We start from the raw sequence: 69,467 nt of genomic DNA, 5'->3' as shown, positions 1-69,467 counted from the left end.
GATGCAGCTGTGTGTGGGGGGGGACCCTTTCCTGACTCCTGTGGGGATCAACTGGTGCCCTGATGCCTGAGGGCCCATTACCCCTAGGGGCCAGTGCAGCTGCAGAGGGGCCTGTTTCTGGGGCCCCTTTAAACCAGTATGTTGGGGAATGAGTTCTTCAGGCTGTAGCGAGGGGGCGATGAGAGCCCGAGGTTGCCCGGAGCATCTGAGTCAGGGTTGGGCTTTGCTTCCTACCTAGGCCTGTGGGAGATCGCACTGGAGGGTAGGAGCCCCTGCAGCAAGCCCCCGCCCCATGGAGCACAGAGCCAGTGCCCTCCAGAGAGAGACAGGACAGAGAGGGACTGGAGCTGGGGTTGATATTCGATAGGGCTCAGAGACTGGATTCTTAATAGCGACTAGAAATAGCTAGTTCTTTATTGTTATCTATTATTATTAACTATTTAGGATTACAGCATTTTTATGATTAATAATGATTTATTACTGATAAGTACATTAAATAGTAATTATTATTTGACTCTATGAGTTATATTTACTATTAACTATTTATCAGTCTCAGCTACTTATTATTAGAATTCCCCTTATTAGCAAGAGCTGTCTCTAGTATTAGCTCAGTTAAGTATAGTTATTATTGTGGTTTTGCCCTTTTCTGCCTGGCTCTGTGTCCATCCGTCTGTGTGAGAGGTGAGCGCATGCGCTGGGCTGGGCTGGCTGGAGAGTCAGTGTCCTGCCATGACATGGTGACCCTGGGCATGGGATTGCTGCTCCCAGATGGACTCTTGTCTGTGCCAATAGCTGGTAGTTAGGTGTGGGAGCTGTCCCTTTCTGTAGCGTCAGGCCTGCAATGGTTCCTGCAGAGGCTCTGCGGACTTTGCTTCAGGAACAAATACGCACAGCACAGTGGAGAGCCAGAAAGAAATGACAAATAAATTAACCCCCTGAAGGATCCTGGGGTGCACCTGGCCATGGGCAGATAGTTCAGTGAAATCCCCAAATAATGTTTTTTAGGAAATATCTATTACACTTGCCATTTTTCCAGAACAGCGAGCATCTCTCTTGCGGAAGCTGCTGTTTACCGGCAGAATAGTGAGTGACACTAGACCTGTTTCCCCTCCCTGCCTCCCCGCCTCAGTTGCACCCCAGTGCTGCGCCATTCATCTCAATGGCGTTCCTCCCGATTCCCTGGTGTGAAGCATCTGTCCATAAAATATGTGAAATCTGGGCTGGGCAAAGGGACTTACTACAGAGAATCTGCTTTAGCTCTCGGAGGGCCTGGTCACACTGTGGGGGAGCAGGTGACTTGCTGACTTTTTGATGGGGTCCATGAGGGGTGCTGCCAGGGAAACAATATCTGACACAAACCACAGGTAACAGCTTTCTAGACCCCACAACTGTTTTCTATTTGCCTCTGCCTTATTGATGAGGGATTGTACCCATTAGAGATCCCAAATCCTTTGTTTCTTGCTTGCCTACCTGGCCCTCCTGAGGCTCCCTAGGGTTTGCTGTGAGATGGGTCTCTCGTGTGGACTGTAGGACTGCAGCCAGATTCTGACGGTGAGTAAACCTGTCTCGGCAGCAGATGAGCCATGGCACCATGTAGCAATACTGAGGTCATAAACATCCAGTCCATCAACCTCTGGAAGGCAGCCAGGGCCCCACGTAACCCCAAAGCCGTTGTGATGGTGTGGAACAAGCCTACTAGGCTAGCAAATGCTGTTTTTTTCTGGGAGTCGGGAGAAAGTGGAACCTGCCAATAGGCCCTCGTCAGAGCAACATGGTGCTATATTTGGCTTGGCTGAGGCAATGTGGTAAATCATCCACCTGGGGCATGGACTGGCATCAAAGCGAGAGCTGGCATTGACCTGTCTGAAGTCTACAGTGACCCAGACACCCCCTTTGGGTTTGGGACCCAGGGCTACACCGGGGGCTATGGGATTCCTCGATTACCCCCCATATCAACATTTCTTCAACTTCCTGAACCAGGACTGTCTTCATCTCTTTCAGGAGCTGCTGGTTTCTGCACCAGCTTGGCCCCGTGCTGGAGCTGGTGTGTCATGAGGAAAGTCTGTCCTAGGAGTGGGGAAAACATTTGCCCTCCCTGTGTCCTAGTTAGCTGTGTCCCCAGAGGTACTTTCCCAGTGCCCACAGGTTCTGGAACCTGGGGTCCTGGACCAGCCCACTGTCCCTGTGGTGAATGAAAAGACCCTGCTGGACCCTCTGGGGTTTCTGCAAATTGTCATGAAAAACTGGTCTATGTTTCAGTCTGTCTGAAACAGAATCTTGTAGTCCATAGGTCCAAGGAGGAGTTGGAGCACTTGTGTGGGCACTGCCCTAGGGATCCCCACACCAGGAGCTTGCCGGCTGGGCCTGTTGGAAGGCAACTTGTTGGAGCGTAAGCAGGTTTCTTGCGGGCAGAATGTCACTGGCTGCAGTGTGTTGTCAGTGCTGACCCCACGCTTTCCAAAAGCATGACAGTCCTCCAACTCATTTCCTTGGGGCCACCCAGTGGGAACAACTGGCTGCTGGTCCTTTAAATACCTAATGTCCCCCTTTCCCAAAATCATGAGATTGTCTTAAAAATCACAATACATTAATGACGATACACTCAGAGTTCTTTTTATTTGCTGTCTGGCCTTTGATTCTTTAGGAGGTCATTTTTTCAAGCTTTTCTCTGGAATCATAGGTGTTAGGAACTCAATTTTGTATTGATTTCGAAGTTCAGATTCTGGTGTATTCATGTGACTCCAGGAGCTGGGGCTTTCAGCAAAACCCCAAGGGTCATGAGACTCGCAACAGAATCAGGAGAGTTGGCAACACTTATTCCTGATTTACACCAGTGTAACTGAGAGGAGCACCAAGCCCATGCTGTTCCTTGGTACGGCATAATGCAGGAAGATGTCTCTTAAGGCAAGTACCTTTGTTCATCATGGCACAGGATAATTTGCTTCCCACTCTGTATTTTGAATCCCTGAGCCAGCACCAGCAGCACTTCTGCAGGCAAACAAGATTTCCTTTCAACTTGGTTTACCTCATATGCCCATCTACAAGTGAAGTGGAGGATAATCATGTCAACAACTGTCAGCTGCACAGCATGCCAAAGATTCATAAGCCCTTGACGACATGACTTGTACTGACTCTACATACAGTGCTTCACATACCTCTGAAACGCAGCTGCAGCTGAGGAGTAGCCTTGCAGCTGTTTACCAGCACACAGCAATGCTACCGAACAGATTAGGGTAGGAAGTGAAGGAGAATCCTGTGTCCAACATTGCTGCACTGAAATGGAGCTAAGTGGTTATTATTAATTATGATTATGGCAAATCTGTTTAAATGCTAGTGGCACAAATATATAGCACCTTTTATCCAGAAGGATCCCAAGGCTAATATTAATCTCCTTTATATGTATAAGTTCACCGACCACTGAAGTGCAGCCCCTCTGGGGCGGAACCTGACAGCTGTTTAACAGCACCCAGCAACATGGTTTAGGATAGGAAGTGAAGGAGAAAAATGAATCTCTGGAGGGTTTCCTGGGCTGAGTGTAGTTACCTGAGTTAGAAATTGGCCAGATGTGAAAGAGTGGACTGGAGGCTCAGGGTCCTGCCACACCCATCCCAGGAAAGGAGCAGTGGAGAGGTCCTTCAAGCAGGCTAGAGTGGCCGCAGGGGAAGCCGCCAATCAGAGAGGCTGCAGAGAGCAGCCAATGAGGGCCCAGCAGGCTCATATGAAAGGAGCTGCAGGGGCAGAGTTCAGTCTGTTTGCAGGGTCTGGGAATGTAAGAGGTGCTCCTGGCTGGCTGGTGGAGCTGAAAGGACTGGCTAGATCAGTCTGTTTGCAGGCACTGGTGAGCAAGTGGTGCTCCTGGCTGGCTGCAGGGATTGCAAGGGCTGAGGCTGGTAGTTGTTGGCAGGGCCCGGGAAAGTGAGGGAATAGCTTCTGGCTGGCTGCCAGGACTCAATTAAGACAGGCTATGGCAGCGGTGGGCAACCTGCAGGCTGCACGTGGCCCGTCAGGGTAAGCAAGCAGCTGGTGGGCCACCAGAGCGTTTATTTACATTTGCATGGCTGCCTGCAGCTCACCAGGCCCACACCAATTTCCACAGCTCCCATTGGCCGGGAATGGCAAACAGTTGCCACTGGGAACTGCGGGCAGCTGTTCAAATGTAAACAAAGGTTCTGGTGGCCCACCAGCTGCTTGGTTACCCTGATGAGCTGCGTGCAGCCCGTGGGTTGCTCACCACTGGGCTACGGGGAAGTGGCCCAGGGAAAAGCAGTTTGTTAAAGGCACGTGGTGTGGGGCTGCTACTTAGAGAGTCCCTGGGCTGGGACCTGGAGTAGTGGGTGGGTGTGGGTCTCCCTCTGCCACCAGCAACCATTGGGGAAGTGGTGTGCCCTGAGAGAAAGGAGTTTAGACAGGCCCAGGGAAGGGACTGTACTTGGACCAGCTATCCCCTGGAAGGGGTCTGAACTGAGACTGACCCAGCTAGAGAGTTGGTGTCAGAAGACTAAAGAGCAGGCTAAGAGCCTCCAGGGAGAAAGCCCTGGGGGGTGCTGCTCCATGCCAGAGCAGGCACGTTCTCACACAAGCTTGCCAGCCAGGGTACTGAGATAGGCCCTCTTGGTCAGACTGAGGACTAGAGCCTGGGGAGGGCGATGGAGATGTTGCCAGCAGGTGCGCTGCCGTGATGGGCCCTCTTGAACCGTGAAGGAACTGAGCCTGGGGAGGGCTACAGGATATTACCGAAGTCTTTGAGATTGGCCTGGTTGGACAGCCTACCCCAGAAGGGGTTTGTTTTGTTTGTTTGCACACGGACTGTGCGTGACTCAGCCGGAGGGCTGTGTCACCGAAGACCCACCTGACAAGCGCAGTGGCTGCCTGGGGGCACCATGAGCTGAGAAATTGAGAACTGCAGGCATGCACACACTTGACCAGGGGGCACTCCACTACACCAGGGCATCTGGCTAACACTACTGAACTTATAGAAAGGGACTTGGAATCTTTAATGCCCACAGGTGGCCAGCACCTTGGTTTCCTATTTCATTCCTTTCACAGTTGCTCCTCCTCAGGGGCTTTGGGTAGTTTGATACAGTTTGTGCCCTAGGAGGAGGCAGGGGGTGTAGGAGGCAGAGCTGGCCCTGTGGATTGGCAGCTGGCATGATGGCTGTGTTATTCTCTGGTACATGTTGTGTGTGTTCAGGGCAGGACTTCTGGATGCTTGACAAAGCAGAAACAGGGGTAGGACCCACAGCATGGTGACCTTCCAGTACTGCCATGGAGCCAGCCTCACAGCCAGCCCTTCCTCTGTGGTCATGCCCATCTCATGCCACTGGGCGGTCATCTAAGACAGTGAGCGGGGGAAGGCCACCTTCTGTTACCCAGTGAACATACATGTGCGCACACCCATCCCTGGAGCCAGAGTGTGATTCTTTGGTGATTAAATCAATTGAAACTCATGATTGTTGTGCCTGTATTCCAGCTGACCCAAGTCTGGCTGGTGTGCTCTGGGGACAGACTGTGGTAGGAGGAGTCCACTACCTCTGCTGTCAGTAACACCATCACAGGGTGGTTGTGGGTCACAGGAAATGGGTCTCAACCCTGCCTGTGCCATGGTGAACTCCTCTTCCCAGGTAGGGAAAAATGAAGAGGGGACATATGTCCCACCAGGCCTCTGGGATAGATAAGGGTGAGGCCTGGGGGGGGTGGAGACTCTGGAGCCAGAGGACAGTCCAGGGAGGTCCGTGTGCCCCTGTTGGGTGTGAGGAGCAGGGAACCCAGAGAGAACGGCAGCTGAAGGAAGCCAAGGGGATGTGTCCTGCCAGTCTCTGCGATTGCTGGGGTGAAGGAAGTCCAGGGAGTGCCCTGCGGCCATGGCCCTGTGCAAAGGGCAGGGAGCTGGGGATGATGGGGAGAAGCCCAGGAACCCCACCCCTCCTTGGGCACTGAAGAAGAGTCGAGGTGACAAAAGGCCGCAGAGATGGGATGGAAGTTGACACATTTGAGATGTGCACAATAATAAACTACCCTGTGACAAGGGGGTTCCCAGCCCAAAAGAGTCTTTGGAGGGGAGCAACCGAGGCTGCAGGGGCACTTTCCTGCCATGAGGGGGTGCTCTGGAGGCAGTGCCGCTGCTACAGCCACACACCCTCCATTGTTTACATCACCCATCACCCATCCACGGCCTCTGCAACTCGGGTTCCTAATCAACACCCTCCTAACAAGCCCAGCGTCAGGCGTTGCCCCTTCACTGCTTGGCTGTCTGTGAGGGCCCAATGCCATGGTGAGGTCTCCTTCTGGGAGGGGTGGTGGGGGGAAGTGGCCAAGGCCGTTTCCAGCCACCGCAGGGCAAGTCTGGAATAACTGAAGAGCTGTGAGCCAGACTCAGCTCCCAGTGCCAGCCCACATCTCGCTGTGCCACCCTTCCTGCGGAACTGAGCATTAATTGTGCCCATGGGGAGGCTGGGACGCTCCAGGGCTGTCAGGGTCGCACACGCTGAGTCCTGAACCTGCTGACAAAGGAGATTACTGGACGAGAGGGGCAACTCACTGGGTGCTGTGACCAGAAGGCTGCCAGGCCCCCAGAAGAAGACTCCCCAGCCTCCTGAAGAAGCCCCCAGCACAGGAGAAATTCTGGGGGACATTCCTACTGCCCCCTGCAGCTACCCCCCGCTCCCACAACACCTCTTGGATCCCCATGGTCAGGATGCAGGCTAAGGCACAGAGTCTGAAGAAGCATCCTGGTAATGCCCAGACAGAGGAGGTGCCTGCCTGCATGCTCATCCTCAACACTGTCAGGCTGCCCTGTTGGGTGCAGCACAATGGGGTAGGGACAACAACTCAAAGAGTCAGAGAGTTTAAGGCTAGAAGGGCTCAGATCACCCAGTCTGACCTCCTGTAAATCACAGGTCACCAGCACCCGCATGCTAAACCCACCAACAGAACCGAGAGTAAAGGGTCAGCCCACAGGAGCCTAGACTGTTCTTTGCCACAGGGAGCGCTAGGAGGGACCGAGCGGCATGGAAATGGTTAATGAGATATACCCAGGCTTGAATAGAGACTGGGAGTGGCTTAGTCATTATGCAAGGTAGCCTATTTCCCCTTGTTTTTTCCTACCCCCCCACCTCAGACGTTCTTGTTAAACCCTGGATTTGTGCTGGAAATGGCCCACCTTGATTATCATACACATTGTAAGGAGAGTGGTCCTTTAGATAAGCTATTACCAGCAGGAGAGTGAGTTTGTGTGTGTGTGTGGGGGTGAGAAAACCTGGATTTGTGCTGGAAATGGCCCAACTTGATTATCATACACATTGTAAGGAGAGTGATCACTTTAGATAAGCTATTACCAGCAGGAGAGTGGGGTGGGAGGAGGTATTTTTTCATGCTTTGTGTGTATATAATAAGATCTTCTAAACTTTCCACAGTATGCATCCGATGAAGTGAGCTGTAGCTCACGAAAGCTTATGCTCAAATAAATTGGTTAGTCTCTAAGGTGCCACAAGTACTCCTTTTCTTTTTGCGAATACAGACTAACACGGCTGTTACTCTGAAACCTGAGATATACCCAGGTAATCCTGGCAAGTGACTTGCACTCACAAGCTGCAGAGGAAGGTGAAAGCCTCCCAGGTCTGTGCCTATTGGACCTGGGGAAAAATTCCTTCCTGACCCCACATATGGTGATCAGTGAGACCCTGAGCATGTGGGAAGAACCAGGCAGCCAAGCACCCGAGAGAGACAGTGCTCAGTGCCACCTCATAGCCTGGCCCACCCCGCCCAGAGTCCCCTCTGCAGCTGTGGCCATCCCTCATGTTTCAGAGGAAGGAGACCAAAAAATGCCAGAATACACTGAGGGGAATCCAGTCCTGACGCCTGCAGGTGAGCTGCTAAAGCCCTGAAGCATGGAACATCAGACATCCACCAGAAGGGAGTCCAAGGGCTGCCAAGCCCTGCTCCCTACCATCACAAGCACCCCCTCACAAACTTGTCTAGCTGTTCCCATCTGGGGGTGATTCAGTGGCCTGCGTGAAATTAGTTTGCTGGGTCTCAGTCCAGCTTCCAGGGACACTTGACAAAACCTTCACTGTGATCGGCACTAGCTGGCATCCTCAGCAGCAAGGTCAGGCACTGGAGAGGCCATGGAGGCTGCACTGCCCTCTCTTCCATGGGGGTGGTTCCCCCCCTCCCGCTCAGGACAAAGGCACGTGGCTGGAGAAGCTTGCACTGAGCTGTTCCTACTCTGCGTATAAAGAGGTCTCCAGGGCTGTCAAAATGTACTCAGTTGTTGTCTATATTGTGTGGCCCCACCCACACCTGAGGGGGGTGGGCCTTTCATTTTCTTTGGCTCCACCCACCAAATAGGCTGACATCTGTCACCAGCTGGAAACGTCATTGCCCCCCACATTCCTCCCCTCAATTATTTCCTGTCATGCCTCCCTCATCAGTCTCTACCAGCTCTGAGATGGGGAGCAGTGGGTGTGGGAATGAGTCGTCTCCTTGAGGAAATATGGCTCAGTCCCCTTCTCCCTCCCCAGGCATCCTGAAATGTTGTTGTCATGACTCAGCAGCCTACCCACTGGGTTAGTGGGGCCTGATGCAGGGCTATGGGGATCTGAATGCCAGTCACCGCTTCCTGGAAAGGAAGGCAGGAGCATTTCTAACTGAATCATCCAGTGCATTCGCTAGGCTCTGGGGGGTTCCAGAACTGCACTGCAGTCTGAACCTCCCCTGTCCGCCAGTAACGGATCTCAGCCCACCAAACTTCCAAATTAGAAGACAGCAAAAGTCAGCCCCAAAAGTGCATCCCCCACCTGCCTTCCCAGTCCAGAGGAGGCACTTAGCCTCCCTCAGGCAAAAGCCAGATGCCACCATTTACAAAAGCAGTCACTGCTTCATTTTTGGGATTGCAGCATGCGACTCCTTGGCTCTGATTTTCAGATGTGCTCGGCCCCTTAGACAATCAGGCTCATGGTGTCTCAAGCTGGCACCCAAAGTCAGTGGCTGCTTTTGAAAATGAGCCGGCGTGATGAGGAAAAACCTTGCCATGTGGCCTGAAAGTCACAGATTGGGTGGACCTGTGGTTAGGCCACTAGCCTAGGACTTGGAGACCTGGGCTCAAGTCTCTGCTGAGTCACAGACTCCCTGTGTGATCTGGGGCAAGTCATCTAGCCCCTCCATGTCTCAGTTCCCAGTCTGTAAAATGAGGATCGTAGCTTCTACTTTAAAGATTGTGAGGTGCTCAGTACTACAGGTCTGGGGGCCAGACCATACCAGAAATAAACAGGTCTTGGCAGGCTAATGGGGGAAGGGAATTCCAGCTAGCTTGAAGCTGACACTGCCAGAAACAAACAGGGAGTTAGCGCAATCTGCATCAAGAGCGCAGAGCACCACTGACGCTGGGCATCACCACTGGGCTACCAGTGGGGGAAGTGTCTGAAGGGTCTTTGTGGGGGGGTGTCCCCCACACACAAGGTAAAGCAGGTTAAAGTAGGTTGATTAACCTGATAGGCCACCGAATTCCCCTCAGGTGTGGCCTAAATAGCCCCCAATTGATGATGGAGCCCAGCTGAGAAGGGACAGGCAGGGCTAGGACAAAGCCAGGAAGCTGGCAGCAGAAAGGGGCTGCAGTCAGGGAGCCTGTGGTCACTCTCTGGATGTTAGAGATGGAAGAAAGCCCAGGGGGCGAGTAGAAGCCCCAGGGGATCCAGCTCCTGAAGGAAGGGTTTATCTGGAAGGGTGGTGAAGCAAAAGCCTGAGAGGTGGAGTAGGAAATAGCCCAGGGAAATGGCAGCCAGGTGGGGCATTGCAGACTTTAGCGGCTGATTAGAGGGTCCCTGAACTGGAACCTGGAGTGGAGGGTGGGCCTGGGTTCCCCCACTAGCCACTGGGGAAGTGGCCCAGACTGGGCAGCGTAGCAGAAGATTGCCGGGGACAGTTGTCCAATGGGACTTTGATACTCCAGAAGTGGAGGACTATAGTGACCTGGCTGAAGGGCTGTGCCATGAAGAGCGAGCACCCCAACTAGCAGAGAGAGAGAGGCAGCAGGGCATGTGTATGAGTGATAGAAGAGGGTGCTGGACCTTGAAGGAGCTAATCCCCAGAGTAGCCACGAGGAGGGGCCCTAGCAGTGAGTGTACCCCGTTACAGTCTTCAAAGGCAGTTGTAGGTAGCGCACTTCACAGTTATTCAGCCTGGCCATGACAGAGACCTGGACAGTTGTGGGGATGTCCATATTTGAGCAGAAGAGTTTCAACTACCTACCCAGGCTCTGAAGGATGAAAGCACTCCAGGCTACTGCTACCACCAGGCTACTGCTGAAAGTCCAGGCATAGCCAGGGATGTGAAAGGGCCACCAGTTGTGACCCTTGCTAACAAAAGCTGGAGAGAGGCCCTTAGTAGAGGGAGGAGACAGCACCTCTATCAGAGCCAGCAGGTTGTTCCCCCAGGCTCCCAGCATCACTTCTCTCCTGTCTGATCTGAACTACAGCCAGACTCTAGGAAAACAGATGGCATGGCCTGGGTCTGATGGGAGTGGAATGTGGACTTGTTTTGCCATCAGCTTGTTGACGGCAACTCCCCAGCAGCCTCGCAGGCTGACCGAATGGGAGTGGCTGACAGGCGAGAACCCTGAGGAACACCATCCCCAATACTCTGGAAGTGTCCTGGGGACATACGAGTCACAGGCCAAAGCCACCCACCCTCTGGGACAGGGGTGGGAAAGCTTTTTGGCCTGAGGGCCACATTGGGGTTACAAAACTATATGGAGGGCTGGGTAGGGAAGGCTGTGCCTCTCCAAACAGCCTGGCCCCTGCCCCCATCCACCCGCTCCCACTTTCCACCCCCTGACTGCCCCCCTCAGAACCTCTGACCCATCCAACCCCCCCTGCTCCTTGTCCCCTGACTGCCCCCTCCTGGGCCCCCCTGCCCCTAACCGCCCCCGGGACCCCACCTCCTATCCAACCTCCCCTGCTCCCTGTCCCCTAACTGCCCCGACCCCTTTCCACACCCCCGCCCCCTGACAGGCCCCCTGGGACTCCCACGCCTATCCACCGCCCCCCGTTCCCTGTCCCCTGACCACCCCCTACCCCCAGAACCTCTGCCCCATCCAAGCACCCCTGCACCTTATCTCCTGACTGCCCTCTGGAACTCCCTGCCCCTTATCCAACCCCCCCCGGCTCCCTGCCCCCTTACCATGCTGCTCAGAGTGGCAGGAGCTCGCAGCCGCCCGGCCCGGCCAGAGCCAACCATGCTGCCCAGAGTGCTGGCAGCACAGCAAGCGGAGGCTGTGGGGGAGGGGCAGGGGGCTAGCCTCCCCGGCCGGGAGCTCAAGGGCCGGGCAGGAGGGTCCCGCGGGCCGGATGTGGCCCGTGGGCCGTAGTTTGCCCACCTCTGCTCTGGGACCTCCCTGAGAGCCAGTTGTATGTGATTCCAGCCAGGGGCTGCAGGTGGGACCACAGCACTGCCTGTCCATCAGCAGGGGCCCTCCTCCATCCCCAGGGGGAGCTCCCTGACCAGTGAGACCAGCACAGTTGCTACCATACCCTGGCATCAAACCAGGCAGGACCAGAGGATCCTAGGTGGTGCCACAGCTGTCCTGATACAACTTCCTTAATAACCTTTCCCAGAGGAGGAAGGTCAGAGGCTGGACTTCAGTGGTGAGGCTATCAGCCCTGGGAGATGGCTCGCTTGGGGGAAGCTAGTATCTGGTGTTAGGATACAGATATTCAGGCCTGTCTGTAAAGGTCTATACTCTAAGAATTTAGGTGTATTCTTGTCACTTAGCTAGTTCTAGAGGTATAAAAGAAAGAATCAAAATCACTGTCTGCTGGTGTAAGGGTCTTCTCTTACTGTGACAGTCTGAGGCCCTGTTCTTAGGCTAAGATCTCTGGCTAATCAGCAGAGGCAGCCATAAGCTGGGAAGCGACCGGTCACATCCTCACATTCCAAACTAATCACATTGAAATAAGGCAATCTGGGACTGTTAGAAAGGTGATCTGATCTATCACCTCCAGAGAAAGGGAAGAGCCTACAGGATGTAAAAGGAAATTTAGTTTGATAGTTTTCTGTTCGGTAAGAGCTCACTTATCAATAGACACAGCTGGGAAACCCTTATGTCTTTATAGATGTAGTTGTGAAATCCTCACTTCTGTATTGTTTTGTCATGATAGTTCCCACTTTGCTATTGTTTATTTGCATGGTCTCTGTCTGGTTCTGTGATTGTTTCTGTCTGCTGTATAATTAAGTTTGCTGGGTGTAAACTAATTAAGGTGGTGGGATATAATTGGTTAAATAATCATGTTACAATATGTCAGGACTGGTTAGTTAAATTTCAGTAAAATGATTGGTTAAGGTTTAGCTAAGCAGAACTCAAGTTTTACTATATAGTCTGCAGTCAATCGGGGGCGGGGGGGAATAGGAACAGAAACAGGTAATGGGGGTGGGGAAATTGCAATCATGTTTTGCTAAGGGGGGGAAATGGGAATAGGGACACAAGTAAGGCTCTGTGGTGTCAGAGCTGGGAAGGGGGACGCTAAGGAAGGAAACTGGAATCATGCTTGCTGGAAGTTCACCCCAATAAACATCGAATTGTTTGTACCTTTGGACTTTGGGTATTGTTGCTCTCTGTTCATGTGAGAAGGACCAGGGAAGTAAGCGGGTGAAGGAATAAGCCCCATAACACCTGGCCCTCCTGGGCAGAGGTGATAAGTGTTTGCCAGCAAAGATCTGCTCTGCCCTTGCCTCACCACTTAACCTAGCTAGCGGGGGCACTGATCCATCCCACAGGCTGGAGGCTGCAGACCTCCAATTACCTCCTGGATCTGCCCCAATAAAACTGGCCCAGGGTGGGGGGAATAGCATTTGCTTTCTGCTAGAAATTGGACAATCTGGTCTGAACCTGAGCAACCTTCTCGACAAAGCAATCGGGAAATTCCTCCAAGCGAGGACATGCTGCCTTGGTTCCCAAGGGGAGGCAGCCTTCTGACGGGGAACCTTGTGGTCAGTTGGGTGGCAGAAACAAAGACTTTCTTTGCCTTCTTCATCATCATCACCACAGCACAGGGCCTTCAAAAGTCACCAGGCCACAGCTGGGCAGGCGGGTGAACTGTGAGGGTGGCAGAGAGGGAAAGGACATTTAGGAATCCTCCTCAAGGGTGAGAAATGGGTATAATTGCCGCCAGCAGTGCAGTGCTCTCCCCTCAAGAGATCTGACACCCAGCCCCAGCCCCAGGGCAAGGCAGCACAGTGGGTCTGCAGGACAGACCTCGGGGTAGCGATCTGGGTCACCTCCTGTGTCTTACGCTGCACCAGGGTCAGGAAGCTTGTGGGCTTTCTGTGCTGCATTGAGATGGTAGGTAGGGGGCTCGGCCTATGGATGCATGGATGGCTGGTGCACTAGACGCGCGTGTGTGTACGTGTGTGAGCTTTGTGCTTCCCTGCCTCCAGCCCAGCAGCACTCTCCTGCTCACTGAGCCGAGAGCATCACATGACTCCAGCTGGAGTGGCACTGAGCATGGGCGAAGCCATCTGGCTCACTGTGCTGTGCGCTAAGTGAAACAACAAAGCCAGGAGGGGCAGCCAGCCGACAAGCCTTTTGTTTTCTTCCACTGAGCATCCTCGGTCCCCCTTTTTGTCTGCTCCCCTGTGGCGAGAGGCCAGCCATCCCTAGCCCTGATCCCTGGCGCCCAGCAGCACTTCCTCCCCAGCCTGGACCAGTCTGGCAGCCTCCCAGGGCCTTTGTGGCTGCGGGGACTTGGCCGAAGGAATCACCGTGAGTATCGAGGCCTGGCAGTGGCCGGAGCTGGGGCTGGGTAGGTGGGAGAGTGAGCCGCACTGCCTGTCACTGAGCGGGGCAGGGAGGAGGGGGAAGTAGCCACAGGTGTGGAAGGTCCTGCCCAGCCCTCCTGGCTCTGGCAGGTGCTGCTGAATGGACAAGCCCTTCCACTCAGGACACTGCCCGTTGTGCTGGGGCTGGGAGGGGGCAGGAGCCAGCTGGGAGGAAGGGGGGGTTTCCTGCTCATTCCCCCCCCACCTCAATGCCTTCTGCCCACATAAGCCTTTGTGAGGCGCTTGAGTCCTAGTCAGGCTGTGGGGGACCCTGGTGTATAGCCCAGGGCAGAAAAGGGGCAGGGCTGTGATCAGGGGAAGGGTCCTGCCAGCAGGGTGTCTCTTTGGGGCGGCAGGCCTGGGGTGGGCCGGTGTTGTGCCATCTTCTCCTAGAGGCTGTTGCTGGTGGGCATGGGGGTTCAGCTCAGGTTCTTCTGCTCCCAGGGGCTGCAGCGGGGTGCGTCTAGGCGGGCCCAGCAGTCCTGTTCAGACTCTGTTCCCCCCCACCGCCTGCTCACAGGTCTGTTCCAGGTGGGCCCAGGGATCCTGGAAAGTTCGGTTCCATCCTAGGGCTGTTCCACCCAAGCACAGAAACCCCGTTCAGGATCTTCTGTTCCTGTGGCCAGGATCTGCCTGAGGTGGGTGTTTCACAGCGGAGCAGGCCGTGCACAGGCAGAAGGATCCCGTGAGTGTATTCTGCCTATTCCCAGGAGCAAAGGGGACAGCCTGCAGCCCCTGGCATCGCTGGCAGTGGGGAGCAGGCCCAGATCCCTCACTGAGCTCTGTCAGTGTCTGAGACAGAGTCGCTGTGGCCCTGCCTGGGTGCTGTTTAAGGGACGCTGCCACACTTGGCGATAAAATCCCAGGAGGGGATCCGTTCCCATGGAGTCCTATTGTATCAGTGAGGCTGAGTTTGGAGCAGGGCCAGCGCCTTCTAGGTTATGTCCCTAGGCAGGCCGGAGACACTGCTGAGGCCAGAGGGTGACTCCTGTCTGACGGAAGTGCAGAGACATCATCTTTGGTTTTGTCTTGATCCCCACTGCCTGCCTCACCGCAGTGGGGCGATGCTGCGCTGCTCCGGGCTGGGGAAGGAGGGGGAGAGGGAGAGACCCTACAGAGCAAAGGAGAGCCAAAACTTCACTAAATCTCCCTCGCCTACAGGTGGAGTTGCCCTGGCTGTGGCTTGCGTGACAGAGATTTAGCGAGGGGAGCCCTGCCAGCCCTGTCTGCCTCGTGCCAACAGGCAGCGGCTCAGGAGTGCCCACTGGGCAAGAGTTTGCCCCACTTTAGTGGTGAGCTGCCCCTACAGAGCCAACCTGTCCGGCACTAATCAGGATTAGTGCTTGCGCTGGCTGCTGAGGGAAAATGAAGCGAACTTGCATTGGGCTGGGCCCCTCTGCCAGGGCCCCTCATGCCATGCACTGTATTGTTCCATGCTGCGGGGATTAAAGCACTGGCAGAGCTGGGGCTTGGGCCCCTTCACCACCTTAGCAACTTCCTGCTCCTTCAACCCTTGTGTGTGGGAGAGTTTTATACTCTCTCCGCCCAGCCCAGAGCCTGGAAGTGGCGGTTGGGTCGTTGCACCGGGCTGCCCTCACCTTCCTGGGATCCTGCCAGAGCAGTAGATCCAGCTCCTGCTTTTCCAGGTGTCCCTTTCTGCCGGAGCTTTTCACAATGGCTTCTTGGAAAAACACTCAGAGGCTGACAAAGGGGAGAGAGAGGCAGGAGAGGCCTGCTTTCCTACTGCAGAGATTCCTAGCCAGGGGCTGTGGGGTACAGGACTCGGTACATCTCTGGGCAACATCTGTGTCTCTGGGCAGGAAGGGGTCATTCTAGGGAACTTCCCTCCACCCCCAGAAATAGAAGAAAAGCCTGGTAGCTGCAGCTTTAAACAGCTTCCTGGGATGGTGGTAGACTTGGAGTGGTTCAGACAAGATTAGCTGTGTTTTCAAAAGACATGCTTTAAACTGTCTTCTTGGCAAAATTCTGCGGCTTGTATGTGTGACCGTGGGGCTGGAGGGTCTGGGGTCCCTTCTGGTTGGAATCTGTGATTTCCTGTTCATCCCCTTCCTTCATGGGCCATGGGGAGAATGGGATTGCCCATATTGGCCTTAACGTGCTCCCAACACTTGCTGCTGTGCATTAGGATGATGAGCATAACCAAATTTGGGAATTGGTCCTGCTTTGAGCAGGGGGTTGGACTAGATGATCTCCTGAGGTCCCTTCCAACCCTGATATTATATGATTCTATGAAATCTCATGCTTCAGGCCTGGCTGCCTGCAGAGGTCAGGAAGGATTCCTCCCCTCCCCCCGCCCTGATGCCCAATTTAACAATTGTGTTCTGTTTGGGTTTTTTTGCCTTCTGAAGCATCAGAGATTGGCCACATCTCGAGATGGGGTGCTGGTTGGGGTGGACCACTGCTGTGTGGTGCCTCTGTCTTACATGCTGGGCTAGTACATCCTGCTGACATGCTCAGGGTCCAACTGATTGGCAGATTTGGGGTCAGGAAGGGTTTTTTCCCCAGGGCTGATTAGCAGGAACCTGGGGAGGGAGTCTTCTCTTCCTCTATAGCACGGGGTGCTGGTGGGCTGCTGCGATCAGCTGGGCATGTCTCACCTAATCAGTTCCCTGCCATTGCAGGGGCCTGGGGCAGAGGTGGACCCTCCATCCCTCCTGTTCTCTGCCTGTGGCACACAACAGGTCAGCTGGACTAAAGCATTTCAGCTCTCAGGAGACTAAAGTCTCTGGGCTTCATCTCGGGGTTTCCAGGGGAAATATAATGGCCGCATTTCCCTAGTTTGCTTATGAGAATGTGATGTGGGACTGAGTCAAAGCCTTGCTAAGATCCCAAGATGTCAAGAAGTCTCAGTATAATTATCTGCCCGCTGCTGGGCCATCAAAGGCCAGCTATCTCACTCTTCCAGCCTCTCCCTTCTCCCAGACAGGGCAGAGGGGGAGAGCCCCAGGGAGACACCAGCCTTCTGGAGAACAAAAGCGGGTGCTTCCCTCCGGCTGGCCCGGCTGTACCATCCTGCATGGTGTTTGGGGTCGGTGAAGGCTGGGCCAGGTAACTGTCATCCTGGCCGCCCTGCCACACAGGAGCTCAGAGGGCAGTTCTCTCAGCTAGGAAAAGCCTGGGCCTCACACAGAAATAGCTTCTAAAATCTGGCAGCTTATTCTAATGTCCCTTGGATTCACTCCAGGCCTTAACTGATAGCTTGGTGAGGGCAGAATGTCCTGGGGTTACACCTGGGTGTCAGACAGGAAGGGGTTTCCCTTAGGATTCAGATATGTCTGTGAGACTTATATGCAGCTTGACATACATATATGTTTTCTCCGCTGTACCCCACATTAGTGCTGGAGTTAAAGCCCAGGGCCTAGATCCGTAAAGGAATTTTGGCACCAAACTCCCATTGACTTTATGGGGAATTAAGTGGCTAAAGACCTTTGAGGATCTAACCTTTGCTTGTCCAAGGGCAGCACTGTAGTCTGGCGAGCTCTAAGCATTCAAAAATCACAAGTCAGACCTCCAAAAATCGTGAGATGAGCTTAAAAATCACGAGTCCTTTAAAACAATACAGCAGGGGTTCTGTTTAGTTTGCCTTCTCCATTCTGAGCCTTTAGGCCGCACTTGCTTCATGTTTTCAAGCTTTTCTCTGCAACCATAAGGGCTAGAAACTTCCTGTATTTGAACAGAAAGTTGGGATTCTCCTGGATCTGTGCTAGGAGCTGCACAGACACAGAGCAACAGACAGTCTCTGCCCAATCGGAATAGGCAAGACAAAGGGTGGGTCGGGAAACAGAGAGGAAGTGGGTTTCCTACGGTGCCACAGCATTGCATGCTGGGTCATGAAGTCTCTGCAGGTTGTGCTTCTCTATTAACTATGAGGGCACCTGCAATGAGAGATGTTGTGGCCTAGTGGTTAGAGCACTGCACTGGGAGATGGGAGTCACTTGTCTCCTAGCCCAGGTCCTTGACCACCAGCCCACACTGCCTTCTGGATGGCAGGGGCCCTCATGTTTACACCAGAGGGGCACCCTGCAGAGACTCCAGGTCCCAACATGCTCTGAGCAAAACAAGCTGGAGCATTGCCCTGGGACTTGTTGTTTCCACACACCCTGGTCTGTTAAGAGGAGGGTGCTCCATGGGCCAGGCCCCACTTTGCCCACCCTGGTTGAAAGACAGCCTTATGGGGGTGGGACAGTGAGCGGAAGGAACCAGCCCACCTGCATCAGGGTAGCCAGGGTGGCGCTAGCCCCCAGCCACAGGCAGAGGGTCTGGAGCCCAGTTCTGAGAGCAGCTGGAATCCCTGTGCAATCTCTTGTCTTCCCACCCTGCACAGCGAAGTAAGGACTCAGCTGAGACAGGGACTAAATGAGGTCACCAGGGTTTGTCTATTGCTGCTCAGCGGTGCCGGACCATTGTGCCCATCAGATGGTGGTTGGGTTCCTGGGAAATGACTGGTGGGGCCAGTTAAGTTCCTGGTGGCTGGGTGCCCACTCTGTCTGCTTCCGCCCTGCCTGGTGGGGATCCTCTGCCAGGGGCTCTCCCCTGTCACAGGGAAACTGCTCCTGGCCCAGGTTGTTAGGAAACACTTAAATGAAGATGAAGTGATATGCCTGGGGGCTCACAGGGAATCTGTGGAAGAGCTGGGAGTTGTGCCCAGGTCTCTTGGAGCATCACCAAGACAGGAGATTGTCTTAGAATGATCCATGCTGGGGTCTCTCTTTGCCTCCTGGTTCCTGCACTCGGGACACGTTTTCCAGCTTCTCTCAGCAACCCCCAGGGCTAGAAACTCTTGGATGCACCTGAAAGCCCAGATTCTCAAACCGTGAGGCCAGGAGCTGGGGCTCTATGAAAACCACCAAAGATCCCGAGCCTCACCTTAAAATCATGGGGGTTGGCAGCACTGCTCTGGAGGCCCTGGTCAACGCCCTTCCCCCTAAGGCCTCTTCTTCTGTCCAGCCACAATGGGGAGAAATGGGTTTTGAGAAGGGCTGGACAGCAGCAGCAGGCTCCCCTCCCTAGGGCTGGGCTGAAAGGAGCCCCAATGCTGGGGTGGGTGGGGAAGTATCTAGTCAGGGATCCCTTCTTCATGACATGCGCCCAGCCAGCACTTAGACAGCAGGCCCTGTGCAGTACCATGGCAGCATGCTGGCTAGGAGCTGCAGTGGTCTGTGCCGAGCAGCCCCAGTAAAGGACCCCTTTAATACACTCACCATCTTTCCTCTGTTGAGAGGGACAATATAGCACCATCCTGCTGCAGCTCTGGGCGGGCCAATCCCTGGCCAGCCACTGGAGAGCTGTCATACCCACAAGGGGCTGCATGCGAAGCCTTGCCCTCTCCCCCTCAGCCATGCCCCTGTTCGCATGTCGTGTGCTGTGTGGCATGAAGGCTCCATGCCCCTGGAGGATCCCTCTCATGCTGGTGTGCTCCTCCCAGGGTGGGCCTAGCTGGCTTTACCCAGTGACACTGTGTCCTTATGGGACTTGGGTGGTATCCCTTTAAATAGCCCGTGAACCCTCTAGTGGTGCTCACTGTGGTCTCTGCTTTCAGCCATGTGTACGTGGAGCTGGGCTCTCAGGGTGGTGTTAGTGCCCATGAGCTTTCTGCATCATCACTGCCCCAAAGCTGTGTTGGTGCAGAGCTGAGGCTGACGGACAGTGGCTCCTGCCTTGCCAGGACACCGAGTGCCCATGAACCTAACCCTCTGCAAAGTGGAAACACAGAGTTCAGGGGCACACCAGCCCCCGCCCATCACCTTAACTCTCCCCCGTGGAGATGGCAAGAGCCCCTGGGGATATGCTGCTACCTGCTGGCTGCGTGAGTTCTGAAAGGGTGAAAGGCCCTGCCTGCTGGCAGGGGGGGGTCCCCATGGGCTTGCTTCAGCCTTGCAAAGGATTTAGAAGAAATCCTGGTTGGTCCCTTGCTCTCACCCCCTGGCCCAGCCCCACTGCTCTGGTAGGGCCCTGCAGATTCCCCCAGCCATACTGTTCCATTGAGGGGCCATGCCCCTCCAGCTGTGTGCAGTGCGACAGCTCCTGCCATGAGCCATCAGAGCTGCTCCTGCCCCCGCTGGCCAGGTGTCTCCCACCCCGGCCTCTGCAGCCTCTGTTGGGCCTAGCAGGAAGATCAGAGAGCTCTCTGCCCCGCGGCCTGAGTCTCAGTGTTGTCAGAACTTGCCCTCCTGTAGGCTGGCGCCCAGGGAGAGCAGCCGGCAACATTCCCAGCACGCAAAGAGCCACAAGCAGAACCCACAGCAGATTGCAGGCTGCCAGCCCAGCTCTGATTGCGGCTGTAAACCTGGCTTCACAGCGCAGGGCTGCTGCAGGGAGGCAGGAGGGCCCCCAGGAAACCGAGGGGCTGGTAGCTCAGCCTGGGAGAAAGAGGAGGAGCCCAGTAATGCCACCAGTGCCTGGGTGTGTACCAGCACCGGAGCTATCACTTTTCTACCCAAAGGCCTCGGCGTCTCACAGCTCATGGCTGGTGTTTGCTCCACCGCAGGTGGTCAGTGGTGTTTCCCTGCCCTAGCCAAGCATTGTGTTCTCGTCCCAGAGGAGAAATTACTCAGGGAAACCGAGTAGCGGCCCTGGGCCACCGTTAGCGCTGGTCGAGGGAAGTCAGGTGCCATTCATAAAGCTCAGCTCCCCGAGCGGCAGAGAGGGCACATAGACAGGGGCTTTATTAGCTGCTGTCATCTTGGGGGGCGTTGATGCCCAGATCCTCCCAGGTGAGGAGCCGCAGGCAGTGAGTGCAACCCCCAAGTCAAAGCCGTAATTGCTTGGGTCTTTTTAGCTGGAAAACTGACATTTTGGCAACTTTGGAAGCTACTAATTGGCTGTGTGAAGTTAACACTGCTCCAGGCTCGCTAGCTCAGGGGCATTGTGGGTGGGGAGTGGAAAGAGCTACTCCAGTCCCAGTCTTGTCCAGGAAGGAGGGCTGGAGGGAATGGCACCGTCTATGACAATCTGAGCTTCTGCCAGTAAGAGGTGCTGTGGGAAAGCCAGCTGATGAGGGCTCACAGCTGCTCCAGCCTCTGTCTATAGGGAACGGCCAAGCAATGCTGGACTTAAGGCCCAGGCTCCCTCCGCAGGGGCTGATCTATGGCCCAGCTCTGTGGTATTCACAGCTGTCACTTCCAATAGCAGGAGCATGGGTTGTGGGCAGCACCCACAGCTACCCTGCTGCCAGCCTCTCCCAGAAGCTCACGGCATAGCAACACTGCCCTGGCTATTGGGCCAGTCTGATCAGGTGACAGTCTCACCTGGGGCATGAGCCAGAGATGAGACAACACTTTCAGTCCAGCTCCATGGGCCTTGCTGGGACCACATTCTGGTCACCTGTTGGCACGCTATAACACAGGGTGCCAGGCGCGGGAAGGGAAAGGGAACCTGGAGCTTTAAGGCCACGGATTTCTCCCCTACCCATCTGGCCTGGAGGCTGCTGACGGGGTTCTGAGAGCCAACGAGGCAGGTGAGGAGCAGGGGCCAGAGGAGTGAAGTGGCAGCAGTCTTGGACCCAGGAGCGGTGTGGAACCCAGTGTTTGGGTCTGGGTGAGCTGCAGGGGTCTGGCCACTAGGGGGGACATGGAGCTGCATGCCACTAGTGCAGAATGTGCCATGGGAGCTGTCCCCAGGGGTGATGCTGTGGGCCTTCGGGGTGCAGCGGCTATGAAGGGAGCCCTTTGGTGTGTGCGGTTATGTTGGGTGTTTGGGTGACTGGCGGTTGCAGGCGAGTTGGATGGTTGGGTGACTGGCAGGTGTGGGCGTGTCAGGTGGACGGGTGACTGGTGGGTTTGGGCAAGTCAGGTGATTGGGTAACTGGTGGGTGTGGGCGAGTCGGGTGGTTGGGTGACTGGGCGTGTTGGGTAGTAGGGTGATAGGTGGGTGTGGGCATGTTGGGGTAGGTGGCTTGTAGGCCTGTTGTTTGGGCATTCTTTGCCATGGAAGGAATATTGGTCCTTGTCCAGATTCCCGGTTGGGCCTGCAGTTTCAGCTGGTTGCGGGATTCCAAACTGCTGTGTGCCGTTGCTGTGTGCCATTAAACAGCTGGCATGCTCTGCCCCAGAGATGGCTGCATTTCAGCAGAGGGGACTGGGATTGTTTACCAATATTACCATATTGTCAGGACTCTTACTGCAGCACTGGGGCTGGAATACCCCAGCCCTGTAGCATTGCTGCAGCTGGGTGCTCCTGCACTCTGCTAAACTGGGTAATCTCCATAGTCCAGGTGCAGTGGCCACTGCCCCTGGGGAGGAGTGGCTGCGTGTGCCCCCTGCTGGTTGGGCTGGGTGTTACAGGGGAAAGCAGGAGGAGGCTATTGTGGCCTGCTCAGTCGCGGTCTAACGAATGGTGGGTTCCAACACCCTTTTCCAGCCTCTCACTCAATAGGCTGGCCAACCCTTCCCTCCAGGTCTGTGGAACCAGCCTGGCGCGGCTACATATAGCCAGCCTCTCGCTCAGGTGTTCTTACCCTGGCCTCACCACTCAACATCGGCTCTCCAGAGAGCGTCCCAGGGCTGTGGGGCTGCCTGGGTTCGGCTCCCCGCTCTGGGCCTTGCAGCCTGGTGCGCAGGGTCACAGGGCTGCTCAGGTTTGGCCTGGCCACCACTCCGTCCTGGTGGCGGGGAGGGCCATCTGGGCCAAGTGTGAGGGAGTGCCACTGCCACCCGTTTGCCAGGTCGCAACGCCGCCCATGGCTGAGCCAAAATTTAGCAGTGCTGCGGCCTTGGAGCTCGCACGCCCAGAGCGGGGAGCCGAGCTATGCCAGCCCCATGGGCCAGGAGGGAGCGGTTGGTGTCATGTTCCCCAGTATGTATCGGCCCTTCCGTGTTCCCCCTGCCCTGCAGCTTGGTGACACCCCATCTTCCATATGTGCTGTCCTGTCCCCCCAGCCTGGGCACCCCGATGTTCCCCCCACTGCACCCCAGCCTCTTCAGCCCTCCAACTCCCCCCAGCCCCCCACTTTTCCCCCAGTACTTAAACTGCCCCAAACCCAGGGGCCATGTGTGGGAGGTTCTGCTTTTTGGGGATCAGCTTGCCACCCCTCTGCCCCCAGATCCTTCCCCCAGTCCCTCACTGTACGCCTATATCCCTCCGCCCCCCAGTTCCTTCCCCAGCCCTCCCAGAACCCTTAATTCCTTCCTCACTGCACCCCTCAATCTCTCCACTCCACTTCCAGGCCCTCAAATCCCCCCTAGCCCTTATCCTCTGCCCTCCATGAGCTGGGGGGCTGTTTGTTTTGGGGTGTCTTGACTTGCCTCTCTCTCCAGTTGCAGATGTGTGGGGTGGTCCCCCTGTTCATATCTGGCCAGAGCATCTGGAATCTTTGCTCCGAGCCCCCTTGGATGGACCTCTGGGGGTGCATGGGGGGGGGGGGTCTCTGAGGCATGACAAGCCATCCAGGTTTGCAGATAGGCTGAGAACCGCAGCCGTAGCTGCTGTCACACCCTTGTGTGGACTGGCCAGTGCAGGGCCCCTGACCCCTGCCACCTGGGCCATGCCATGTGTCACACTCACTCTGTGGGGACGAGGAGGGTTAAATACTCCAGAGGAAAGGTTCTCCTGCCTCCCAGTTGCCCAAGGTACCAGCCCAGTGCCCTGCAAGGGGCTCGGCGCTTGTCCTGCTGCACCCGCTTTGCCCTGTGTGTGTTTCCTGGGCACAGTGGGGCGGCATGGGCCTATGTTCCTGCCATGTGAAAGCGAGCCCTCTCTCCCCTGGGCATGGGAGTGAAGCAGGATTCGTTCCTGGCCTGCGACGCAGGAGGGTGAAGACAGGATCCCAGGTGCGAGGGGTGCCAGTGGTGCTGCCCGGGGGCCGAGGCACCTATGCCATGTCCCCGGTCTCTCCTCTCTGTCTGCAATACCTGCGTTTGCCGTGCAGGGCCGGCAGCGTTTGGAGCAGCACCCAAGCCCCCGCTGCACAGCGCTGACGTAACCACGGTGCTGGCTGCCTTTTAGAGGCCAGGGACTCGGTTGCCTGGAAACAGCAGAAGATACTCTCCAGCCCGGATCTCAGCCCTGACGTCAAGGCCTGACGCTGCCTGGATGCCTGGCTCGCTCTTTCCAGGCCGCCTGGTGTCATGGAGGGGAGAGGCCTAGCCTGACAGAGGAGTGCCCGGGAACCACAAAGCAAATGGTAAGTGGGGTGTGGCAGAGGGACGGGCAGGCAAGCGGGAGCCCCAGCCCAGCGCAGCGACGGCCACCGGGTTGCTGCTACGGGGGAAAGCCCAGGGGTGCAGGCGTGGGAAAGCAACATGGAGGGAAACAAGGGGCGAATGTGGGGAGGGGTCAACCCAAGGCTCATGACGCTCTGGCTCCCCCAGCCTCCCAGCGCGGAGAGATGGCGCTGAGGTGTGGGGCGGGGGGCACAGTCAGGGGTGGTGTGGACAAGTGAGGCTATCAGGGCCCAGAGCACGAGATCAGGGGTTCCCAGAGAGTGGCTGGCTTGGCAAAGGATAGCAGGCCGGCTGCGCACCAGTCACACAGATGGGCATGGCTTGCCATTTGGGGTGTGGCTTCTTTGTACTCACTCCCTCTCGTTCCTCCCTCCCTCCTCCCTCATGGCCTCTTCCATCCTGTCTTTTCTTGCCTATCTCTTTATCTCTCTGACTGTTTTCCATCTTTCTTGTTTTCGTTGCTCAGTGGCCAAAGCAGGTCCCTCTCACTCCTCCCTTGCCACCTGTTCTCTGTCCCCCCCTCTGTTTTCCTTTCCCCTTTTTGTCCTTCCTTCTTTTCTCCTAAACTGACTGTTATCTCTGTGGCTTTGGGAATCTGGCTCTTGGAATTTCTCCCTAGAGAAACTGGGCTTAGACCTGGCTCCTAACCACAGGGCCTCTAGCAGTCGCCATGGGAAGAAGAGTACCCCAATGCAGGGAGGGACTGGTGGGCTTGCAAATGTCCCAGAGCACTTGGACGGGGGCTCCTAGCTCTGAAGATATGAAGGGCCTGATTCTGCTCTGCACTACTTCCAAGCCTGTTTTCCCCCTCTCTAAATACAATTGGTCTGTTCTGTGTTTGTACGGCGCCTAGCATGATGCTTCATGCCTAGAGCTCTAGGGGCTTTCGGAAATAATAATAAAATAATTGGCATGGCTTTTTTCTGCTTCCCTGGTCCATCACTGTATTGTTAATTAATAACACATTTCTAATAAGTAGCATCTAAAGATGGCAGCTGAGAGCAGGGCCCCATTGTGCTTGGCACTGAAGTACAGAGAGTAAGAGGTGGTCCCGGCCATGGAGAGTGTACAATCTCTGTCCACAGGGTAGATACAAGGTGTGGGAAGGTGTCATTGTTGTATGTACTTGAGAGGGAAAACAAAGCAGCCATTTTTTTAAAGGAGACTCGCACAAGCAGTGTGGCTTGTGTCATTTTTGGCTCCTATGTGGTGCATCCACATGGCCCCAAAGTTCATTTTATTCTTTTACACTTTTTCGCTGCTTGGTTTTGCTATTCTCAAAGCTTTGTCTATGGATGACAAAGAGTAAGTGGGTACAGTGAAAGATATTACCTCACCCACCTTGTCTCTCATATAGCTTAACAAAGGGAAGTTTAAAAGGTGGCTTGATTACAGCCTATATGGGGAACAAATATTTAATAATGGGCTCTTCGGTCTAGCAGAGGAAGGTCTAACACGATCCAATGGCTGGAAGTTCAGGCGAGACAAATTCAGACTGGCAATAAAGGGTAAATTTGTAACAGTGAGGGGAATTAACCACTGGGGGTCGTAGTGGATTCTAGGAATTAAGGGTCGTAGTGGATTCTAGGCATTATTTTGGGGGCAGTTCTCTGGCCTGGGCTATACGGGAGGTCAGACTAGCTGATCACAGTGGTCCCTTCTGGGCTTGGAATCTGTGACTGGCATGTGACATTACAGATACCTGGCAACATTTTCAAATGCACCTAGGTGACTTAGGAGCCTCAGTTCCATTGATCTGAATGGGGTGTAGGTTCTCAGATGACACAGATGCTTTAAAAATGTTGCCCCTGCCCCCAATTAATGGAGAGGGGAGGTTAATTTAATGCCAATAGTTTGCTGAGCACTCACTGGTGGTGTGTGGAGAGCTGGCTGGTCCTACGATGCTGGTTCCTCCTTGCTACTTCCAGCAGATAAATTGCATCAAAAGAAGCTAAAAATATATTGAATGCTTCCCTAATGTCATTCTTCCATGTTAGTGAACGTTGTAGCTGCCAGGGGCCTGGGAGCTGGGCTGGGCTGTGGGGAGTGTCTGTGTGATAGTTTCATGGGGGATAATGAGGGATGAGCACAGTGGAAGAACTAGAATGGAACAGTATTAGCATTTGGCCCACAGTGGGAAAACTGGAGAGAACCCCTGGTTTCAAATGCTGGGTCTTTTGTTAACTCTCAATTCACTCAAACACCTGACAAACTGGTGGGAGAAAAGCTCTTTTGTTAAAGGTCCAGCAGCCCCATCCAGCTAAGGGCTGAGTGAGTTCCCAGTCCCCATCTCTGTCTCCACACAGAGGGACCTCCTGCCCTATAGGGGAAATACGGCAGGCCATTCCTGAGACCCTCATGTAAAAACAAGCCGCACTCTCTCTCCCCTTATGGAAAACAAGCCACAATTCCGGCCTCCTGTATCCATTGAGAAGGGTCAGGAAAGGGCACAGGCCCCTTGGTAGCTGATCTGGTCTGGACACGTGTGTGGAGGGGAAGTGCTATCACCGGTTGGCCAGTGGGACCAGGTCAGAGCTGTGCCCTGGCTCACTGGCTGGGGAGGACGGCCCAGTGGGCAGGGCACCGGAGGGGAACTCAGCAGACCTGCATTCAGTTTCCTGTTCAGCCACAAGTGACACTGGGCAAGCCTCTTCCTCTCCCCAAGCCTGGGGTTTGCTAGAAGCTGGGGATGTATCAGTTGGAAGTGATAGAGGAGGAAAAATACTTGGGTGTATTGTTTCAGAGTAGCAGCCATGTTAGTCTGTATCCGCAAAAAGAACAGGAGCACTTGTGGCACCTTAGGGACTAACAAATTTATTTGAGCGTAAGCTTTCAAGGGCTAAAACCCACTTCATCGGATGCATTGGTTGATCACAGGATGACTGTGAGCTGTCAATGTGATGCAGCCGTGAAAAAGGCTAATGCAGTCCTAGGATGCATCAGGCGAGGTATTTCCAGTAGAGACAGGGAAGTGTTAGTACTGTATTGTTATACAAGGCACTGGTGAGACCTCATCTGGAAACTGTGTGCAATTCTGGTTTCCCAGGCTTAGGGAAGATGAATTCAAACTGGAACAGGTGCAGAGAAGGGCTACTAGGATGTTGTGAGGAATGGAAAACTTACCTTACGAGAGGAGACTCAAAGAGCTTGGCTTGTTTAGCCAGACCAAACGAAGGCTGAGGGGAGATAGGATTGCTCCCTATAAATACATCAGAGGATAAATACCAGGGAGGGAGGAGTTATTTAAGTTAAATGCCAGTGCTGACACAAGAACAAATGGCTATAAACTGGCCAGCAACAAGTTTAGGCTTGAAATTAGATGAAGGTTTCTAACTCTCAGAGGAGTGAAGTTCTGGAACAGCCTGCCAAGAGGAGCAATGGGGGCAAAAAACCTAACTGGCTTCAAGACTGAGCTTGATAAGTTTATGGAGGGGCTGGTATGATGGGACTGCCTACAATGGCATGTGGCCCATTGGTGGCTGCTAGCAGCAAATATCCCTAATGGCTGGTGATGGGACACTAGATGGGCAGGGCTCTGAGTTACTACAGTCTGGCTGGTGGGTCTTGACCACATGCTCAGGCTTCAACTGATCACCATGTTTGGGGTCAGGAAGGAATTTCCCCCCAGGTCAGATTGGCTGAGACCCGGGAGTTTTTTTGCCTTCCTCTGCAGCATGGGTCACTTGCAGGTTTATACTAGTGTAAATGGTGGATTCTCTTTAACTTGGAGTCTTTATATCATGATTTGAGGACTTCAGTAACTCAGCCAGAGGTTAGGGGTCTGTCACAGGAGTGAGTGGGTGAGATGCTGGGGCCTGTGTTGTGCAGGAGGTCAGACTAGATGATCATTCATGATGGTCCTTTTTGACCTTAAAGTCTGTTAGTCTATGAACTGTAACCTGGGGGTAATAGCCCCTCCTCCAAGGGGCTGATGCGAGACCCCATAAATGGCTCTGAGGTGCTCAGATGCTCTGGAGATGAAGGCGATACCAGACACTTTGGTCCCCTCTGCCCTGGCCTGGCAAACTGACCCTTCTGCTCTGAACTGGGTGTGAGCGAGGTGGCCATGGCCCAAGGCTCTGGCTGTGGCTTATAAACACTAACAGCCTCTTCTCACAGGACATCAAAGGCCAGTACTGGACTGACGATGATTCAGATGGAGACAATGAGTCGGAAGAATTCCTCTATGGAGTCCAGGTAAGGAGCTGGGTGATCGGCTGGCTGCCCCTGGGGGCCACTGTGTGGTGCTGAAACTGGCGTGGCGGTGTTCGAGGACCTCTGCTGTGTGCCAGGGCAGCGTATCCAGTGGGATTGGCATGGGAAACTTGTTCTGATTGCAGTGGAGGTCAGTGTCTGGAGCTGTGACAGTCTCACTGCATGGCTGGGAGGCAGGTGTGGCGATGCCCCTCAGACCTCCCCCGCAGCTCCCACTGCCAGGATATCCTGGGCCTCTGCCAGTCCATCTGAAGCCTGAGCTAAACCCTGGCCCCTGCCCCAGCCCCCAGCTCTGTCAGTGCACCTCAGTCCTGACCTGCAGCCCCCACTGCTCTATGTCTAGCTGGGGCCCAGCGTACTCATGCTGGCTGTAGCCCCCGTCTGAACTCCCTCCCCTCCCGGCTCCGGTGGTGTGTTGCAGGGGACCTGCGCGGCGGATCTGTATCGACACCCGCAGCTGGATGCTGACATTGAGGCGGTGAAGGAGATCTACAGTGAGAACTCTGTGTCTGTCAGGTGCGTAGGGCGGACGGGACTCAGCCCCGGGCAGCAGCTTCCTCCTGGTTGCCCCATGGGGGCTGCACTGACTGAGCCGCTCTCCTCCCTGCACTGGTGAGCGGAGATCACAGCTTGTCCATCGAGGGCAGCACATTCCCTGCATCTCCTCACTGGGATGCCAGGATGGGGAATACCCAGAGCCCCTGCTTATGCCTCAGAGATGGGGAGAGGAAGAGGATTCACACTGGGACAAGAATCTGAGCTGCCAGGATGGGGAGGTGCAGAAAACCCACCTAAAGTGCTGATTGGCTCTGGGATCTGCACCCCAGGCTGATGTGGGAGCTTGTCGCAAAGGGCGGAGATGGTGCCAGCTTTGCTGTGAACCATGTCCTCTTGGTGAGGGTATGAATGGCCCAATTAGAAGTAGAGACAGGTCCAGGCTGCATTTGGATGCAGGTCCAGGCTGCATTTGGACCTCTCTCTAGTCAGAGGGAAAAGAGTCACAGCCGTGAACAGTCTTCAGATATGTTGAAGGTTATAAAGAGGAGGGTGATCAGTTGTTCTTCGTGTCCGCTCGAGGTAAGACAAGAAGAAATGGGCTTAATCTGCAGCGAGATATAGGTTAGATATTAGGAAGAGCTTTCTAAGGGTAATTAAGTGCTGGAGCTTTGTAAGACCAGGCTGGAGAAACCCGTCAGGGGTGGTCGAGGTTTGCTTGAACTGAATTTCACTCCCAGGGCAGTGATTCTCAGGGAATCCTGTCCCTGGCTGTGCAGTGGGGCTGAATCAGCCAGCACCCTCTGGAGCCATGGGCCTGCGTGGGCAGGAGCTGGCCCAGAGAACAGAGTGTAGCCACCTCCCTGAGAGGGGCAAGCACGTGTGGGGAGATGGGAAAGCCGCTGAGCGGGGCCCCCCAACTCGCCTCCTGCCTAAATACAGGGAAAGATGCAGGGGCTCTTCCCCCCCTACTCTGTGAGCAGCAGGAGCCGGGAAGTCTGGAAAAGGGGAGGAGGGAGGAACTAGACTTGGGAGGCGTTGTGGTGGCCTGGGGGAGCCTGCTGTTCTTCCCCTGGTGAAGCAGAACAGCAGTTAGCTATGGAAGGCAGGGCCATTTACCCGGGGAGAGGCCCAGACGCTTCTCAAATGCATCTAACCCAGGGGCTGGGCTCTCAGAGCCGAGCAGGGGGATCCGTCAGGACTGTGATTTAGTTGGGGCTTGGTCCTGCTTTGAGCAGGGGGTTGGACTAGATGACCTCCTGAGGTCCCTTCCAACCCTGATATTCTATGATTCTATGATATGTGTGGCTGGGCCAGAGGCCCCCGATTCTGCGAGATTTTCTTCCAGACTTGCTAGAGTATACATGGCGTGTCTCCCCTGTGGGGGGAGGGGGCAGAGGCGATGAAAGCTGTGTGCCCCGGGGAACTGCCGTTACAAAGAGCCAGTCCTGTGTCTGCCTAGAACCTTCCCGCACCTTTTGCTGGCCTAAGTGCCGCATGGCGCAGGTGGGGCCCGGCTCTGTGCTGGGGTGTTGGGGAGGCAGGCGTTACGCCTGACCCAGGCTGGGGAGTCTAGCCGACTGTGACTGATGTGCTGGGGGGCTGGGCGAACGCAGAGGCCCAGGAGCGCCAACGGCCATCGATCCCCTCGGACTCACTCCCCTGCTCCTGGGAATTGGCTGGGTGGCTTTGGGGAGCATGGGGCACCAGGCCCTGATTGCGTGAAGCCCCTTGTCCGGGCCAGTAAGGAAGGGAGGTGCTTTGGTCCCCCTGCAGGCATGACCAAGGCAAGGCAAGCTCTGGTCCTGTGGCTGTCCCTAGCCCCTTGTCTGAGACCTGGAAACCTCCAAGGGGTATTGGTCCTTCAGGAACAGGCATCTCTGCTGGACTGGGATTTCATGAGGAGGGCTGGGCCTGAGCCAGGACGTTTGGGGGCCAGCACAGATCTGAGTTTGGGGTGCCTGGGTGGGGGTTGTGGTTTTTCCCAATATAGAGATTGGAGGTGGGTGTCTCTGCACTGAGACACCTGGGCTTTCGTCGGGTGTGGCTGTGGAGTTTGCACCCTGCCCCCATCTCTAATAGAGACAGGGACTTGTGCCTTTTGGATCCAGATCTAGGAGCTTGGCAGGGGGAGGGGGGGTTTCGGACCCGCCATTCCAGTTCTCCTCCATCCTGAGTGAACGTGTTTGCCTCTGGTGGGAGAGGTTGAGGCTCTTGGCTCCCGTATCAGTCTAGCCTGGAGAGCCCCTGGCCCAGGAACATGCCCCTGCCCATGGGAGCTGTCTGGAGCAGAGGCTGCCTTTTCCTGACGTGTCTGTAGCGCAGGATGGCTCTGATCCCTGAGTGGGGCTCCTAGGTCCTACTGCCATGCAAATAACACCAGCAATCCAGGATGGGATTGTGTCCCATGGTAGCATGGCCGGGATCAGCCAACAGGGGCCTGGCCAGCAGTGCCCGAGAGGGTTGTGGGGGGTTGTGGGCCAGCAGGCACTCTATGGAGGTGAGTAACTGGTTGCTCGCAGCAGGGCTGAGTGGAAGGGCTTTGTGATCATTATTAATTATTGGGAGCACCTAGCGGCCCAGGCCTGGCAGAGAGCCCCAGGGTGCTAGGTGCTGTACGGAGAGAACCAATGGACAGACTCTTCCCCAAAGAGCTATGACTTGTGATTTCCTGCTGCATGGGCCAGGCTGGGCCTCGGCGCGGAGTGCAGATGTTTGCTGCTCATCTCAGTGAGAGATCATTGCATCGTTTTCCCACATACCGAACGTGGTGTGAGTGTTCTGTGGGGGGGCTGCGGGGCCTGTTTGCCATGGGGGGACTGCGGGAGGGTGTGTGCCGTGGGGGGCAGTGGGGCATGTGCGCCATGGGGGGGCTGTGGGGTGTGTGCTGTGGTGGGACTGTGGAGTATGTGTACTGTAGGGTGGCTGTGGTGGGTGTCTGTGCTATTGGGGGGGGTTGTGCGGGGGGGTTGTGCCATGAGGGGCTGTGGTGTGTGTTTGTGCTGTAGGGGTTCTGTGGTGGGTGTCAGTGCCATGGGGGGGCTGTGGGGTGTTTTTGGTATGCCTGTGAACACCCACATTTGTACAACTGGTTTATAAATCCCCTGCCAGGAGAGGGGGGCTCTCGATGCTCCTGGGCGCTGGCTGGTGGATCCGCCCCAAGGAAACGCTGATCCCAACGGAGCTGAGTGTGTGGCTCTGGCCCAGCCCCTAATCCTGCCGTGTCTCTTTGCAGAGAATATGGGACCATTGATGACGTGGACATCGACCTCCATGTCAATATCAGCTTCCTGGATGTAAGTGGTGCTGGGGCTCTCGGTGGGCGGTTACATGTGCTCCCGCAGCTCGTTCTCAGTAGCTGGATGGTCCCATGCACGACCCTCCCATGTGGGTAGGAGCTGGCAGTCAGACCTGCTGCCGCCGGATGGATAGCTCCCTCTCGGGTTCCAAGAGGGTCTCACATTCCCCCGTGGCCGCAGAGATCTGATAAAGCTCTACCTGTCCCTGTACAAACCTGCCCGCTGGTCAGGATGAAAGTGCCCCGTCTCCAGAGGATTTGTGTTTGCAAAAAGCTTGGGAAATACAAACACGCTCGGTCTTAGATCGTTAGAGTTCCAGGGCTGAATCCAGCTGTGCCTATTCAGCGTTTGCTCCTGCTTTACTCGGTGGGTGTAGACGTCCGTTCCCTGTGGACACTCTCCGCTCAGGGTCATGGTGCAGGCAGAGGTAGATAATGGGCAGTTAGTGGCAGGTTTTGCAAGTTACCTGGAGGTTTGGGGGCGCGTAGAAGTGGGATCCCAGAGGTGGGGGTGGGTACGCTTTGAGGTCTGACATAGCTCAGTGCAGAAGGGCTGCTGGGGAGCGCTCAGCCATAGCAGCAGGGAGACGTGGGAGCTCTCCTGCCAGAGAAGCCTAACCATCGCCCTGGAGCAATGACAGGAACAATCGCAGGCCCCTGGCAGTGGCCACCAGCACTGTGGCCAGATACCGGGCGCACGCCGATGCTGCTGCTGAGTGATTGTGCTGATGGGCTATGAGCGCTCAGCCCTTCCCAGGATCAGGCCCACCTTTGGCTGCCCTCCAGTAAGGAGCGGGAGCCCTCAGCTTTCGCTGCCCTTCCCTAGCTCTGCTCTCTCTGCAGGAGGAGGTGTCGACGGCCTGGAAGGTCCTACGGACTGAACCCATTGTCCTGAGGCTGCGGTTCTCCCTCTCCCAGTACCTGGATGGACCCGGTGAGTGCCAGCCTACACTGGGGGACAGAGAGAGCGACAGCAGGGCAGCACCACACCTTGGCCTCAGCAATTCGTCTGCTGCCCAGGATTCTGTTCCCTGCCCTTCCCACAAGCAGAGGGCAAGCTAGGGCAGAGGGTGATTGTTCGGACACCCCCTCATCCCTGCTCTGTAGGGAAAAGCATGGAGCATGCTGAGTCAGACTGGCTTGGGGAAAGGGAGCCTTGCATCATACGCTGAATAGTCATGGCAACATGAACAGCCACAAATAGCCTGTCCAGCATCCCGGCCAAAGAAATGGGTATTCTGGAGGCAGTGTGGGCTAGTGGCTAGAGCACTGGACTGGGCCTTGGGAGACCTGGGCTCTATTCCGAGCTCTGGCCTGCTGGGTGACCTTGGGCAGGTCATGTCCTCGCTCTGTGCCTCAGTTTCCCCATCTTGTAAAACAGGGATAATGAGGCTGCCCTCCGTTGTAATGTGCTTTGCAATTGACTGAGGAAAGATGCTCTGTAAGAGCTCAGTATTATCACTACACTGCAGAATCCACTGGGAATAATTAACCATGTGATCTGTGGGCCGCAATTATCCCTGGCACAATTCTGCAGGCTCCAGGGGTAGCTTGGTCCATCTGTGGTGGGGGTGGCCTATGCAAACCTCCCTGGACTATGGCGTTCCCAGTGGCTACTGGGACTCTGTGGAGAGGCACCTGGACCCATTGCATGGATATCGACTCAACCCCCTGGTTTGCAATGACCATCCAGGGCTTCAGGACTTCCCCATTCCCAGGCTCTCCAAGGGGATGATGGGAAACAGCTCCCATAGTACCTGCCAGCCCTTCTCCCTGGCCTGGGAGTCGCAGGGGTTGGATTCCCTAGGGGTGGGGGTGTCTGTGCTTCCACTCCTCCAAGTCCCCTGGAAATTGTGCAGCGCTTCTGAGGCGTTGCGGGGATTCTCGACCTGGAAATTGCCCTCATATGGAGCCGCCAGTGGGTGTATCCTCCAGGATGACAGGTTGGACAGGGTCAGAGCCTTTGTAGAGGGAATCCATTCAATCTGCCTAAACTTGGGCAGCATTTTGGCTTTCCCCTCCCTATTTGCGGCACCACAGAGTGTGATCTGGCCTAGTTAACACTCAGCTACCAAGGTGTGTGGACTCCAGGAGCTCTGTAGCTCAGCGATCAGAGTGTTTGAAATCAAGGAGAGGGGTGCCTTAGCCAGTCCTTTGACAGGGAGACCACTTGGGAGGAGCCATGGGCTGCTGGTGATTCAGTGGGCAACATTCTGTTCCCTGAGTCAGCCCTGGGCTAGTTGCCTGCAGAGGTGTGGGGGGCCTACTTGTGTTTATGGCCCGTTCTGCAAGTGCCCTACACTACTCAGTGTGGGTGTGCATGGTCAAGCAGCTGCCATGCTCTACTCAACGGGCCGGGCGAAGGGATTCCTGTCTGTGGGTAAAGTGCCCCGGGAGAAGGGGAGCTTGGTATTGATGTCAGCTGACTCTGATCTCTCTGCAGAGCCATCGATTGAGGTTTTCCAGCCGTCTAATAAGGAGGGGTTCGGATTGGGTCTTCAGCTGAAAAAGTAAGGCCAGTGAGCTTGTCACCAGGACATACGGTCGGGGCGTCTTCCCCTAGGCCAGTGCGATGCTGGGGCCAGAAGGGCTAACGCGATCTTGGGCTGTATAAACAGGGGAGCCACGAGTAGGAGCAGAGAGGTTACTTTACCTCTGTATCTGGCACTGGTGTGAGTGCTGCTGGAATCCTGTGTCCAGTTCTGTGCCCACAGTTCAAGAAGGATGGTGATACATTGGAGAGGGGTCAGAGAAGAGCCACGAGAAGGATTAAAGGATTAGATAATAGTGACAGACTCCAAGAGCTCAATCTATTTAGCTTAATAAAGAGAATGTTAAAGGGTGACTTGATGACAGGCTAAAGGGCCTACACAGGAACAAATACTGGCTAAAGGCTTTTACAGTCGAGCAGAGAAAGGTGTAACAAGATCCAATGGCTGGAAGTTGAAGCCAGACAGGTACAGCCTGGAAATAAGATGTACGTTTCTAACAGTGAGGGAATGAACTATTGGAACAATTTACCCAGGGTCATGGTGGATTCTCCATCCCTGGCAATTTGTAAACCAAGACTGGCTGTTTGTCTACCAGCCCTGCTCTGGTTCACACAGGGGGTATCAGGGATGTCCCCTGGCCTGGGTTGTAAGGGAGACCCGGCAAGATGATCACAACGGTCCCTTCTGGCTTTAGGATGCAGGACTCTGTGAGTGCCTGTTAGTGCAGAAGGGGCAGCCAGGCAGGATGCAGGGTTGGCAGGTTGTATTTATGTTTATTGGTCTGTATTTCTCACAGGCCTTTTTAATGCAGTGAGAAGCCTTAGCCAGGGCTGAAATGCCATGGGATCTGGACTCTTGGGCTCCCATCTCTCAATGGCTCCCTGAGGCCAGAATGTCCCATAGGAGACAGACATGAGCACAAAGCCCAGGGCACTAGGGTTCCTTTGGATTGCTGAGGGGTTTGCTGGGCGGGGGCCATGGTGCTGTGCTGTGACTAGAGCAATTCGCCAAGGGACGCATGGCACAGGGGATTGGCAAAGGGCTGTGGTGCCATGCACCTGTCCGTGCTCCAGCCCACGCTGAGTGGAGACTGTCACCATCTGGTGGAGAGCCATGCAAAGTGAGCTGGTGAGCTCCAGTCACTGCTTTAGATGAGATCCCTGAATTAGACGAGGTCCCTGATCCTCATCAGACCTGACCCCTAGTCATGTTCCAGGTCTGGCGTTCGTGCCCTTCCCTATAATCCGAGCGCTGGCTGGCTGGCCTCATCCGGCCTGGGAAGTCACCTCTGGCTCTTCCCCGCAGGATCCTGGGAATGTTCACATCCCAGCAATGGAAACACCTCAGCAACGATTTCCTGAAGACCCAGCAGGAGAAGCGGCACAGCTGGTTCAAGTCGAGTGGCACTATCAAGAAATTCCGAGCGGGCCTCAGCATCTTCTCTCCCATCCCCAAGTAAGGCTCCCGCAGCTGCCCTGGGACTGTCTCCGGCCCAGCTCCCTCCCTGAGCACGGCTCTCTCTGAACTATGGTCCCAGGGTCGTCCCTCACCCCCGTCAGTTCCTACTCTGCATTTAGTCTGTCAGTGTGCGTGTGGTGGGACTCATCACCCCCGCATGCTGCCTGGCCCTCTCCCACGCCCACATGCTGCCGGGGGAGATTTCATTTGCTGCCTCGTCAGCCCAGGAGCCTCCATGGGCACTGTGCTGGACAGGAGTCACTGCCATGCTCTGTGCTGCAGTTTGCCCACCTGTGCCGGGGTGCTGGCTGGGCTGGCGCTATGTCAGTGCATTCATTGGTGCTGTCCCTGACGGTGTCAGGCCTGCCTCTGCTCTGGTGTTTGGGATTTTCTGTGCCAGGCAGGCTGTGCCAGGGCGCTAAAGGCCAGTGAACTGTGGACAATGCTCAGCCATCCCCTCCTTATTGCTGGGGGGTGGGTAGAACTCACCAGTGGCTCCCCGGACCCCGCAGCCGGTGAGTCTTGCAAGAGGGAGAGGCACATGCTGCCTCGGCGGCACTCCCAGCTCCTCTTGGCCCAGGAGCAAGCGACTGACACTGGGAGCACGCTCAGGCCTCTGCAGGGATGCAGGGGGCACTGATCACCAGGCCCTGGGGCTGGCACCCCTTCTTGCTGCTCTCCCCCCCGAGCCAGCACTTTGTGACCCCTGAGCTGTGCCGCTAGCTCTATCCGCGCCGGACTGGCACAGGCCTCCAGACGCCGCGCTGCTCTCCCCTTGCCCATACTGCGTTACTCCCCACCCCACCTTCTCCCCGTGTGCCGGCTGGCCCCCTGGCTGGCTCATGGCTCCCTCTGTCTCCCCAGGTCTCCCAGCTTCCCCATCATCCAGGACTCCATGCTGAAGGGCAAGCTGGGGGTGCCAGAGCTCCGTGTCAATCGCCTTATGAACCGTTCCATCTCCTGCACCATGAAGAACCCTAAGGTGGAGGTGTTCGGCTACCCCCCCAGCACCCAGGCAGGTGTCGCCCCATTCAACATCCTGGTGGGTTTCCTCTGCGTCCCCCTGCCTTGGCTGTGGGTGGGTTTTGCTCACACTGACCTGGAGCGTGCTCCCCCTGCTAATGGTCATGCAGGTTTGCCTCCCACTCCTCCTCACTTCAGCATCTGGGGGTTCCCTGGGGCACAGGCCGGCTCCCCCGTCATGGTCACCAGGCAGCCTGTTGAAACGAGGCCTGTTCAGAATACACTGTGCGTGGCAGCAGAGCTCCTGGCCCTGCTGGGAAGCAGCTGGGCAGCTCCAGAAGATCCTGGGGCCAACAGGGATAACGGCAACCTGGTTTGGCCTGGCACCTGCACCTGCCTGGAGCGTACCATTCCTCCATCTCTCCCGGATGGGGCTGCTCTCCTGGGGACATGTGGCTGCTCTTGGGCTGTGATAGCACGTGCTATTGCTTGCCAGCACCCTGCCGTCTGGGAGCTGGGAGCCCTCCCTTCTTGCCAGCGGAGCAGCCAGGCCCTGAGTCAGTGTCCTAATGCACCCTCTTCCTGGGGCATGTCTTCACTGGGAACTCAGCAGCAATGATATGATGGGCCCCTCAGCCAAAGCCGCCTCCTGGAGTGTGGCCCTTCTTCCCCCGGGACACAGGCGCTGGCTTTTATTTTCCCCCGGGGGATGCTCGACCCTTGCTTCGCCCCTGGCCCTTCCCCCACTCCACCCCTTTCCCCAAGGCCCCGCCCTCGCCCCACGTCTTCCCGCCCCCACTCCATCCTTTCCCCCGAGGCCCCCGCTGCTTGCTGCTCTCCGCCCTCCCCCAAGGGCCTCTGTCAGCGGCTGAACAGCTGGTTGGAGGCCCCACCAAACAGCTGATCGGCGCTGATAGTGCTAAGCACCCACTAATTTTTTTTCTAGATGCTTCAGCTCCGGAGCATCCAGAGAGTTAGCGCCTATGCGCCAGGACCTCCTCTGGCTTAGCTCCCTAGTTCCCTTGGCCCGGGAGCCACTCTCCCCTCCCTTCTGCCGAGGATGGCGAGAAGCAGGGGCAGTTAGCAGAAGAGCTCTGCCCCGGGATGGGGTCTCAGTGCACCCTGGCACAGTGCCTGCTGAGCCACCCCAGGTGGATATCACCCCTTGGAAGGGTGCAGTAAGGTACTGGGGTAGATGAGGAGCAGAGCCCAACATCCTCAGCCATCTGGCATGAGATCCCATGCGGCAAAGGGGAGGGCGAGCGCAGAGCCCTCTGGGCTGCTCCCCCCTCTGCCAGCCTACACTGAGGGGCACGATGGCCCATGGGCCAGGAATGGAGGGTAACGTGTCTGGGTCGGGTTTGTGTGCCCTCTGCAGGTCGGTGGCCATTGCAAGAACATCCCCACACTGGAATATGGATTTCTCGTCCAGGTAAACCACGGTTGCTAACTGGTGGCTCCTGAGAACTCCTCACCTGGCCCTTCCTCCTGCTTGCCCCCCTCCAGCCTGGCCCCTTTCACAGGTGGCTGCTGCCTGCTGGGAGAGGCCCAGGTGTGCTAGGCCCTGGAGACAGGGCCTTCTTGCTCTCGACGCTTGTCTTGGCTAGGAGCAGGGTCAGGCTTAGCTACCAGGAGCCAGCTGGGCCGGGCCTCACTTCATTGCCTTTCCCTTGTGTGGATGCAGGTTAATGCCTTGAGCTCCATTTCTCCACTCGACCTAAACTCAGCTGAGCTCCCAGGTGAGACCAGGCCTCAGGCTGGGTTGGAGGGTGAGGGCCCTCTCCGGTGGAGGAAGGGTCTGTTCTGGTGGAGGAATTCAACCTCCGGGGTGTCAGTCAATAGGGAAAAATCATTGATTAACCCCCCTCCATGGGGCCAATCCTGGCTTTGCAAGGCTACAGTCCTACTCTCATGGATGTTCCTGGCACATGGGCAGCCCACAGGCTGCTGTCTTTGGGGACAGAGGCCCATCTGCATGGCCATAGCATGGTCTGTTTGCACTCCTCCCCACGGTGTCTGTGATGGTGTTACGGTCACAGGACAGGATTCCCTCAGCCAATAAGGGATTCCCCTGCCAGGCCTTGTCGTCACCAGGAGAAAAGAGGTGTTTGTAACACGTTAGGTAACATGACCCCAGAGCCTGGAGCGGCTCTTCCCAGTGCGCTGGGTGTGGTGGGTCAGAATCCTCAAAGGTCCCATCTCTGAACCCCTAGCGCTCCCCCCAGATCTGTGGGTTGCAGGGCAGCTCTCCACGCTGCTGTGGGCTGGCAGCATGGGGGCTTTGTTCCTCAGAGCTGAGCCAGCAGAGCTGAGCATTTCCTAGCTGACCGTTTGAGGCCTGGGGAAGGGCGCACTGGTCAGCATTCTTCTATCCAGTGCTGGCTGTTGGGAACTCTCCGCCTGAGCCATGGTTCCCACATTAACACAGTTATCTGGCCTGACACGCAGCCTCCAGGGAGTGAGCTGGCCACGCGTTCAGCCCTGCCCCGTGTGGTACACACCTCCAGGGAGCCGAGACATGACCCCGCCTAAGCAGGGCCAGCTCCGCTGTCTTGCGCCTGCCCACACCTGTTCTGATCCTGCCCCTTGAGTTTAGAAGTGGTCTGGTCCTAGCTCAGATAGAGGCACATCCTGGGGGTAGCTCCATGGGAGGTGGTGAATTCTGCCCAGGCAGGAGCCCAGGTCAGCAGGTGGGACAGGACAGAGACAGCTCAGTGCTAATAAACGGCCCGGACCCGCCGTTTGCCCCAGGATGGGAAGTGTTGCTTGGTTTGGAGTATGCTCATCCTGTGGCTCAGTGTGGAGGGGGTGGCTTGTGCTGGGGTGTGTGGATGGTCCTGGCTCACTACGGCCTCGCTGCACAGATAATGAAGTATGCAGAGCAGCGGATCCCCACCCTGAACGAATACTGCGTGGTATGCGACGAGCAGCACGTCTTCCAGAACGGATCCATGCTCAAGGTACAGAGACCTCCAGGCCAGCCTCCCCTGGAGCACGTTTGTGGTGGGGCTGGTCACCAGGAGGGGCCATGGGGACGGGTGGAGGCAGGTCAAGTGCTGATGTCCTTTGGATTGGCTGGCACTGGGAGCGCTCCTCGTTGCCCCTTTGTGCTGCTGGGGGCTGGGGGTTTTACTAACCTGCCCCAGTAAAGGATGGAAACTGGTAACTTGAAGGCGGGGTAATGAGGCAGGCGAAGAGAAGTGCAGTGATTGGTGGAAGGGGATGTGGGAGGAGCCAGGGCCCTTTAAATTGTGCCCAGCACGCACCCCACCCCACAGAGGGAGTGGGTGCAGAGGGAGGTTTGCCATGGTTCAGAGTGGCTGTAGCTGGCGGCAGCCCTTTGGCAGTGCTATCTTCCCTCACTCCATGGGCTGCTATGTGCCAGGAGCACAGCCAGTGATGCAGGTGGGTTTGATCCCAGTCTATGATCACAGGGGTGCTACCAGGAGCCAGCTGGGCTGGCCTCATTGGCCTCCCCTGCCCAGCCCAACTGTCCCCTGGGAAACCCCCCAGTCAGAGAGAGACTGTCCCCACATGCTGGGATCCTAGCGGGTAAGTTCAGCATTGCTCCCTGCCCAGCATCTCGCATCCACAGGGCCCTCTTCGCCAATAGCCAGGCTATGGGGGGGGGAGGGGGGTGCGGGCTTTGCTGCCCCTCCCTCCTGGAGTGCAGCAGCTGCATTGTGGTGGTGATGTGTGTGCCGGGGAGCAGAGCCTGTTCTGCTGCTGCCCCCTGCTGGCTGACTCCTAACTAGCATAGGGGCATTAACCACATGCCACTTGGCCCCACCCAGCTGACAAGAAGGCAGAGCATAGGACGAGGAGTCGGGGCCCTGGGTTCTAATCCTGTCTCTGCTGCAAATGGCTGTGTGACCTGGGTCAGTCTCTTCTAGCAGACTTTTCAAAAGTGGCCTCTGAGTTTAGGTGCTTCAGTTTTTGGGTGCCCAGCCTGCGTCCCTTAGGCGTGCATCTTGGGGTGCTGAGCACCCCCACCTCCAGCTGAACTCAAAGATTGGTTGCCCTGTATCTCTGCAAATCCAGCCCAAAGAACCTCAGACTGAGGACTTAGCAACTGGTCACTCAAAGTTAGAGGGCATTCTTGAGAACGCTGGCCTCGACTGTACCCAAGCCTCAGTTTCCCCACCTGTCATAAGGGGATGGCGCCTCCCGGGGAGTGTGAGTGCTAATGAGGGAACGTGTGCTGAGCGCCTTGGATGGCCGGTGCTGCAGCAGGGAGGTGGCCTGTTGTTTGACATGTAGCTGTAGCTGCTTCTGTGTCCAGGAGTCTCGGAGCAGTGCAGGAGCTGCATGGTTTAACATAAACAAAAAATATTCCCAGAATGCACCAGGGTCTCTATGGGAACAGGTTCCAGGGGGCAAATACTTCAGTGCCAGCCCGTCTGGGTTGCTAGCATGCCTGGGGGCTGGGGCAGGCTTGCTCCCTGCAGTACCCGCTCCTGGCCAATGGTGAATGACTCCAGTGCTGGGGTCAGCGTGGGAGCCTGGGGTATGGGGCTCTCTCTGACCCCCAGTGTCGCTCTCGTCTCCCTGCAGCCGGCTGTGTGCACGCGGGAGCTGTGCGTCTTCTCCTTCTACACCCTGGGGGTGATGTCTGGTGCAGCGGAGGAGGTGGCCACGGGAGCAGAGGTACCAGCACTGAGCAGAGGACATCACCAAGGGCACAGGCAGAGAGTTGGGGGGCGGGGAGCCCTGCGCCCGGGGGAGAGCGGTTAGGGAAGGAGCAGAGTGATGGTGCCACAGCAATGCCATGGCAGGTGAGAGTCCCTCGGCGTGCCTGCTCCCCTGACAACCCCAGCCCAGAGGGGTGCTGAGCTGAGTATCTCGCCCCGCCTCGGCTAGAGCGGATACCTCTCCGCACCCGATCAGGGCCCTGCTTCCTGGCAGGGCTGGATCTCGCACTGGGGCAGTGGCGCTTCCTTCCCGCCCTCCTCCTCCTCTCAGTCGCGCTCTCCCCGGCCCAGGTGGTGGATCTGCTTGTGGCCATGTGTCGGGCTGCCCTGGAGTCCCCACGCAAAAGCATCATCTTCGAACCGTATCCCTCCGTGGTGGACCCCAGCGACCCCAAAACACTTGCCTTTAACCCCAAGGTAAGCGCCTCATCCCACCGCTGCGAGCGGGGCCCTGGGCTGCTCCTAAGACCACGGCGGTGAGCTCCAGCTGGGGGTGCAACTCCCACTTGGGAGGGTCACTGAGGCGGGGTGTGGCGGCCTGTCCCTTCTCACTACAGACCCAGCTGCTGCCGCCTGAGGCCAGGGAGACGCCGATCGCTCTCCTGGAGCTGGGCTGGCTCGGCAGGATCTCGTTTTGCTGTCAGTCAAGAAGGCAGTGGTGACCCCAGGCCATTTATACCCAGACATTTCCAGGTGTGACTACGCTCCAGGGGGAGGAGACGTTACCAGAGCTGGGATCCAGACGTCCTCCTCCCACACTCCCATTGGGTTCAGGGAGTGGGGCGACTCTGCCCGGGTGCAGGAGTTGGACAGAGGGACGTAGGAATTGCCAGAGCAGATCTCAACAGAGTCTAAGCTCCTGTCTCTGACAGCCACCGGCATCAGTGATACCAGCCTGCTGTGGCCCAAAGCCAGACTCCGGAGCATCCCCGTGTGAATGGGTGGGGATTGCGTCTGATCTGCCTCCCACTCACCCTGTGGCTGCAGTGCAGTTACTATTTGCACTGGTGCAACGGGGCGATGAGGCCAGGGGTTCCCTTGACAGGACTCCGGGGTCCCCAGGGAGCTCTGACCCCTGGCATCAGGCTGGGGGCAGGGAGGACAGGCTGGGTATGTGCCCGTGTGTGCTGTGCCTGACCGCTGTCTCTTTCCCTTCCCACATTGCAGAAGAAGAACTATGAGCGTCTGCAGAAGGCCCTGGACAGCGTGATGTCAATCCGGGAAATGACCCAGGTATGGTAGCTGGTGCTACCAACACTGGGCCTGGCCTCAGGATAGACCCAAAATCCAGGCCCCGCTCTGATTCTCTCAGCCCATCCTGCCCCTCAACCCTCACCCAATGGGGCGGCTGCTTGAGTCCCCTTGCTGCAGAGGAGGTGACATTCTTGATGTTCATTATTACTCCTAGGCCCGCAGCACTAGAGGTCCCAACTGAGATCCAGGCCTCAGCGTGCTATGCGATGCACAGCCCCAGAGAAAGAGCTAGGCTCTTTCCCAAAGAGACATGACATCTCCAAGGTCAGGGGCAGGGCTGGGAGTACAGCCTGCTTCTTCTGAGCCCCAGGCCAGCGTCCGAGCCCCTAGGGAGCCAGGGTCCTAGCCACGGGGCACTACTGGTGAGCCAGGTTCACTTTCCTTTGTCACCCTCCTCTCCTCATGGAAGGATGCGGGCTGCGGACGCTGGTGACAGAAAACCCAGTGGCCTTGGCGCTCCGACTCAGTTATGTGACATTCTGACCGAGATGCGCTCCTTGGTGTCCTGTGCCAGGCCCCAGCGTTAGCGCTGCCCTGTTCTTTGCAGGGCTCGTATCTGGAAATCAAGAAGCAGATGGACAAGCTGGACCCTCTGGCACACCCTCTCCTGCAATGGTAAGTGCTCCATGTCCTGCTGGGCTGTGGGAGGGTGGGGGCAGAGGTGGGCGAGGGGCTCATAGGATGGATGAGATGCCAGGGGGTAAAAGCACCGGCTCACCGAGGGGACCCAGTGACACTGCCCCCGGGATGAACAATCTGGGAACAATGAGGGTTTGAGCTTCCCAGGCAGCACAGAGGCATAGTCCCCAGGGCACGGAGTGTCAGACCCCATGGTTATTGATGTTGTAGAAGCATGACTGTCTGTCTCTCTGGGCCAATATCAGATGTACTGCCCAGCCTCTGGTTCTCCCGTGCCACCACGAGTGGCTAAAAACTGTGCTGCTTCTCACACAAACAGCCCCTGCTTGGCCCACTAGGGCAGCATGCGTCCCACGGCGGGCGGATGGGCTGGAAATTTGTCATTGTCTCCGGCCCATTGCCAGACACAGAGGCACCAATTCTGCAGGACTGGAGCCGCGCTATCTGCGGGTTGGGTGCTGGTTTGAATTGCTAGTGAGCCTTGAAAGGCAACAGTTGAGAGGAAATGCTGTTCCCCCTGAGATCATGTGGCATGGCTAGTTCTTTTTTCTTTTTTCTGAAGATTTCAGGACACCCCGCTGGATGGGCGGGGGTCTGACCTGCCAGGGCAGGGGGTGGGACATCATCCTGGATGGGCGGGGGTCTGACCTGTCGGGGCAGGGGGAGGGGCGCCACGCTGGATGGGCTGGGGGTCTGACCTGTCGGGGCAGGGGGAGGGGCGCCACGCTGGATGGGCTGGGGGTCTGACCTGTCGGGGCAGGGGGAGGGGCGCCACGCTGGATGGGCTGGGGTCTGATTCAATATGTGAAGAGTAGCAGCCGTGTTAGTCTGTATTCGCAAAAAGAAAAGGAGGACTTGAGGCACCTTAGAGACTAACCAATTTATTTGAGCATAAGCTTTCGTGAGCTACAGCAGTGAGCTGTATGTGAATATGTGAAGAGTGTGGACTGGTCTGATCTAACATGTCCTAACTGGGCCAATGGCTGATCTGGCAGGGTAACCCCGCAGTTCTAACGGCCTCTTTCTCCTGCCTAGGATAATCTCCAGTAACAGATCTCACATTGTCAAGCTGCCTCTCAGCAGGGTACGTGGCCGCTCCCCTTTCAGGGTACGATCTCTTTCCTTTTGGGTCAGGCTGGCTGTGTGCCACCATCCCGCTCCCTCCTGCATGCCCAGTGAGCGCAGCCCTGCTCCGTATTGCTACAGCGGGCCGGAGCTTCCCTAACCCCCATTCCCAGCACAGCTCCCCGGCCCACGTGGCTGGAGCCACCTGTTGTGGGTTGGGTTCTGTGGGGCTCAGAGGACCAAGGCCAAGCATGATGCAGAATGCACAGAGCCTGCTCCCCGAGAGGGAGCCTGTGTGCAGATGGCAGGAGATCTGCCATGTGGCAGGAAGCAAAGGAAGCCCCCCCTCCCACTTCCCCTCAGTGGTAACTTCAGCAATGGGAAGCCGTAAGTTCCCTTCCCTCTACAAGCTCAGCTGGTCCTCAGACCTATAACCACCCAACCCCTCCCCTCTCCCCACCACCGGGAGCTCCTCGGCCTCTTTGACCCTCCGAAGCCTCACCTACCAGCAACCCCCCAGCTCTGCCCATGAGCAGCCCTTACCGTGAGTGTGACTCAGCCTTGCGTCAGGCTGGCACCCTTCCCATCCTGGGGCCTGCAGTCCTCTGATACAAGCTCCCTGTGCCCCGAACGTGTCTTGTTCCCTAAGGCTCTGCCTGCACATGGGGGCTGGGGCTCTGGGGTGGGGACTCCCATCCAGTGGGACTCTGAGTATAGCTCACTCGCTCCTAGGTCACTGGTAACAGCCTGCAGGCCCTGCCGAGAGGGGCAGGACTGGGAAGGTGAAAGGCTCCATCTGTGGCCATTGCTGACACTAGCCATGCAGGGAGCAGCCTTGGTTTGCTTCCACCACACCAGTCACTGCCTGGCACCCAGTGTCCCTGAGGTGTAGAGAGGTCTGCACCATTGGGCCCTGTGCTGGCTCCTGGAGACGGTGGTGGGGTTGGGATGGGGGTTCAGCGCGGGGACAGACTTCCCTGCATGATCTCTCTCTTTTATCTTTCTCCTGCTCGCTTGCTCCCTCCCCTTTTTGCTGGTCTGTTTCCCTTGGTAGCAGCTGAAATTCATGCACACCTCACACCAGTTCCTTCTGCTGAGCAGCCCCCCGGCCAAGGAAGCCCGGTTCCGCACAGCCAAGAAACTCTACGGGAGCACCTTTGCTTTTCAGTGAGTCCATGGTGGGACGGGGCCCTTCCCCTTGGGGCAGCTCCCCACTGCTGCTTCCTGAGGGCTCCAGACCGGCTGGCACTGCTGCCCCCAGGTTTCCCTTCGCTGCCGCATGTCAGAAGAATCCCCACAGTGGGGCCTGTCCCTGCTCTGGTAGCGATGCCCTGGCAGAGCTAGTGCCCAGAGCGAGTGAGCCAAGACCCTTGCTTCAGCAGCTGAGCAAGGTACCCAGCCAGGCAAGAGGGTCTGAGTGTATCTAGGGGAGAGCTCTGGCTACAGGCAGGCTGGGGCAATGGGGTTGCTTCTAGATAAGGAAACTTAGGGCCTGATCCAAAGTCCATTGGATTCAATGGAAAGACCCCCATTGGGCTTTGGATCGGGCCCTGTGAGCCCACCTGGCAGTGGAATAGTGGTGCTGTGTGCTAGGGAGGGGAAGGACCCTCTGGGTCAGATCAGAACCAGCTTGATCCATTGCCCAGAACAGGGACTCCAGCCCCAAAGGGCTGGCGGCTGACAGGGACCAGCTAACTTGCATTATTTTCTTACCCTGGGTGGGCAGAGGCGTGGCCAGGCCCAGATGGAACAGTGGGGCTGCTCTTCTGAGAATCCCAGCCTGCTGCCTCAAAGCCCAGAGGCGCAGAAGGATCCAAACTTACCTGTACTAAGTGGGACCTTCCTGTGGCTGCCCGGCTAAGTCTGTGTTGTGTGGCCATGGCGCAGCTGGGCATTCTGGGGCATTGTGGGGCTGATGAGGTAGCACTGGGAGGCCGCCTGCATCCCCAGGGTGTGTGAGCAGGGAGTTCCTTGGGAAGGGCTGATGGCTGGGTCTGCCGAACCTCTGTCTCCATTCAGCCTGGCCCGCCATCCTGCCAAAGGCTCAGGGCCATTCAGAAGGGGAGGCTGGGCATGGCCCAGCAGAGGAGAGAGCTCTTGAGACTTTACGAAGCCGTGCCAGCCCTAGGGGAGGGTGTGTCTGTGGGTCTGACTGCCCTGGAGCAGGAGGTGTGAGTCCCAGCTGGCATGGACATAGTCGGGCGTAGCGGGAGGGGCTAGCCGCCCTGGGGATGAGGCTAGGCTATCCCCTGGGATTGTCCTCGGGGTGGCCAGCCTCTCTTGGTGCCCGCACCGCCGCAGACACGGCGGCATTTAGCGCTCTCATGGGTGCGTCTGTTCCAGCTGGAAGTTCCACCTCCGGCCTTGCCATCCTGGATGTGGGTGCATGGGAGAGAGGGAGGCCCCGGGTGCTGCTCTGGTAGCAAGGGAGTGGCTGGCTGTGTGTGTGCTAGGTGCCAGTGAAGGAGTGGAGGGCGGGTGCGTGAGGGGACAGGTATGAGCAGGGTGTGCACGCAGGATGGCAGCGCTCAGCTGGGCTGTGTGCCTGACGTGCTGGTTCCTTGCTCTTACAGTGGATCTCACATTGAGAACTGGCATTCCATCCTACGCAACGGGCTGGTCAATGCGTCCTACACCAAACTGCAGGTAACAGCCTGGTGCCCGCCCTCTGCCAGCCCTCTGACCTCATGGGCTGGGTGTGGCCACGTGCAGGTGACCTAGGCTGTCCTGGGCATTGAGCGAGCCAGTGGGTCTGAGATCCGGGCTCTGGTCTGGCTGGCATTAGAAGAGAGCCCAGCTTTGTGGGGCAAGATTAACCCCTGCAGTGCTGGGCTGCAGTGAGCACCAGCCGCAGAGTCTCCCATAAGCGGGTTGTGCCTGGGGGAGACCTGGATTTTCACTCACAGCCCCCCTGGGGAGGGTCCCATGCCCAAGGCCATGCCCTCTCCTCTTTCCACTGCAGCTCAGCTCCCAGCAGCCAACTCTCCCAAACCCACCCCGCTCCCAGCAGTGCCCAGGCACTGACTCTGCAGGCTCAGCTGCTGCTGAGTTGGACAAGCAGACAGAAAAGTAGTTGGACAGACTGACTGGCGGGGGATGGGTGGGAAGACGTATAGACAACATGCAGGGGAGGGGCCTGCAGCGTGGGGCAGATGGACAGACTGACAGCGGTGGGAAGGACCTGCAGTGTGGGGTGGATGGACAGACCGACAGGCGGGGGAGGGGCCTGCAGCTTGAGGCGGATGGACAGACTGACAGGTGGGGGAGGAGTCTGCAGCGTGAGGCAGATGGACAGACCGATAGGCAGGGGAGGGGTCTGCAGCATGGGGTGAATGGACAGACTGACAAGCGGGGGAGGGGCCTGCAGTCCGGCCAGTCTGTGCCCTGTTGGTTTCTCCCTGCCCTGGCCCTGGGCTGGCGGATGCAGCGCCTCCTGGGTACATGCTCGCACCGTCTGCCTGTGTTGCTCACGCTGGTGTTTTCCTGCAAGCTGCATGGAGCAGCCTATGGCAAAGGCATCTATCTGAGCCCCATCTCCAGTATTTCCTTTGGATACTCAGGTAAGAGGCTCTCCTCTCTCCCCGTCTGTCTGTGCACCCAATGGCCCTGGAGAGCTACACGTTCCCCTCCATGCCCTGTTGCAAACCCAGCCTGGGAGGGACACTGCTGGGCTCGGGCACTTCTGGGCTCCCTGGGTAAAGGGCTCGTGCCATTTGCACACCGCTCAGGCTGGGAGAAGCACGTGCAAACAGCATTTTCCAGAAGCCATGTGTATTAGAGAAGGAGAATGCGGCTCCCAGGGACACCTGAGTGGGGTTTCCCAGGTGGGTCGCCCTGCACAGCCTGCCCTCCAGGACTCTGGTCTGCAGCACCAGGCTGGGCTTGATGCGAGGCCTATCTGCACATGTTGCTTCCAGCCAGAGCTATTTGTGATTGGCATGAGTACCCCCAGGCCCTGCTCCTCCATCACCGCTGTGCTCCAGGCTGTCCCCCTCAGGGCTGTTGCCAATAGCAGCTCTGTCCAGGGTGGCTGGGCAGGGTGTGCTGGTGGCATGGAGGCAGGTTTAACCTGTGGGGGAGCTGGTCCTGTGGCCTCCTGGGATTAACCCTTGCTCATGGCCTCCCTTCTCAGAGACACGCCTGCTTGGTGGCACCAGCATGCCTGCTTTGTGGTGTGTTTGTGTGTGTGCCCGTCTCAGCCATGGCAGTCCCCATGCATCGCACGGCTCCCTCATTCTCCCCTCCCCACCTCTATAACATGCTCTGGGATGTCCCGCAGCCATTGGCCGGGAGTGCCAGATCTTGCCTCGGTCTGACGGGGTGATGGGTCTTCTCTGATGGGAAGTCCCTGGCTACGTGGGTATCTGCTGTTACAGCCTGGTACAGTCGGGAAGGCAACTCTGCCAGCCTGTGGGGGGTCCTGGTTCTCCTCCAGCATTGCATGGCACTGATTTTGGGAAGCAGCCTCCCATGCCGGCCGTGGGAAGGTGCCGTCCATGTCTCAGGAACGGATGGACAATGAATGGCTCTCTGCAAAGCGTCTGCTTCCTGGGGAGAGCTTTGATTTTTCATCCAAAACCCAAATACCTCCTGGAAGCTCTAGTTCAGGCACCTCGTGTCCCCTTTCTCCTCTCTGGACCAGGCTCCCCAGACAGATTTTATTTCTCATGATGCATCACCCACCTCTCCAAGAGGGGAGACCGTGGTGAACCATGGGAGATGTAGTCTGACCAGGGGGTTTAGCCCATAGAACATAAGTACGACCATACTGGGTCAGACCAAATGTCCATCTCACCCAGTATCCTGTCTTCCGACAGTGGCCAGTGCCAGGTGCCCCAGAGGGAATGAACAGAACAGAGCAATTATCAAGTGGTCCATCCCCTGTCGTCCAGTCCCAGCTTCTGGCAGTCAGAGGTTTAAGGATGCCCAGAGCATGGGGTTGAGTCTCTGGCCATCTTGGCTGATAGCCATTGAGAGACCTGTCCTCCATGAACACGTCTAATTCTTTTCTGAATCCAGTTATTGTTTTAGCCTTCACAACATCCCCTGGTAATGAGAGCCACAGGCTGGCTGTGCATTGTGTGAAGAAATACTTCCTTATGTTTGTTTTAAACCTACTACCTATTAATTTCATTGGGGGCACCCCTGGTTTGTGTGTTATGTGATGGGGTAAATAACACTTCCCTATTCGCTTTCTCCACAGCAGTCATGATTTTGTAGACTCTATCATATCCTCCCTTAGTAGTCTCTTTTCTAAGTTGGAGTCCCGTTTTTTTAATCTCTTCTCAAATGGAAGCTTGTCCACACCCCTAATAATTTTTGTTGCCCTTCTCTGTACCATTCCCAATTCTCATACCCCTTGTTTGAGATGGGGTGACTAGAACTGCAAGCAGTATTCACGGTGTGGGCGTACCATGGATTTATATAGTGGCATTATGATATTTTCTGTTTTTTATCTCTCCCTTTTGTAATAGCTCCTAACATTGGGTTAGCTTTTGTGACTGCCACTGCATGTTGAGCAAATGTTTTCAGACAACTGTCCACAATAATGCCAAGATCTCTGTCTTGAGTGGTAACAACTAATTTAGACCCCGGCATTTTGTATCCATAGTTGGGATTATTTTTTTCCAATGTACATTACTTCACACTTATCAATATTGAATTTCATCTGCCATTTTGTTACTCAATCCCCCAGTTTTGTGAGATCTCTTTGTAACTCTTTGCAATCAGCTTTGGACTTAACTCTCGAGTAATTTTGTATCATCTGCAGATTTTGCCACCTCACTGTTTACACCTTTTCCCAGATCATTTATGAATATGTTGAACAGCACTGGTCCCAGTATGGATCCCTGGGGGACACCACTCTCTCCGTTCTGAAAACTGACTATTTATTCCTACCCTTTGTTTCGTATCTTTTTAACCAGTTACTGATCCATGAAAGGACCTTCCCTCTTATCCCATGACTGCTTAGTTTGCCTAACAGCCTTTGGTGTGGGACCTTGTCAAAGACTTTCTGAAAGTCCAAGAAAACTGTACCGACTGGATCATATACTTGTTGACCCCCCCTCAAAGAATTGTAATAGATTGGTGAGGCATGATTTCCTTCTACAAAAATTGTGTTGACTTTCCCCCAATTTATCATGTTTATGTACCTGATAATTCTCTTCTTTACTACAGTTTCAACCAATTTGTCTGGTACTGAAGTTGAGATTACCAGCCTGTAATTGTCAGGATCACCTCTGGGGCCTTTTAAAAAAAATCAGCATTACATTAGCTATGCTCCAGTCATCTGGTGCAGAGGCTGATTTAAGCAATAGGTTACATACCACAGTTATTAGTTCTGCGATTTCACATTTGAGTTCCTTTCAGAACTCTTGGGTGAATGCCAGCTGGTCCTGGTGACTTATTACTGTTTGTTTTAGCTGTTTATTCCAAAACCTCCTCTATTGACACCTCAGTCTGAGACGGTTCCTCAGAATGGCTCTGGTGTGAGGATCTCCCTCACATCCTCTGCAGTGAAGACTGATGCAAAGAATTCATGTAGCTTCTCCACAATGGCCTTGTCTTCCTTGAGTGCTCATTCATGACCTCAAACATCCAGTGCCCTCATTGATTATTTGGCAGATGGGCTTCCTGCTTCTGAGGTGCTTAAAACAATTGCTGTTAGTTTTTGTGTCTTTAGCTAGTTGCTCTTCAGTCTTTCTTGATCTGCCTTAGTACGCTTTTACACTTGGCTTGCCAGAGTTTATGCTCTGTTTTATTTTCCTCACTAGGATTTGACTTTCAGTTTTTAAAGGATACCTTTTTACCTCTAACCACCTCTTTTACTCAGCTCTTTAGCCATCACAGCATGTGATTTGGTTCTCTCACTGTTCTGTTGTATTATCTCTGGGGTGTACATTTAGTTTGAACCTCTGTCATGGTGTTTTAAAATAGTGTCTATGCAGTTTGCAGGAATTTTCCCCCTTGAGACTGTCCCTTTTAATGTCCATTTAATAAACCTCCTCCTTTTTGTGTGGGGTTCCCCTTTTGGACGTGAAAGACGACTGTGGTGGGTTTCTGAGGCACTTCGAGGATATTACACTGCGGCCGCTAACACTGAGCGGTTCAGCAGCGGTCACCTTTTGGACCAGACTCTGTGCTCCGCTTGAGAGAACGTGGAGCACCTGGACTACAGCTGCTATGGGCACCACCGCAGCATTTCCACACTGAGCTTGTTCGTTTTCAGGTTCCCATTTTTCAGAGAAATATCAACATTTCCCATGGAAAATTTGGACAAAAATGACTTGTTTAATTTGTGTAGAAATTTGCCATAGAAAAATAACTTGCTTTCCAACGAGCTTTAATTAACACACTTCCCCTGATGTGTCTGCCAGGGCGCCCGGCTTCCTGGCTGGCCCAGTTCCCTCAGCCACTGAATCGGCACAGTGAGAAACCTGACGCAAACTGGGAGCCCACTCTTGCCTCTCTCTTGCATATCTGAAGCTTTTATTGGCTTCAGTGAGTTTTACTTCCACCAGGAACCCAGGACTAGGGCCCTCGTCTCTTAGCCCCTCACCTCTCAGGCCGTTCCCGTGCTGGGGCTGGCTTGGTTTATTTGGTCTGCAAAAGACTCTCCATAGGAATTCTGAAAATCAGGCTTTATCTCTTCAAAAGAGCTCAGGCCTAGACTTCTAGTGCTCGGCACTCTTCACTGGGGCCAGATTTCCCAGAGAGCCCTGCAGCGACCATACTCAGTGGGCGGAGCCCCTAAGCAAATCGAGCCAGTCATTTTGGTGCCTCCCTGGGAGCGGTGTTGGAAATTCCGGTCAGAGCACCCTTCCAGCCCCGGTAAGCGGGAAAAGGCCAGTCGATTGTCCCCCTGCATTTCCCAGGAGCCCTGGTGAGATTGGCCCCTGTGGTAAGTCCCTTGTGTCTAGTCCAGCCTAGCATTATAACAGCTGCTGCCCGTGCATTATAGAGCAGTGCCTCTTGAAAGCCCCTGGCTGCACTGTCTAGAGAGCCGTCCTGCCTGGGGAATGAATGACTGTAGTGCCTTGAGGGTGCTGTCATGTCTAGGTGATAGGCATGGTATGAACACCTAGAGCGGGGGTAGCCTGGGGTCATGGCTCTGGGGAGGGTCACACGCCGGTGTCAGGGTCAGTGACCAAGCTGCATTGGTAGATGAGGTGTGTGTGTCCTGCTCTGGGGAAGGCTGTGAAGCACTGGCATGGTGGATCTGTTACCTGCCCTCCCTGCCTCGCCCTCCTTCTCTCCTCTCCACTCCACTCACCTGGTGAACAGGGGATGTTTCCTCTTGAGTTTCCATTGGCAAATGCTTTGCCTCCCCTTCCCGCTGCAGTGGGACACAAAGGGGAGCCAAGCCAGCTAGCCCGGGAGCTGCAGCAGGGCCATGTGGAGGGGAAGCCTGGCTGCTCATCCAGGCAGCCAGCTCTGTCCCCTCTGCACAGCTTCCACATGGCTCATTGGCCACACAAGCAGCAGGCATGTGGCCAGCAGAGGAGCTGCCCTGAGTGGTAGGTCATCGCAGCTCCAGGCATTGCTAAAGAGCTGCAGCCAAAGCTGCTGGAAGCCATAGATCCCCCTCCTGGAGCAGTCTCAGCACAGTCGCTGGCATCACGGCTAGTGGCCAGACAGCGCTGCCGTGGCCAGTGGGTTGGAGGGAGAGTCCACACAGATCCCCCTCCAGGGCTTCTGCTAGCCCTTCTGTTGGTCCCATGGATTCACAGATTCGAAGGCCAGAAGGGACTGCCATGATCCCTAATCTGGCCTCCTGTCTAACCCAGGCCAGAGAGCTGGGGGACGTGCAGACTCCTGGTCCCTGTTTATTCCCCTGTCCACTGGGAGGTGAACGCGGGGAGCTTTCTGATTCCCAGGGCCCTTTTACACTACTCACTCTGGGGATCTGGGGCCAGTGGGCTGATGTCTATTAGGGCATATCAGGAAGCAAACGAGGGCAGCAGAAGCCATGTCTGTTTAACCCCCCTCCAGCTTGAGCATCCCTGAGACACATCACACTGCTGCAGGCCTTGCCCCTTAGCTCTGGAAAGTCAGACTCATTGCTGCGTCGTCTGTCAAGGGCCCTGAGCCATGGACGCTTCCCAGTCGGGTTGGATCTTCACCTGGAGCATTCGGTGACAATGCACGTCTGGGGGGCCCAGACCAGGCCAGCGGGATGGCAGAGAAAGTCAGGGTGCTCCCACTTCAGCCACAAGCACCTAGGGAGACAACTGGCTGCTCTGGGGTTCATCTGGCTTCTGTGGATTGAAGCTGCCCCATGGCAGTTTGAGGGGGCTGGGGGGAGACAGAATTTGAGCTGCAGGTCCTGTTAAACTCCAGACTAACAGGGAACCACAGCAACTCCTGTTAACAAGACTCAGACCCCACCTTCAGCAGCGTCACTCACTCCCTACCCTTGTCCTTCACAATGGCCCCAGGTGGTGGCAGCTGCGGGGCTCTGTCGTTCCACAGTGCATGGCCCTTTCAGGAGCACTTTATTATACTCTCCTCCTCCCTGAGCACCTCTGATTGTTAAGCTACAAGGCCGGTATCATGTAACCCAGGGGTTCTCAAACGGGGGGTTGGGAGGTTATTACATGGGGGGTCGCGAGCTGTCAGCCTCAAGCCCAAACCCCGCTTTGCATCCAGCATTTATAATGGCGTTAAATATAGTAAAAAAGTGTTTTTAATTTATAAGGGGGGGGTCACACTCGGAGGCTTGCTATTTGAAAGGGGTCACCAGTAGCAAAATTTGAGAACCACTGATGTAGCCAGTGAGGTACATACGCAGGGTAAGACACCTGGCCTGGTGGAGCTGTGTGCCAGGCTGTAGCTCTGGAGACATGGGGTCAATTCCCAGCTCAGCCGCAAATGCCTGTGGCTTTAGGCAAATCATGTGATCTACCCTGTTTCCCAGTTCCCGAGCTGAAAGAGTGGGGCCAGTCCTCCCACTGGGGCTAAATCCATGAGTGGCTGTGGTGCTGCGGGGCCATGTTACATACCTCGCTCAGCCTTGCCTCCTAAAAGGTAGACAGCAGACTGAAGATGGTCGTCTCAGCTCTTGCCCAAATGATCTCCAGGGACACATGGCCCTTTGTGGTTACACTCACTAAATCCAAGTTAGCCCACTGCATGGTAGTTCCCATGTGCACACATCCGTTTGTGCTCCTGTATACGAGAGGGTTTCTGCACCATCTAATGTTCTTCATGGGAATGTCTGCTTGGGTCATGGCACACCCTTGGGTGTGGCAGTGCATTGCCAGAGCAATCATAGGCACCAACTTCTGCTCCCGCCGGTGGGTGCTCAACCCCACTCTACCCCCAGTCCTGCCCCGACTCCACCCCTTCCATGAAGCCCCGGCCCTGCCCCGCCCCCATTCCGACTGCTTCTCCAAAGTCCCTGCCCCAACTCTGCCCCCTCCCTGCCCCTATTCCGACTCCTTCCACAAATCCCCACCCCGGCCCCGCCTCCTTTCCTGAGTGCGCCACGTTCCCGCTCCTCTCCCCGCCCCCCCAGAGCAGGCAAACAGCTGTTTGACGGCAGCCGGGTGGGAAGCACTGGGAGGTAGGCGGAGGAGGGGGGAGCGGTGCGCTCAGGGGAGGAGGAGGAGGAGGAGGCGGGGCCGGGGAGTAGGGAAGTTTGGCTGCCGGTGGGTGCAGAGCACCCACTAATTTTTCCCCGTGGGTGCTCCAGCCCCAGAGCACCCACAGAGTCGGCGCCTATGAGGGCAATATTGATCTGCACGGAGAGCTAGCCTCATCCTTTCGCCTCCTTCAGCACACAGCTATGCCTTGTGGAGCATTCTGGACACAGGATTTAGTGAGAGGAGGGCGGCCTTCCCCAGTAACTGCTGACCTGTGCTATTGTTCTTCCTTTATTGTCCAACAGGGATGGGGAAAGGACAGCACAGGATGCCCTCAAAGGATGAGCTCGTCCAGAGATATAACCGAATGAACACCATCCCTCAGGTAACCGGCGGTATTGCTTGCTGGGCCTTGTCCCTGGAACCCCAGCCATGCACAGCCTCTGTTTGTCCTTCTACCTTCACACCAGCCACAGGGGTATGTGCAAGACTGGCCTGTGTCATATCTGAGATGTGTTTGTGCAATCACTGTTTTTCTGTGCCTGAGGGGAGGGAATGTTGCCAAGTGGTTAGAGCAGGCGACTGGGGCTCAGGGCTCCTAGGTTTTGTTTGCTGTTCTGTTGGTCTTTTGGTAAGGGCCATAACTGCGGAGTATTGGCCCAACTCTGGTCCCATTGATGTCAATGGGCAGTCAACTTCTGACTCTGAGGGTCAACTTCTGAAAACCCCACCTTCTGTGCCTCAGTTTACCCATCTATAAAATGTGTATAGTCAGCCTCACCTACCTCTCTGGTTAGTGCCCTGGGCTTCCACATCTGGAGACCTGGCTTTCTACATCTATCACAGATGTTTGGTGGGATTTATTCCAGCTCCTAGTGACCATTTTCACAAAGCATGAAGCTGATCATGTGTCCTGAGACAATTTGGCCCCATAAGTGCCGACTCCATGGGTGCTCTGGGGCTGGAGCACCCACTGGGAAAAATTGGTGGGTGCTCTGCACTCACTGGCAGCTCCCCACCCCACCATCCCTCCCCAGCTCACCTCTGCCTCCACTCCGCCTCCTCCCCGAGTGCACCGCTGGGTCCTGCTTCTCCCCCTTTCCTCCCAGCGCTTGTGCCACAAAATAGCTGTTTTGTGCGGCAAGCCTGGGAGCGAGGGGGGAGGAGGGGGAACGCGGCACGCTTGGGGGAGGAGGCGGGGTGGGGGAAGGGATTTGGGAGGGATCCAATAGGGGCAGGGAGGGGCGGCGTTGGGGTGGGGGTGGGGGCGCAAGCACCCTCCGGCCCTGACAAAAGTTGGTGCTTGTGTTTGGCCTAATTAGTGGCCTCTGGGGGAAGGACCAGGCTTGGGACAGCAGGAGCTGTGAGACAAGGCTGGGCTGCATTGGCAGAGCTGTGTGTGCGCATGCGTGTGTGTGTGCGCATGTGTGTGTGTGTGTGTGTGTGCGTGCAAAAATCACATTGGGGAAGAAAGCTACTAGAGCCTCCCTTGGGATAGTGCTTGGGGTGTGCTCCACCGGAATCCGATTTGGATATGGGTAGAGGCCTCTTTAATTTTTTTAATGAAGTAAATACTAATGGGAGTTGTGTGATCATGGGAGACTTTAACTTCCCAGATATAGACTGGAGGACAAGTGCTAGTAATAATAATAGGGCTCAGATTTTCCTGAATGTGATAGTTGATGGATTCCTTCACCAAGTAGTTGCTGAACCAACTAGAGGGGATGCCATTTTAGATTTGGTTTTGGTGAGTAGTGAGGACCTCATAGAAGAAATGGTTGTAGGGGACAACCTTGGTTCGAGCGATCATGAGCTAATTCAGTTCAAACTAAATGGAAGGATAAACAAAAATAGATCTGTGACTAGGGTTTTTGATTTCAAAAGGGCTAACTTTCAAAAATTAAGGAAATTAGTTAGGGAAGTGGATTGGACTGAAGAACTTATGGATCTAAAGGCGGAGGAGGCCTGGAATTACTTCAAGTCAAAGTCGCAGAAACTATCAGAAGCCTGCATCCCAAGAAAGGGGAAAAAATTCATAGGCAGGAGTTGTAGACCAAGCTGGATGAGCAAGCATCTCAGAGAGGTGATTAAGAAAAAACAGAAAGCCTACAAGGAGTGGAAGATGGGAGGGATTTGCAAGGAAAGCTACCTTATTGAGGTCAGAACATGTAGGGATAAAGTGAGAAAGGCCAAAAGCCATGTAGAGTTGGACCTAGCTTTTTCTGTAATATTCAAGTACCTGATGTCACACCTACATGCTGGGGGATACGGGTGGGCCCAGACACATGTCCAGGGTGGTGTTTTATACAGGTTGGACCTGCGTTAAGATAGGAGGGAAGCCTTGAAAGCTGTGCAAGCATGGCTCTGGGAGGGGATCCACACCCCCAACACAGATCTCTACCTCCCTTTGCCCCAAATGCCTAATTCATCCCTGTGAAACACTGAGGCCTGGTCTACACTGGCCGGGGGAGGGAAATCGACCTAAGTTATGCAACTTCAGCTACGTGAATAACATAGCTAAAGTTGATGTACTTAGATCTACTCACCATGGCGTCTTCACTGCAGTGAGTTGACAGCTGACACTCTCCCGTCAACTCCGCCTGCGCCTCTTGCTCCGGTGGAGTACCGGAGTTGACGGGAGAGTGCTTGGCAGTCGATTTATCACGACTAGATGCAATAAGTTGACCCCCCGGGTCGATTGCTGCCCGTCGATCCTGCGGGTAATGTAGACAAGCCCTGAGTAGAAATACACTGGGTATCAATAAAACTCTCCCCCCAGGAAAAAAGTTTTAAACACAGCACATTTTGTTTCAGCAACTCCTCAGTTTCCTCCACTCCCAAGACCCCTCAACAAATCTCCATTTTCTGTTTTAAGCTGCAGATAGGTGTGTTCCTGAGCCACTGCCCCTTCCTCGTTGCTTGTCCAGTTTTCTTCTTTGCAGTGTTGTTGTAGCCGTGTTGGTCTCAGGACATGAAAGACACAAGCTTCTCCCTTCCACCAACAGAAATTGGTCCAATAAAAAATATTACCTCATCTACCTTCCACCCTCTTTTGAGTGGCCAGTCCATCTGGTGATATCTCTGATATAATGGTCTTTTTCCTCCGCCTGCGATTTTGCATGAGAGTCAGAGTGTTGGAAGTGAGTCACTCGGGGATCAGCAAGCCATGTGTCCACAAAAAGATGTTCCTTTACTTAGGATCTCAAGTCACTGTGCTCCCTTTAAGTTAATCTTTCTCATCACCTCTTGGTTCATAGGTTTCATTATCCAACTAACTAAACATTCTTCTAGAAAACCAGAATTCAAATGTTCTGAGTTTGATCTGTGTCCTTTGTAAGTGTCCAGCTCTCACATCCATACAGGAGAGCTGACCATATGTAGCCCTTCAGCAATCAAGTGAAAATATTCAGTTTTGAGGACCAGCCACTAGAAGGCATGCAACACATTTTTCTTTTATCTGGATAAAACTCCATATTTTACGCACTCTCTCCAAACAGTTTGTACAACTGTTTCCTATGACAGCAGGAGAACAGTGGTAACAGGATTCCTTGGTTCTGCTCCACAAAACACTTCCAGCCCCATGGACAGGAAGTTTGATTGGCCAAAAACCAACCAAGCAAGAATATACATTTCAATAAGAAGGCACAGGGGAACAAAAGGAGACAAAAATCTTAGCTCTTAACTCTCTAGGGCACTGAAGGAACTGTGGGCCAGGTAGAACTGTAAACTCACAAGGCCCTTTGCTACATCTACGCTCCAAGACACTTTGAATTCCAAAGGAGTTACTGTAATATCAATGCCCCACATGCACACTACATTCACTTTTCATTGGGAGCATTATTTCTGTGGACTTTTTGAGATCTGCAATAGATCCCGCAGACTTTACAGCAACATGAAACATTCTGTTCAAAGAGGAAGTTCAAGATTGCCATCTAATATTAAAGTATGAAAACACAGTTATGCAAAGGTAGGTTACAGTCCTAAAAAGCTAAGCGTTACCCCGCTGCTTCCGCAAGTGAGAACTGTGCTGGAGCTTAAACTGTGAGTCAGCTCCCTGCCACCCAGCCTGCCCACCTCACCGCACACTCCTCAAGGCTCTGCCCATGTAAGCCTTGCCTTGCTGGGACCCATCAGTGAACCCCAGTTGTCGCGCTCCCTGGAGTCATCTCCCTGCAGTGTCAGCCCCTCTCACTGGACACTTGCATTTGCTGCCTCCAAAGAGACGGTGTGCACACCAGTTGGTTAGTTTAGCTGAAGACTCGCCCTTCACTTCCATGCACAGCACTGAGATGGCTTGGTAAGAAAACAAGAATACGTTGATTAATACAGAACAGAGATTTAAGTGATACTAAGCAAGAGGCTTGTCTGGTTACAAGCAAAACAAAAATAAAACCCACTTTCTAGGGTTGAAAGCATAACAGATCACAAGCTTGGTCTCAGGCAATTTCTCACTTATAATCTCTTCTCAGAGACTTCAACCCCCATGGCTGAAGATCCACCTTTCACAGATTCCCAGGGCTCTGTCCTCGTTTAAGTGATGGATACTTATAATGTCTTTTTGCTCCCTCTTACAATTTCCAAAGTCTATTGTCTTTGTCTCAAGAGCCAGAAAGACTTCCTGGGTGTGCAGACTTGGAGCCCCGGTGAACTCACTGAGCGTCTTCCTCCGTTGCCTGTTAGCTTGATGGCTTTGTTCACCTGATATGTAAATGTACTTTCATTGTCCTCTGCTGATCATCAAGCTGGTCAGACATTCCTTTGCCTAGGGCAGGCTGGGGGCATGATCTGTCTCCCAAACACATTTCCAGCACACATATACAACTCTTTGTACCCTACCTGTACATGCATCATGCAATGACTTTCAGGACCAACATGTTACCAGTTTACGTATGATACCTTACATGATACCTTTTACAGACATGTTAGGACAACAGCATGTTGGGGCGGTGAGTGTGTCAGGCCTGATACGACTTCCGGTGTAGTGGGCCCTCTGCCAGTGGGCATTGAGGGGCGCTTGGGATCCCACCCTCAGATGGGGGCTGGGCCACAGAGCCCAGAACTCAACAAATTACTGAGAACAACAAATGAAGAAAGCAGGGCTGGGGTCCAGCCTGGGTTGGGTTATCAGTGTTTATACCTCTGACATGGTCAGTATTCTCCACTGTGATTGGCTGTTCCTACGGAGTTTGGACTATGTAAGGGACAGGGCTGGCCCCTGCAAAGGCAGAGTGGTGACACAACCCGAGTGGGATGCCAGGCAGGTCATGGTAACCCAGACTTTGTGGTTTGTTTGCAGACTCGATCCATCCAGTCCCGGTTCCTGCAGAGTCGGAATCTAAACTGTATAGCACTTTGTGAAGGTAAGAGGTAGAGGAAGGGGTGTCCTCACGCACCGCCTTGAGGGCCCTGGGACCCCAGGAATGGCACTGGAACAAGGTGGGGTTGGAGTGGTGGGTGCCAGAAACCTGGCTGCCTATTGCCTGTTCTCTGGGCTCAGACTGTCGCAGCGTGCCATCCCTTCCTGCTGGGCTTTGCAGCTTGTGGCCTGCTCGCTCCATGCCCTAGTGGGATGCGCTGCCCATTCACCACCTTGGCTGTCCATATGCTGGTGTCCCCTCTCTGCCACACATATGGCTGTGACACTTTGTGTCCCAGGCCTTGTGCTGTGGTGGGCATTGTTCCTCCCTCTATGTAAGAGTATCTGGGCCGGTCTGGGGGCTGGTCCATGGCTGGAGGGGACCCATACCACATTGTCTCTGGTGGAGCTTTAGCTGGTGTCACTCACTCAGGCGTCTTCTCCTGGAGACCCAGAAGGATGGTGTTAGCCCTGGCTCCTCCCCAGCAGCTTTCCCCAGTAGCAGTGAGGGTTGCAGGGGCTCTGCTACATCACATCCCCCCCTTTCAGCATGGCTGTGAGGCTGTAGGGGGCAGTGAGCCACCATGAGCTGCGTCTGACAGGTAGGTCTCGGTCTCTTCTGTGCTGAGCCCAGTGGGTTCAGTGTCTTTGCTTTTCTCAGTGCCTGGCTGGGGAAAGGGCTTGGGGAATGGTGCTCTGGCTGGGGCTCACTCTCGGTCAGCTGATGGTTGGGCTCTGGCATGGATGGGGCCTGCCCATGGGATCTGGGTGGATCCCTGGTGGCTTCTGGGCACAGCTCCAGTGGCTGATACTGGCTTTTTAAAGCACTACCTGGTGGGACTGCCTGGCTGGGATCCTGCCTCCTCCCCAGGCCCCCAGGTAATAGTTGAGATCAGCAGATTTGCTCTTGTGAACTCTCCCCAGAGCCAGACACCCTGCCTGGGCATTTCCAGTGCTGGGCCCCTATGCTTTGGAATTGACTTATGCCCTCTACTAGGTCTGAGCCCATTGACTCCTGGGGCTGATGTGATGCCTGCCTGTCCCCTCCTGGGGTTGGTGGACGGGGGGTGGGGGCGAAGGGTTTTGCTCTTCACATTGGGCAGGAAACAGTTTTCTTGCCCTGTGAAACTTTGAGCTTTAGAAATGTCTTCCAGTTCCAAATCGGGATGAAAAGTCAAAACTCGAAAAAGTTATGCATCGGAAATCCGAAGGCGTTTTGGTTTGACTCAGTCGAACGTTTCATTGCCATAAAGTCAAACCGTTTTGCCCGCTTTTCTTTTTCGATTTTTTACTCTAGCTGGCTTGAGTTTTGAAATGGACAGGACTTTCCAACTGGAGGAACCAGAATGTTTGTTCTGAGAAATGTCAAAACGGGCATTTTGACCGTTCAGAAATGGTTTTTCCAAATATGCTTTGGAGTTGAGACATTTGTCCAAACTTTCCCACCAGAAGTTTCGGTTTCAATGATTCTGCATTTTATTTATTTATTTTTGACAAAAAATGTTGAACTGAATCAATCCCAGCCAGCTCTAGGCTCTTTGCTTGTAGCCTAACTCCATTTCCATCAGCTCTTTCCTCGCTTGTCTGGCTGGACTGCACTCTCTTTGGAGCAGGGCCTGTCTCTTGCTGCGTGTTTATACAGTTCCTAGCACAACGGGGTCTTGATCTCAGTGTGGGCTCCTAGATGATCCAACAGTACAAATAATAATTACGATATTCAGTTGATGTTAGTCAACTCCTTTTTGTGTGTTTTGAAACATAATTGTATAGGCAGGTCCCTTGTTTTGATCCTAATGATTCCTAGAGTTTTTAAGGCCAGACCATTAGATCATGTTGTCCAGCGGTTCTCAGCCAGGGACCTGGGGCCCCCTGGGGGGCCTTGAGCAGGTTTCAGGGGGGTCTGCCAAATAAACCAGAGAGCTGGGCCGGCTTTAGATTTGCTGGGGCTCAGGGCAGAGAGCCAAAGCCCGAGCCACCCGGAGCTGAAGCTGAAGCCCGAACAACTTAGCTTTGTGGGGCCCTGTGTGGCCTGGGGCCTAGGGAAATTGCCCTGCTTGCTACCCTGTAATGTTGGCCCTGGCTTTTAATCTCCTGGATATGCAGGAAACCAGTTGTTGTGGCACAGGTGGGCTGTGGAGTTTTTATAGCATGTTGTGGAATGAAAAAGATGGAGAACCTCCTGCATAACAAATCTCACCCCGTTACTCCTGTTGAGTGGGCCCACCTCAGTGGCTTAGTTAAATGAGGTGACTGATGGGAGCGCAGCCAGGCTGCAGTAACAGGTGTTAACAGGACAGTGGGTAGATAACGGTGCAGTTCCCTGTGCCATTCCACAGCACCATGGGTGTCCTTGGCATGGTCACCCCATTATCCCTTGGTGGCTGTGCCTCTCCCAGCACTCCTGTCTGGCCTGGGGAAGCAGCCCTTCCCCCCCCCGCCCCCCCACAGCCTGGTGTGGCAGGACAGACATGCCCAGGGACAGCCCCAGGGGACTGGCACCCAAGGCAGGGCCCCAGCTTTGTGTGTGAGCCGCAAGGGCCGCTGACGCCTTCTGACGCCTCCTCCCTTTGCAGTGATCACCTCGAAGGATCTCCAGAAGCACGGGAACATCTGGGTGTGCCCGGTCTCGGACCATGTCTGCACCCGCTTCTTCTTTGTGTGAGTGCCGGGGCGCGAGTGGGGAGGGGCCCTGCTCGTGTGGTGGGGGCAGCTCCCTCTTTGGGGATGGGACGCCCCAAACAGCACCAGGACAGCCCAAACAGCAAGAGCATCGCGAACCATTAGTCAGCATCTCGACTCAGTCCCATGCGGGAGGGGAGAGGAGAGCACAGTGCCCCTCACTGCCCCTGCCCCCCAGGGAGGTTGCCAGGACCCAGCAGCATCTTGTGTGCCACCAAATGGATGCTCGAGTGCAGCCTCCAGCCCCACTGCCCCCTCCTTCCACGCCAGGCCCCCTATTCATTACCGCTCCCTCTCCCGATGGGATTCCCTGCCCCAGCCAGCCAGAGCAGCACTGGTGTGCAGCTGTCGGCAGTGGGAAGAAGGTGAGCCCCAGAGCCTGCTCCCCTTGGCTCTGCACAGCTCAGGGCCGGGTGCCTGCCAGCCGGGAGCACAAGGGGATAGTGGGTAGGAAGGTGCTGGCAGGCAGAGCCCCTGGCCCAGTGCTCAGCACCAGCATCACAGTAGAGGGGTCTGCACTCTGTCACCAGGGGGCCAGCCCTGCTGAGACAGACCCGTCTCAGAGCAGAGAGCTACGGCCAGACACTGACACCCAGGCCACTGGTGCCTGCAGCCTGGCTCTGCTCTGGGAGGGGTGTTAGCAATGGAATGGCTCCCAGTCTGTGGCCCCACTGGCAAACCTGGGTGGTTTAGCTGGGGCTCCCAGTGCTGTGACTAGGGGCCCATTTCCCTCCTGCCAGCCCCTTGCCCAGGTACAGAGTGGGGTGCTTGTCTTTGCAATCAGAGACCTCCCCCTCTGTCCGAGGGCCTGGAGACCCCAGCTCTGCTCCCCTTGATGGGGGTGTGGCCCTGGGAGGACAGACCCTGGGGGTGGGGGTGTTATTGCTGGAGCAGGGACACGCTGGCAATGGACACTCTGGGGAGCTCTGGGTGACCGCTGAGTCCCCCCTCATACTGCTTTCCCTGCCTCGCCCCTCCCAGGTATGAAGATGGACAAGTAGGAGACGCCAATATAAACACTCAGGACCCCAAGATCCAAAAGGAAATCATGCGCGTGATTGGAACTCAGGTCTACACAAACTGAGGGGCACCTGCGGAGCCCACACTATTCACACGGGGAGCCGCTCCCCCTGGCACAGGCAGAGAGGAGCCGGGTGTCCGAGGCTGCCAAAAGGAGCAATGAAAACACTGGCTTCAGGAAGGAAACAGACAGGCGTGGGGGTGGAGTGAGGGCCTCAGCATCCTCCTGGGAGCAGGACTCTGCCGCTTCAGCCAGCACCACATCTGGAGGACAATGGCTCTGTTGCCACATCTGGGAAGCAGAGGTGCGACTGTGGGTCAGGTTTCCCAGCTGGTTCCCTGCTGTCTGTGCATAGATGTATAGCAGAGGACGCAGCCAGGGCGGGCTTGTTGATATTTTCCCATTCCCCCCCCGCCCTGATCTCCCTGTATCCCAGCACTGAGCAGGAGCCATGGGCACGTCCTGCCTCATGTGCCTGCCCTTGGACCTGGGCGTTGCCCCTGGGCACGTGGCCGTTCTCAAGTTTACAGCAATGACATTTTTAACAACAATAAAAACAAAGCAAAAAAAAAAAGGTTTTAGCTTATTAAAGTTCTTTAAAAAACTGTCCCCGACTCTGCCTTTGTGAATGGGCCTCTGATGTGAATGTTGTGGCCACCATGAGTGGTTGGGCCATACAGAGGTAACAGCCTACTACTGCAGCCAGTTAGTGGCTTTGCTGGTTTAGTTCCAGTGGTAGCAGGCTGAGCTTCAGCGTGGAAGCTCCTGTGCTTCTGAAGTGCAGCGGGGGTGGTTACACTGGCGTTTGAACCCAGGGGCTGGTTGTGTCACTGTAAGTAGCAGGGTGGTGCGGTGCCGATTGGTCTGATCGGGGGAACAGCTGCAGTAGGTTCAGTGGCATTGCTCGGTGGCTCATCCATTCACCAGAGCCTTACTGGGACAGTGCAGTGAGACTTCCGTGGCACAGCAGCGCCAGCCACAAGTTATGATAAGCTGTGAGCCCAGCTCTCTGCCCAAGGGGCACCAAGAATAGCCAGGAAGGCTGAGCTGTTTGTTATTCAGCCAGACTCTGTCAGCCTCCCAGGGGGCAGTCATGATTGAGGAAAGTGCCACTGATCGTGTGCCAGCCATATCAGCAGCACCAGCATCAGAGACTCTAAGCCCCAGGCCGTGCTGCTTGGAGAGTGGCCGAGCAATCGCCAGGGGATACCTGTGCCCTGGTAGTGCAGCCAGGCACTTTGATGGGAGCGCAAGGCGGCTCTGCAATGGTGCCTCAGGAGCTCTCTTTGCTCGGTGGCTTTGCTACAGAATGTGTTCCCTTTACAAACCCTGCAGTGACTTCGGCAAGGGCCATAACTGCAAGCCCCACCAGCCAGCTTCCCCACTGACGTCCGTGCAGAGTGGGCATTGGCTGCTCCCAAATCTGAGTATTGACTGCTTGCCCCTGCTTTGCCCTGGTGTTGAGACGGACACAAGAAGCAGAGGCACTGGGGCAGCATCGAGCTGGACTCTTCCACTCAGGCCCACCAGCACTGAGTGAGGGCTGCCTGCTCTGGCAAGGATGCCCCCGGTGGGAAGGCCTCTCCAGAGCTGGCATGGCCCTGCAGGCTAGGAGAGGAAGAATGGCTTTCGTCTGCAAAGCTCTAACATGCACCCATCGCACGGGCCGCCAAACTAATCAACTCCTGGCAGCATCAGCAAGTCCCAGAGCTTCAGCCCCTGCCCCACCTTAGGCAAACGCACAGCCCTGTTCCCAGGCCTTCCCTAGGGTCCCAGTTCAGCCGGCGTGTGAAGCTTTAAGCACTTGAACTGTCCCATTAAATTCACTGGCACTAGTCACATCACGCACTAGGGATCCGGCTCATAGGTGCTGACTTTTGTTTTTGCTGGTGGGTGCTTTTGAAGAGGTGTGTGTGTTTGGGGGGGCACTCTGCCAGTTTTGCGGGGAGGCTATTTTCAGCATATTTATATACTTCTTTCATATTCTAGTTATTGAATATGTCTATCACTGGTATCTTTACTATTTTAATAATGATTAAATTGATATGAACTACATAATTACATTATCATGAATTACAGTATATTAAGATCATTGCAATCACAAGTTGTCTTCACGAACGTCCCACTTTAAAGACATAATGTCTCACTGTAGTTTTCTGGATGAAACTCTCAGCAATCTTATTTACATCTAGGTTCCCTGGTATTATTTTGATGCATGTTAAGGACAGCTATATTATTCAGTTGTGTGTGTCTCACTGATGACTGGAGAGAATTTTTAAATCTTTTGAAGCAGGAGAATGAGCATGCTACAATTCGGGGTGATACAGGCACAGTGAGAAGGATTCTTATGAATTTGCAGAGCTCTGGAAACATAGCTCTTCCAGAGTACCACAAATGACTCCAAGATCTCTTTCTTGATGGGTAACAGCTTATTTAGGCACCATCATTTTATGTGTATTGTTGGGATTATATTTTGTCATGTGCATTGCTTTGCATTTAACATTGAATTTCATCTGCCATTCTGTTGCCAAGTCACCCAGTTTTGTGAGATCCCTTTGTAACTCTTTGCAGTCTGGTTTGGACTTAACTACCTTGAATAATTCTGTATCATCTGCAAACTTTGCCACCTCACTGTTTCCCCTTTTTGCAGATGATTTATGAATCTGTTGAACAGCGCTCGTCCCAGACCAGTATAAGCCCTTCAGGGCCAAGTGATGGTGGTGGAGAACACCACTATTTACTTCTCTCCATTCTGAAAATGGACCATTTATTCCTACCTTTTGTTTCCTATCTTTTAAATGGAGTGCCTGGGAATGCTTTCAGGGTAATCTAAAAAAGGAGAACTTGTGGCACCTTAGAGACTAACAAATTTATTTGAGCATAAGCTTTCGTGAGCTACAGCTCACTTCACTTCACTGCCACTCAGATGGGCACAGTGGTGCGACACATGCAGGCTGCTCTTTGGCCACCTGTACCCTACAGCATCCTTTGCTTGAGGGAACATGGCTCCTTCCACACCACCTACCCTACCAGCCTTCAAGAATCACCAGCTGAAGGCTGTAGTGGAAATGGTGGTTATGTTTCCCCCTGGCCCTTCAGGCATCGCACAATCAGCCTCATGTGCTGGAACAGGCACCAAGGCTCCTTAGCGAGATGCAGACCAACTCTCAGCCGCCCCAAACCCTTTGCTCACCGTCATGCACCGTAGAGCAATAGCGAGCAGCGGTGCTGTCTAAAGAAACCCCCCACGCAGCGCTCGAATGGGAGCTCCCATTCCTAGAGTGTTTATGAAGGGGTGGGAGTCCCCAGCAGAGTTCTCCATCCCTGGAATCAATGCACCTCCCATCACCCAAAAAGGTTAAGCAGCTCGCAAGGTTATCTGTGGTTGGGCTCCTCCAGCCAGCCCCCAACCCAACCGTATCTCCATCCACCGATATGGAAACACTCAAGTCTCTGCCCATGCTCCTTCCTCTAAAACAAGGAAGGCATCCAATGAAGTGAGCTGTAGCTCATGAAAGCTTATGCTTAAATAAATGTGTTAGTCTCTAAGGTGCCACAAGTCCTCCTTTTCTTTTTGCGGATACAGACGAACATGGCTGCTACTCTGAAACCTGAGGATAATCTAACAATCCTTAATTTCATTTAATGACAAGCCTTTTGTTATCTTAATCACCCTGCCCCTGGTTATAGACAAACTCCCTGCCCCAAGGGCAGAAGGTGTGAGCAGCATAGAACTCATCACATTTCACACTCAAGCTCTGATTCCTGGGTGCTGACTTGAGCTCCCACTCTTTTTTCCCCCGTTGGTGCTTGAGCCCCGGAGCACCCACGGAGTCGGCGCCTATGGTCCGGCTGCTCTGCCGCTGGGTTAGCCTCATCTGGCTGAGCATTCCCACAGCAACCCCTCCCTGACTTAGTGTGGCCTCAGTTTCTGCTCTGGCCCATGTGTGTCAGGGGCATGTCCCAGGGGTCTCTGTGCTGTACCGCTCCAGGGTCCTTTCCCTGCCATTTCCAGGAGAACCGGCTGCCCTGGGGGCACTGTGACAGTGTGATCACTCCACTGATTTTGCCTGCGTCCTCACTGCAGAGTGGGTGGGTTGCAGCCCAAGCTGAAGCAGAGCCTGGGTTCTTACACCCATCCAAGCATGCATGGCTTCAAAGTATAAGGGCTTGTCTACACGGGCACTTTACAGCACTGCAATTTTCTCGCTTAGGGGTGTGAACCCCCCCCCCCCCGAGTACAGCAAGTTTCAGCGCTGTCAAGCGCCAGTGTAGACAGTGCCCGGGCGCTGGGAGCCGTGCCCCTCGTGGAGGTGGTTTTTTTTAGAGTGCTGGGAGAGCTCTCTGCCAGCGCTCTGCCATGACTACACAAGGCAGCACTTTAATGTTCCCAGTGTAGACTCGCCCTAAGTAAGCACATGCTTGGGGGGGGTGGCCACGGGCATGTGCACACACATGTAGTAGCGTGTGTGTGGGGGGGGAGGCAGAAATGTGTAGGAGCAGGGGCTAAGGCTTCAGTGTAGCCAACCCCTTAAAGTCAGGTTTGACCGTAGGCACTTGCTGAAGCTTTAGCCCCTGCTCCTACACATTTCTGCCTGCCCCCCCCCCCCCCACGCTACTACATGTGTGTGCACATGCCCAGGTGGGTGCTCGGGCGGTGATGGATACTAACCTCCAACTGCCCCCCGAGGAGTGGCTGATCTGACCCAGGGGAGAGGATAACATCCACCTGGACTGGCAGACTCTGTATCGGCTGGACACCGCAGTTCCAGCTTCTTGCTCCCCCCTGGCTGGAAGGAGCCATCTTCATTGCTGGATGCATTGGATTCCCACCTGCGCCTTCCTGCCGTGTGGGGGTGGTGCCCAGCCAGGGCAGACACAGGGCAGCTCCAGGGGTGATGTCTAGTTGGCAGACAGTATCAAGCGGAGTGCCCCAAGGGTCGGTCCTGGGGCCGGTTTTGTTCAATATCTTCATTAATGGTCGGGAGGATGGTGTGGATTGCACCCTCAGCAAGTTTGCAGATGACACTAAACTGGGAGGAGTGGTAAATACACTGGAGGGTAGGGATAGGATACAGAGGGACCTAGACAAATTAGAGGATTGGGCCAAAAGAAATCTGATGAGGTTCAACAAGGACAAGTGCAGAGTCCTGCACTTAGGATGGAAGAATCCCATGCACTGCTACAGACTAGGGACCGAGTGGCTAGGCAGCAGTTCTGCAGAAAAGGACCTAGGGGTTACAGTGGATGAGAAGCTGGCTATGAGTC

At 55.2% G+C, this 69,467-nt stretch overlaps 1 protein-coding gene across 13 annotated transcripts; it reads left to right on the top strand.

The window, feature by feature from the left end:
* The first annotated feature begins 13,461 nt into the window (after nt 1-13,461).
* On the top strand, nt 13,462-64,808 carry PARP6 (poly(ADP-ribose) polymerase family member 6). 13 transcript variants are annotated; one of them, XM_037911430.2, is made up of 23 exons: nt 13,464-13,753; nt 23,773-23,950; nt 28,110-28,187; nt 28,627-28,721; nt 31,936-31,996; nt 32,842-32,932; nt 34,442-34,508; nt 35,796-35,945; nt 36,813-36,990; nt 38,290-38,343; nt 39,776-39,871; nt 41,466-41,558; nt 41,894-42,019; nt 42,770-42,835; nt 43,404-43,471; nt 44,531-44,603; nt 45,615-45,727; nt 47,134-47,206; nt 48,051-48,120; nt 55,449-55,621; nt 60,440-60,503; nt 63,073-63,157; nt 64,160-64,808. In XM_037911430.2, the coding sequence occupies exons 2-23, from the start codon at nt 23,948-23,950 to the stop codon at nt 64,260-64,262; spliced, it is 1,980 nt and encodes a 659-aa protein (XP_037767358.1). In that variant the 5' UTR covers nt 13,464-13,753; nt 23,773-23,947; the 3' UTR covers nt 64,263-64,808. The 13 variants fall into 13 exon arrangements, 11 of the variants coding, with proteins under 11 accessions (XP_037767358.1, XP_037767363.1, XP_037767360.1 ...); XM_037911435.2 differs by having other exon boundaries at nt 23,696-23,950; nt 36,813-36,963; XM_037911432.2 differs by having other exon boundaries at nt 23,696-23,950; nt 44,531-44,579.
* Nucleotides 64,809-69,467: the final 4,659 nt, after the last annotated feature.

The sequence above is a fragment of the Chelonia mydas genome, chromosome 10, assembly GCF_015237465.2.
Source record: "Chelonia mydas isolate rCheMyd1 chromosome 10, rCheMyd1.pri.v2, whole genome shotgun sequence".
NCBI classification, from domain to species: Eukaryota; Metazoa; Chordata; order Testudines; family Cheloniidae; genus Chelonia; species Chelonia mydas.
The sequence above is the reverse complement of the archived record's forward strand: the minus strand, read 5'-3'. Positions and strand labels throughout refer to the sequence as shown.

What these genes read in the sequence shown, in the direction of transcription:
- PARP6 (XM_037911430.2), top strand. An exon ending in AATTCCTCTATGGAGTCCAG is followed by an intron (nt 28,188 to 28,626) that starts GTAAGGAGCTGG and finishes GGTGTGTTGCAG; the next exon opens with GGGACCTGCGCGGCGGATCT. An exon ending in TCGCCCCATTCAACATCCTG is followed by an intron (nt 36,991 to 38,289) that starts GTGGGTTTCCTC and finishes TGCCCTCTGCAG; the next exon opens with GTCGGTGGCCATTGCAAGAA.